This window comes from Coenobita brevimanus, chromosome 102 (assembly GCF_032717465.1).
Source record: "Coenobita brevimanus isolate Jiangsu-jjx chromosome 102, ASM3271746v2, whole genome shotgun sequence".
In the NCBI taxonomy this organism is placed as follows: domain Eukaryota; kingdom Metazoa; phylum Arthropoda; class Malacostraca; order Decapoda; family Coenobitidae; genus Coenobita; species Coenobita brevimanus.
In genome coordinates this window covers 5457952-5530040 of record NC_137055.1, presented here as the reverse complement: position 1 = coordinate 5530040, position 72089 = coordinate 5457952, and positions in this window count along the sequence as shown.

The window sequence follows — 72089 nt, the reverse complement described above, 5'->3', positions numbered from 1 at the left end:
GTTGGGGCTAAGATACGAATAAATGTGTGTGTGTGGATGAGTAAATTGGGAGTGAGTCGTCCTGCATCGGCTACCTCCCTTTCTTGGCAGCCTGGGTATATAGATAGATGTGTGTGTGTGTGTGTGTGTGTGTGTGTGTGTGTGTGTGTGTGTGTGTGTGTGTGTGTGTGAGAGAGAGAGAGAGAGAGAGAGAGAGAGAGAGAGAGAGATGTATGGCAAAACCATATCAAATAATTTCTCTTAAATCTTCCAGTCTAATGAAAATCCTCTATAGATAATAAGAATTAATAATAAAATGCTTCCTAGAGCTTCACTTGGCCTCCAGCCTCATCGATCCAAGTGTCCCTGCCTTGTTTGTACCCGTCAGTCCCTAGGCATTCCTTCAGCTGCTGTTTCGTATTCTGTATGCATCCCGATCTCTTGTTTTTCTGTAGGTAGGAAGAGTAAGAAATTAACACTAATTGTAATAATGATGATAGTATAATAATAATAATAATAATAATAATAATCCATCCATCCATCATCCAATCCTACATTGCCTCATGAGGAGCGTAGGAGCCCGGGACTAGGCATTGGTCTCGACATTTAAGATGAGAGTGTAATAATAATAATAATAATAATAATAATAATAGTAATAATAATAATCTATCTATCTATATACCAAGGCTACTTCTCCCAAGGAAAGGGAGGTAGCCGAGACAGGACGACACACTGCCAATTTACTCATAATAATAATAATAATAATAAAAATAATAATAATAATAATAATAATAATAATAATAATTACAACACCGTAAAATCGTCCAAGGACTATTTTGATAAAGGAAGTCTTCCCACAGTCATTGCCTGCTAGACGCCGAGCTATAAAGGGACCTCGAGGCCAGTGTCACTGAACTTGTTCATGTCACCTTAGGCCATCACAGTCCACCAATGCTGGTGGCTGTAGCTTTAATCCTTCATGGAAGATCAGGTGACATCCAGAATATCTGTAAAAATAAAAAATTTTGATCCCGAGAGAGGTCAAGGTCACTGATCATGCGCATGTCATCTTAGGTCATCCCAGTCTATAAGTCCACCTAGTTTGCTGGTTATAGCTTTAATCCTTCATAGAAAAATAAGTGACATCCGAAATATCAGGAAATGTCCCAATTTTTGACCCCTGGCGAGGTCATGGTCACTGATCCTGTGGATGTAGCTTAGGTCATCAAAGTGTATAAGTCCACCAAGTTTGGTGGCTCTAGCTTTAATCCTTCATGAAAACTTAGGTGATATTGGACTATCCCGAAAAGTCCCAATTCTTTACCCCAGGCGATCTCAGAGAATAATAAAAGAACCATCCTCCCTTCCGGCCTGCGTCCGCCTTAACCCTGTTTTGTGATAAAATTTCCGTTTCCTGGCTTAAGCGGTTCTTGAGATAGCGTGGCTGACTCACTTGTCTGTGTTCTGGATAATATCTGCAGATCCGGTTGACGGATTGCCTCTGTACTGGGACAATAGAAGTGGACAGCAGTCCTACTAAGCTGACCAAGTTTCAACGCTCCAGGCCAAATTGCTCTTGAAATATAGCAATATGAAAATAAATAATGATGATCATGATGATGATGATGATAATAATAATAATAATAATAATAATAATAATAATAATAATAATAATAATGACATAATAATCCCCCCCCCTGTGGCGGGGGGGGGACAATCTGGCAGCACTATGGGGTGGTACTACTACTCTGCGGCCAGGTTGTGTTAGGAAGAATACTGCCACCGTATTCCCTCCGTGTCGTAAAAGGCGACTAAAAGGGGCGGGGTGAGGGGACTAGGGACCCCCTCCTCTGTTTTTAGTTCCTAAAAAGAGACAGGCCAGAGAAAGGGATCGGGGATGGAGTTATCCCCGTACCCTGAAGATTGGGTCTATGAATGTGCGTGGATGTAGTACGATTGAGGCTAAAAGGGAAGAGATTGGGAGAATGTTTGTGAGAAGAAAGTTGGATGTGTTAGCTTTCAGTGAAACGAAGATGAAAGGGAAGGGGGAGTCTATGTTTGGAAGTGTGAGTGGAAGATTGTCAGGTGTTGATAGAAGAAGGGCAAGAGAAGGTGTGGCCTTGTTAGTGAGTCCGTAAGTACAGCAGTGTGTGATTGAATGGAAGGAGGTGTCATCGAGACTGATGTGGATGAAAGCGAAATTTGAGCGTGAGTTGTGGGTGTTTGTGAGTGCAAATGGGCCTGGTAGCGAAAGGGATGAAGAAGAGAGGGAGTCTTTCTGGAATGATGTTGATGAGTGTCTGCAGAGTTTTGGAGCGAATGTGAATGGGGTAATGATGGGAGATCTGAATGCTAGAGTGGGAAATGTAGCAGTTGAAGGTGTAGTTGGTATGCATGGTGTGCCTGGAAGAAATGAAAATGGGGAACGAATGATAGCGATGTGTGTTGAGCGAGAGATGGTGATTGGAAATACGCTGTTTGAGAAGAAAGATATTTATACATGGGTGAGACAGGAGGGTGGAAGGGTTGTTGATAGAGCTTTGATGGACTATGTGGTTGTGTCTAGGAATGTAATAGGAAGATTGTTGGATGTGAGAGTTCTGAGAGGGGAGGGTGGAGGTATGTCTGACCACTACCTGGTGGAGGGAAAGTTAAGAGTAGGTAAGAGATGGGTGAGAGCTAGGAGGGTTAGGTCTGGCAGGGAGGTTTGGAAAATGAGTGAGTTGGATAAAAGAGAGAAAAAGATAGAGTATCAGGTGAAATTGAAAGATGAGTGGAACGCAGTGAAAGATCAGGAAAATGGCAGTGTGGTGGAGGAATGGCAGTTGTTTAAGAGTGCTGTGGTGGGGCATGCAGAAGAGGTGTGTGGTGTGAGACGTGTGGGTGGTGGTGTAAGAAAAGGAAGTGAATGGTGGTGCGAGGAAGTAAGTATGGCTGTGGCTGAGAAGAGACGTGCATATGAAGTGTGGCAGCAGAGGAAGGATGAGATGTCATATGAAAGGTATAAGGAAAAGAGGAATAGGGCGAGAAGGGCTGTGCTTGATGCTAAAGTGGCAGCAGATGAGAGGTGAGGTAGGCGGCTGACAGAAAATTTTTGACAGAATAAGAAAATGTTTTGGAAGGAGGTGAAAAGGGTGCGAAAGGGAGAGTCTGGGAAGGAAGAACGAATAAAAGCAGAGGATGGGAGGATGTTAATTGAGATGGATGCAGTAAGGAAGAGATGGGCAGAGTATTTTGAATGATTGTTAAAAGTAGAGGAGGAAAAGGTGACTGAGATTGTGGCGGATGGAAGGGTGCAAGGAATAAATGTGTTGGGAGAGTTGAATGATTCTTTGATCACGAAGGAGGAAGTGGAGAAGGTGGTAAAGGAGATGAAAACAGGGAAAACAGCAGGTATGGATGGGTGTGCTGTGGAATGCCTGAAGGGTGGTGGAGTGACTATTGTTGACTGGTTAGTAAGATTGTTGAATGTGTGCTTTGAGAAAGGTATGGTGCCAATTGACTGGGCAAGTGCTGTTGTGGTCCCGTTGTATAAAGGCAAGGGTGATAAGTATGAATGTACTAGCTTTAGGGGTATAAGTCTGTTGAGTGTTGTAGGTAAGGTTTATGGCAGAGTGTTAATTATGAGAGTTAGAGAGGGTACAGAGGGAGTGATTGGTGATGAGCAGTGTGGCTTTAGAAGGGGGATGGGATGCGTGGAGCAGGTGTTTGCTGTGAGACAAGTGTGTGAAAAGTATTTAGCAAAAGGCAAGGATGTGTTTTTGGCATTCATGGATTTAGAGAGAGCGTATGATAGAATTGATAGCTTTGTGGACTGTTTTAAGATTGTATGGACTTGATGGTAGGTTACTAAAAGGGGTGAAAAGTTTTTAAGTAAATAGTAGAGCGTGTGTAAGAGTGGGAAATGCTGTGAGTGACTGGTTTCCTGTGAGAGTGGGGCTGCGACAGGGATGTGTGATGTCGCCTTGGTTGTTTAATATTTACACGGATGGTGTTGTAAGGGAGGTGAATGCAAGAGTTTTAGGTGGAGGTCTGAGTCTGGTGAATGTTGATGGTGGAGAGTGGAATCTGAAGCAGCTGCTGTTTGCAGATGATACTGCACTAGTGGCTGATTCAGAGGAGAGATTGAGACAGTTGGTAGAGGAGTTTGGAAGGGTGTGTGAAAGGAGGAAATTGAAAGTAAATGAGAATAAGAGTAAAGTGATGAAGTGTACGAGGTTGGTAGATGGTAGGGGGATGAATATAGTTTTGAATGGTGAGTTGCTTGAGGAGGTAGAGTGTTTTAAATATCTAGGGTCACATGTTGATGTGGATGGAAGAATAGATGCAGAAGTGAAGTTTAGAATAAATGAAGTAGGAAAGGTGCTGGGAGGAATGAAAAAAGTGTTTAGATGTCGTTTGCTTAGAATGGATGTAAGAGAAGGCTGTATGGGGGTGTTGTGGTACCGACTGCGTTATATGGGGCTGAAACATGGAATATGGGTGTAGCTGAGAGGAAAAGTTTGAATGTAATGGAGATGAGGTGTCTGTGGAGTATGTGTGGAGAGACGCATATGCATCGAGTGCGAAATGATGAAGTGCGAAGGAGAACTGGAGTTGTTCGGGAGATGGCTGGTAGAGTTGAGCAGAGGGTGTTGCGATGGTTTGGGCATATGGAGAGAATTGATAATGAGCGATTGGTGAAAAAGATAACTAGATCGGATGTGAGAGGTGTAAGGCTGAGAGGAAGACCACGAATAGGATGGATGGACAGTGTGAAGAGAGCGCTGGATGCGAGAAGGATGTCTGTTGAGCAAGGAAGAGTGGCTGTTTCTGACAGAAATAAATGGAGAGAAATTGTGAATGAATAAGTGATGACGCAGCCCTGAGGGGATATTCTCCCGCATTTGGTCTGATCAGCTAGTCAGATCAGGTGCGGGTAAGGGGATGGGTCTGTTACGATGTGGCAGGGGTAAACCAGCTCTGCTGTCAGGCCCTGGTGCAGATGTCACTGATTGCATTGCGCAGTTGACACTTGTGCGGTGTGGTGCGGTGAGGATCTGTCCGTTCTCCCCTTTGGGGCTAAGATGGGAATGAATGTGTTTGAATGGATGAGGAAATAGGGAGTGTGTCGTCCTGTCTCGGCTACCTCCCATTCCTTGGGGGAAGCAGCCTAGGAATTTAGATAGATAGATATGTGGGGGCGCTCACCATCCACTTGCTGGATGTAGGACTGCTTTGGGTGTCTGCCGTTTCTTTTCTTCCTTCCTTCCTCTTCTGTCTTTATTTCCTCCATTCTTTCCTCTTCCTTCTGCCTACGGGTGACTTTACACTCCCTCCTCTGTCTTTCTTTCCTTCATTCTTTCCTCTTCCTTCTGCTTGTGGGTGACTCTATACTGAGTGACAAGCCAAATGGGTTCCTGTACACCAGGAAACCATTTACTATGCTGGGTGGTAACCATATAACCAAATTATGGCACCTGGTGTTCTAGTGAGCAATCAAGGCGCTCCAATCGGATTGAGCCGGTGAAGATTTATATCCAAGGGGTGGTTGAGATTTATTGCTCGAGTAATGCCACTCAGGGATGAGTGAGGCTGGTCACTCTCATCTTAAATGTCAGAACTAACTTGCCTAACCCGGGCTCCTATGCTCCTATGGATGGATGGATGATAATAATATTGACAAAAACAAGAAAACTTCCCACAGGGATGTAGGAAGTTTCAATAACAACAGTAGTAGTAGTAGTACTACAAAAGTAGTAGTAGTAATAGTAGTAGTACTACAAAAGTAGTAGTAGTAATAGTAGTAGTACTACAAAAGTAGCCATAATTATTATTATTAATACTGTACCACAGTATAAAAACTTTAACACCATGGCCACCCCACAGTATTGTTGTCAGTGCTCCAGTAGGCAGCAGAAGTGTATCAGGTGCTCATGTGCAACAAATAGGTCACCGTGTACATACTGTAGGATGGGACCTTTCTGTATGAATGTGTTAGGGAATCACAGCCCACCAGAAGCGGCACTTGACTGCTTCCAACATGGCAGGCGACAGATTGGTGACATGGAAATTGATGGGGCGGTCACTGACAATATGCATGATCACACGGACATGCGTGGTGGTGAAAGACCCCGTGGTGAAGCGAGGGATAGGGATGGACGCCAAGATGAGAGAGATATGGAAGCGCTGGGTGGGTTAAATCACCATGGGGAAGTGAATAGTAGTGAAGCTGGGGGTGAGGAACATCAGGAGGTTTATAATAGAAATGAAACTCAGGATGAAGACCACCATAGAGGAGTGCATGAAAGAGGGAATCATCCAGGTATTATACGTCCTCAGAACGGTAGTGACACAAACAACGAGGAAGCAGAACAGCCTCAAAGGTCTGTGCGAGAAGGTCGTCCCACATACTGGATGGGCAAATCCCGAGAAAATGCAGTAACCTGGGTGAACACCACATATAATGAAATAGTTGGATGGTCCTCAAGTAACCTTTTTGAACCTCCCAAATGCAATGCTACAACTGACATGATCAAGGAAATCGCTCGCCTGATAGCCAACTAGAACAATAACTCACCCATTGCCTCATTCTCTCTTAAGGTCCTTGCACTAATACCACATCTCTTCCTCAACAAGACCCGCTCGAGAGCTAGCATTGCAGAAAATATTAAGGCTATCCAAAGGCGGGTTGAAACATGGAAAAGAGGTGAAATCGACAACCTACTTATGGAAGCAAGGGCCTTGCAGATGAGAATAAACAACCGAGGCAGAAGAAATCAGAACACCAACGATGTGGCAATGATTTTTGGCAGCAAGATGAGGCAGGGGAAGGTCTCGATGGCAACAAGATCCCTGTCAGCTGAATCACCAAACGGAGTACTTGACCTGACGGATGAAACAATGCAACAATTAAAAGAAAAACATCCGACTGCACGACAAGCAAATGCCCAGTCAAAGCTTGACGGCAGCTACACTCCTCCCAATCCCATCATATATGACAGGATAACTGGAGATATGGTGTGGCGGAAGGCAATGCACACACAGGGAGGGGCAGGACCGTCAGGCCTGGATGCAAAATCTTGGCGAGTAATCCTCAGTAACATCAAGTTTGGGGAGGCAGCAACAGACCTATGTAACACCATTGCCTCACTGGCAAGGAAGCTGGCTTCAAGTCAGTGCAGTAACGTCGAAGCACTGACGGCTTGCAGACTAATCCCCCTTGATAAGAATCCTGGATGCAGGCCCATCGGGGTAGGTTAAGTCTTAAGACGGATTATAGGAAAATGCATCATGGAGGTGGTGAAAGATGATGTGAAGCAGGCAGTTGGCAACCTCCAGGTGTGTGCAGGCCAGCCGGGAGGAGGTGAGGCAGCATTTCACTCCATGAGGAAAATATTTGAGGAAGAGGACTGTGAGGCAGTATTATTAGTTGATGCCTCAAATTATTTAATTCCATCAACCGGGAGGCAATGCTGCACAATATCAAGGTTAAATGCCCAGCATTTGCCCAATATGTGGAAAACACCTACAAAGAACCAGCAGATCTCTACTTTGTGGGTAAGACAGTGGCTCACGACGTTGGTGTAATCCAGTCCACAGAAGGAACTACCCAGGGGGACCCCGTTGCCATGGCTATGTACGCCCTGGCGATGACAGTGCTGCAACAACAGATCAAATACGAGGCCACCAATGTAAAACAGGTAGCCTATGCAGATGATCTCATGGGTGCTGGCAAGGTTGAGGACGTGAGGAAATGGTGGGACCTTGTAACATCTCATGGCCCTGAAATAGGTTACTACCCTAATGCCAGTAAGTCCATCCTGATCGTGAAACCAGATTACTATCAAGATGCACAAAAAGTATTTAGAGGCACAAACTTGATAGTGATTAAGGAAGGTCAGAGGCATCTAGGGGCTGTGATTGGAACCAAGGAATTCAAAGACAAATATGTGAGTGACAAGGTAAAGACATGGGTAGAAGAAATTCATACACTATCCAGCCACGTAAAAACAGAACCCCATGCAGCATACAGTGCATTTACCTATGGTGTAAAGCACAAGTGGACTTTCGTGATGAGGACCATACCAGACATCGCGTTGCTGCTACAACCACTGGAGAATGCAATCAGGGATTCATTCCTCCCATCTCTAACCAATGGCCACATCCCCACACCAGAAGAGAGGGACCTTCTAGCACTACCACCCAGGATGGGAGGCCTTGGCATTATAAATCCAGTAGCCGTGGCAAGCTACGAACACAGAAATTCACTCAGGCTCACAAAATCCTTGTCACAGATGATCTGCGTCCAGGTTGAGACTAGTGAAATCGACCACCAAAGGCAGAAAGACATAAAGACACAGATAAGCAAGGAGCGTGAAGCAAGACAAAAAGACCAACTGCAGCACATAATCGAACATCTAACACCGGACCAGTGCAGAAGAGTTGAAATTGCACAGGAGGTTGGGGCATCGAACTGGCTCACAACCCTGCCTCTCAAGGCAAAGGGCTTCCACTTCAACAAACAAGAATTTATTGATGCCATAGCCTTGAGATATGGGTGGCCAATAGAGAACCTACCTCAACACTGTGCTTGTGGCACTGCTTTTGATGCAAACCATGCAATGGTATGCAAGAAGGGAGGCTTTGTTTGCATCCGACACGATGAAGTACGCGACCTCACTGCCAAAATGCTGCAGGAAATATGCCATGATGTCACGATTGAGCCAGCTCTGCTACCCCTGGACGGCGAGCACTTCACCCACAGAACAGCAAACACATCAAATGATGCAAGAGTGTATGTCAGTGCTCGAGGTTTCTGGACACGTGGGCAGAGGGCGTTCTTCGACATCAGGATATTCGATCCCATGGCAGCATGTCATCGTGAACTGTCTCTCGAAGCTGCACACAAGAGGAATGAGCAAGAAAAAAATAGAAATTATCAAGAAAGGATCCAACATGTGGACCACGGTCGATTCACTCCCCTTGTGTTCACGACATCAGGTGGGATGGGTCCAGAGGCAGTGAGATTCTATTCGAGACTGGCAGAGGTTCTTTCTGAGAAGAAACGTCAACCGCAGAGTTCTGTTATGGCCTGGATGAGATGTCGACTGTCATTCTCCCTCGTGAGGTCTGCTCTGCTATGTCTCAGGGGCACAAGATCATCAGCCCTCAGGCCTGTCTCTCTGGTGGGTATGGATTACGAAGCTACAGTGGTCGAGAGTCGCATAGACCAGCGACTCCAATAGTTTAATGTCTTTATTTACACTGTAATATCAATATAAAATAAAATAATAATAGTAATAGTAGATGGTTGGTAACCACAGCCGTTGGCGTGCTTGGGGCCAACGGATTGTAATAAGAGGGTTAGTGTTAACCTTCACATTACAACTTCAAATGGTGAACTGCATTAGGAAGGTTGGATTTGATATTCACAATATAATTCACCAATGGATGGAGGTGATTTAAAAAAGTAGTAGTAGTAGTAGTAGTAGTAGTAGTAGTAGTAGTAGTAGTAGTAGTAGTAGTAGCAGCAGCAGCAGCAGCAGCAGTGGCAGAAGTAGTAATGTAACAGACTAGTGTAACAGTAGTAGTAGCAGTAATGATGACACTGGTCGACAACCATATTGGGTGCAATAAGTATACTACTTTTTCATGCTGAATCCAAATATTAAATCAGATTTTCCTATCAGGCTTAGTTTCCCTGTGTTGCCATGTTCATACATACGTCAATAAGCATTAATCATGATCATGGGATATAAAATAATATTATTTTTTTTAATATTGGGCAGAAAGTTTTCTGCCAAATTAATACAATTTATCATTTTGGAGGGAAGGATCTGATAATGCTGGCAGGATAAATCTGGTCAGAGCAACAGACCGTAAAGGTTGAAACAGGTGTAGACGTGTTCAGACATGATTCTAGTTTCTATGTGTAGAGCAGCTCCGAGTCAGTCTGCTGGTATGTGGCACAGTGTTAATAGCTAGTGTGTGTTGCTTCTTTCCTAGGTATTATTTCTTACACCAGTGTCGTGTCCATCTAGATGCTTTGCCATGCCGCGGAACTGTCTTAACCATCCCAGTTCCTTCTGCTATGTTTGTGGTGAGGTAACTTTTAAATCCCAGAAAAGGGAATTTTACACCATTCAGGAAAAAATCCTATGAACTTTACTTCGGATATAAAGTGGGTGATCAAGACAAGAGTTGGGGCCCTCACATATTTTGTTGTGTGACATGTGCAGGACTACTCACAGGATGACTAAATGGTTCAAGTCAGATGCCTTTGTTGTTCCAGTGATTTGGAGGGAACCCAAAGATCACACAACAGGCTGCTATATCTGCCTTGTAAGTACAAAAGGGATCACTTAAAAAACAATGAGGTCAGTGATATAGCCTAATCTACAATCTGTAATGAGACAAAATCCCCACAGAAACATATCACGAGGAAAAAGATGAAGAAATTTCTGATCCAACATTCCAGGCGACCTGATCATCTAATGAATCAAATTTACAGTCATAAGGACATCTGAATTACCTTGTTCGTGACTTAGATTAATCTGTGAAGCAGGCTGAACTTTAAGGTTCGGGATTAAAAAAGGGTTGGAATCTACTGCAACGTGGTACTATTTTTCTTTCCAGCAGCAGCCATGGTGATTTAAAAAAATGCTTCTCTAAAGAAGATGAACTTGTGTTTTGGAAAGATGTTAATTCAGTCATGAACACAATGTGGAGGAGTGGTGCTTTTTCATTGAATCCTCACAAGTCAGCTTGAAAGCGGTCCTTCATAACGCAGATATATTTCCTTCTGTACCTATTGCACGTGCTGCAAACATGAAAAAGTCATATGACAACATGCAACTTGCATTTAGAAAAAGCTCATAATCAGAATTATAAGTAGATTATCTGTGGAGATCTGAAGGTCATTGCACTTTTGCTAGGGTTGCTGCTAGGTTACATAAAGTGCTTTTTTTCTATGTGAGTAAAACAGTAAGGTCAAACAAAAATATTGCATTCAGAAGGATTGGCCAAAACACACCTAACTTGTTCCAGGCAAGATAAATGTTGTGAACAGTCCACTTGTTGACCCCGAGAAAGGGTACTTTTCCCCTTTGCACATCAAACTTGGACTTATGAAAAACTTTGTTGAAGCGATGGATATAATGCAAACTGGATTCACTTACTTGAGAAGTAAGATTTCCCAGATCAGTGATGCCAAGACTAAAGAAGGTATTTTTGTAGGCTCTTAGATCAGAGAAATGTTAGGAGATGAGAGATTTGGAGGAGAGTTGAATGAAGTTGAGAAAGCAACGTGGCAGTTCCAAAAGTGTCTGCATAATCTTTTTCGGAGATCACAAGGCAGAAAACTATCTATATTATACCGATCCGATTTTGTATGTTTGTTGGTTTGTTTGCTACCGTAACACAGCAAAAACGGCGCAGCGTAACGCAATTTTTGTTACTGCAAGGTACCATTAACCTGCTCTAACTTGAAGAATAAAACAATTTCGATTCCAATCGGGCCACCGGTTCCCGAGTTATAACTCATTTTTGGCCTTTTGACATCAAGCGGAGGCTGCCGAAGGCGGTCTTTAAGTGGATCCTGAAATAGAGAGTGGCCTTCTTAAGTCTTACCACGCAGTGTGGTGCAATATGTCATCAAAGATTTTTTTTTTTCTCTCATTTGGACTTTTTTTTTTCTTTTTTCTTTTTTTTTCTGAAAACCTGGGTGCGGTGAGCGATGAGCACAGAGTTTTCACCACGACATTTTGAAAATTGAAAAGGCGCTTTACCAAGGCAACTGGAGCCCCAGTATGGTGGCGACTATTGCTGGACCCTTAAGAGAGACATTTTTAAGGCAATGTACCACAGGAAATTATACAAAGTTACTTTTAAAGCTACACGTTTGTAGTTTTTAATAAGTATGTAAATGTGTGTGTGTGTGTGTGTGTGTGTGTGTGTGTGTGTGTGTGTGTGTGTGTGTGTGTGTGTGTGTGTGTGTGTGTGTGTGTGTGTGTGTGTGTGTATGTGTGTGTTTAAACTGAATGTCACTCAAAACCTTTACCTGACAGAGACATTTTACAAACATATTTGTATTCAACAACGACAACAAAACATTAGAATCAGGTATCTTCATCCTTGGGACATGTTTTTTTGTTGTTGTTGTTGTTTCCTGGTGTAATTTGAAATAATAGTCTATCTATCTATCTATCTATCTATAGCCAGGCGCCATAACCTCGTAAGGGGTGGCCGTTTGGCTTTGACTTAGTTGTTTTAAGGGAAGGGGCACTAACCCTCCGCCAACCCACTTGTTGACAAGTAGGAAACACGTATGGGTTGGTTTTATGGTTACCACTCAGCGTTATAAACGGTTTCCTGGCTTACAGGAAACCAGTAGGCTTGTCACTCAACGAATAGCCACCTGAAAAGGAAGGAAACGTAATAAAATGTGACAGGAAAGATGGGAGAAATAGGAAGAGAGGAGGATAGACACAGAAAAGGAATAATAAAGGTGAGGGATGAAGTAGGCAGCACTTCATTAAGTGAGTGGATGACGGTCCCCACCACCTACCACTAAGTAATTGTAATAATACAAGAACAACAGCAACTGCTACTACTTCTACCACTACTAGAATACATCTTCTGCTTCAACCTGTTCAATACGATACTATGTAATTAATTTTACCCGGGGTACCAAGACATTATTCAAGGTTGGAAGAATATTTTGCCATTAAAGGAGTTATTGGAGGCCGTATATAAACCTTCCAATTAAAAAACTTTCTTCTCAACTAGATAGGATTGTCTGGAGAAAACAGTAATGAAATACAAAGATGTTAAATGGATTTTTCTCAAGTTGCTGTTGTCGTCTTGAGGTAGCAGTGAAAAAAGAAAATAAATCTAGGAACTTATGTTAACTTCGCCTCCAGCTCCATCGTTCAGTATCTCTAGACCCATTGTTGTGTTTATATTCCCTTGTTCTGAGGCCATTATTCTCGTCGGGTAAGGAGGCTCCCTAGTACCAATTTCTTGACGATTTCTCTTCCAAATAAGCAATAAATATCCTCAGTTTTGCTTCTTATATCTTTCTATTGTTGACACAGAAAAAGTGAATAACACGCAAGAACATAGTAACGGAGCAGAATCAGAAATAAATAGGCAAAAGAAGAAGTGTTGTTCAGCCACGAGAATGCCATCCTAAGTCTTTTAATCTTCAAGCCTGTCTTTTATCGGCATGCCTGGTCCCTTGTTATCAGTCTTATATAAAACTGCATGTAGACGGTAGGAGTAAAATAAAATATGTTCTCTGCATTTATTCCTTTACTACAATGACCTTTTTTTTTACATAAAGTTCAGTGAGTTTCGAGGTTTTTCTTCCACAGTTCCAGAGTCGTTCCTTCAACCTCAATCTCACCCTCTGTCAACATGGCCAGTCCCTTGTTTCCACCGCACTCTATCATCTCCTCCTCGTCCTCCCTCCCTCCTGCATGCATAACCAACACCGCACTCGATCCTTGGAAGGCCTTTCATGCCGTCCGAATCTGTGTCTTATGAATAGTATCTGAGATGCATTATCTTCCTTTTTTTTTCTCCTTTATCATCTCAGGTGTATTAACTTAGTTTTTATCCAAAACGATGTGAGCTGCAACTTCTCGAGGAGTTCTGTATTTGTTCTTAGTAGTTAGTTTTATGAAAATTATCTAGTGTGTAGTTTCTATAGTTTTCCCGTATTTTTTTCCTCAATATAAAGTCATACGAGTATTATTTGAGCTGTAATTTGTTCACTTTTCCTTATTTTTTCGTTCACCCCATCAACAACGTTTTTAAAAATGTATTCTTGCTGCATCCAGACGAGTTTACTTACATTAGGTGAGATGTTTATAACTAGAGTGATTATAGTTATTGAAAAAATAGCAACATCATTGGTTTAAAAGAGTCAAGAATATTGCTTAACTAACCTCTTCCTTTTCAAGAGTTTTCTTCAGTAAAAGAAAATTCTTGGGAGAGATTAAGATTACGACAACGTTGCTAGTTAACACGAATAATATATATATATATATATATATATATATATATATATATATATATATATATATATATATATATATAAAAGAAAATTCTTGGGAGAGATTAAGATTACGACAACGTTGCTAGTTAACACGAATAATATATATATATATATATATATATATATATATATATATATATATATAAAGAAAATTCTTGGGAGAGATTAAGATTACGACAACGTTGCTAGTTAACACGAATATATATATATATATATATATATATATATATATATATATATATATATATATATATATATATATATATATATATATATATTATTCGTGTTAACTAGCAACGTTGTCGTAATCTTAATCTCTCCCAAGAATTTTCTTTTACTGAAGAAAACTCATGAAAAGGAAGAGGTTAGTTAAGCAATATTTTTGACTCTTTTAAACCAATGATGTTGCTATTTTTTCAATAACTATAATCACTCTAGTTATAAACATCTCACCTAATGTAAGTAAATTCGTCTGGATGCAGCAAGAATACATTTTTAAAAACGTTGTTGATGGGGTGAACGAAAAAATAAGGAAAAGTGAACAAATTACAGCTCAAATAATACTCGTAGGACTTTATATTGAGGAAAAAAATACGGGAAAACTATAGAAACTTCACACTAGATAATTTTCATAAAACTAACTACTAAGAACAAATATATATATATATATATATATATATATATATATATATTGAATCGGTAGAGAGGCGGCCTGCAGTCCTGATGGACCCAGGTTCGAATCCCGGCTGGGGCAGGGAACAGTTTAAGGATTTGAATTTCATAGAAGCAGACCTGATCTACCAGATGACCCGCCGACATGTCATAAAAGTACCCCCGCTAATACCAATACACCAGTCCTGTATGAGACAGCCCTAGCATGTATTCAATATGGACGGTGGGTGTTAGTGCCGAAGTGGTGACATGTGGAGGTGTAGGAGGACTACTGGGCTTTGGGATAGGCTACTGCCCCCGAGATATAGGCCCTGAAGCCTTTGCCCAGAGTCGGACACATAAATATATATATATAGCCTATATATATATATATATATATATATATATATATATATATATATATATATATATATATATATAGCCTATATATATATATATATATATATATATATATATATATATATATATATATATATATATATATATATATATATATATATATATATATATATATATATATATATATATATATATATATATATATATATATATATATATCTCCATCATCCAATCCTACGTTGCCCCATGAGGAGCGTAGGAGCCCGGGGCTAAGAAAGTTGGTCCTGGCATTTAAGATGAGAGTGACCAGCCTCACTCATCCCTGAGTGGCATTACGTGAGCAATAAACCCCAACCATCCCTTGGATATAAACCTTCACCAGCTCAATCAGATTGGAGCACCTTTATTACCCACTAAACCACCAGGAGCCAAAATTTGGTTATATGGTTACCACCCAGCGTAGTAAATGGTTTCCTGGTGTACAGGAAACCATTTGGCTTGTCACTCAATGTAGAGTCACCCACAGGTTGAAGGAAGAGGAAAGAATGAAGGAAAGAAAGACACAAGAGGGAGTGTAAAGTAGCCCGCAGGCAGAAGAAAGAGGAAAGAATGAAGGAAAGACATAAGTGGATGGATGGAAAGAAGGATGGAGGAGAGGAAAGGGCAGACACCCGAGAGCAGCATTACATCAAGTGAGTGGATGGTGAGCGCCCCCACCTACCATATATATATATATATATATATATATATATATATATATATATATATATATATATATATATATATATATATAGCCATCTATCTCTATACATCTATCATCCCATATTCCTGTCAGTTGGGAAAGCTCCCTAACACCTTTTCCTAAGCGGTTAATTTTGTTTATTACATCTTTCATTCCTATCCTGTGATATATACGTCCTTCTTAAATCGCCATACACTGATAATGAAGAAGAGGATATTGACCAACTACATCCAAAAGTAACTAGCTAAGGAACATGTGTAGGGAGCCTCCTTACCCGACGAGAATACGGACCCCAGGATAAAACCTGTGGGACAGGTGTGGGTGTGTGGCAGGAGTTTAGTGTGAGCAGACAAACACAGTAACTCAGCTTGAGAAACTCCTCCATGATGAATTCACTGTTAATGGGAGATTGTAGGTACACCACAACTGAATACGTCCCACTCCCTGTGCGCCTTCTCGCCTTCTGCCTGTCTTTATAATCCTTTCAGAGGGAGAGGAGGCAGCACAAAGTTCACGTGATCTTTAGGTTTTTGGTGCAAATTCTTGCAACTGTATCTAACAATAACCATACATCGGTGGGGGTGCCCATCATCCACCCATTCAGTGTAGTGGTACTCTATTTCGGGGTAGCCAACGATATGCTGTGAACCAGGATATTTAATACGCTGGGTGGTAACCGTATAACCAACCAGCAGATGTACCCTATGTCTCAACAAGTGGGTTGGCGAAGGGGTTGTTCCCCTCTCCGGAAAACAACTAATAAAAATACAAACAAGAAATCTCGGACCAGGAGGGACAAACAGGTGACGACCAAGGACCGGACATAAGACATGGTTCGGACTGCAACATGGAAGGAAGGGGTGCGAATGATGAGGTGAGAGAGAGAGGGAGATTGTCCAGGTGCTTGAGGGTACAAAAGTGGACATCTGTGGATTAACTGAGACTAAATGGTCAGGTAAGAGTGTGAGGGAGTGGGAGTATGGGTGGGGTATATGCACGAAAGTAAGTGAGCAGGAGAGGGCAAAAGAGGGTGTATGTATTGTTGTGTGCAAGAGATGGAAGGAGAAGAGAGTATGGATCAGTTGGTTCAAAGATTGTCTCTGTAAGATTGAAAGGGGGAATACTAACATGGATTACTGCGTGTGTGTGTGTGTGTGTATGTGCTAACGCAATATCGTGCAAGAAGAGTGAAAGAAGAGTTCTGAACTAATGTGAAAGTGGACATGGAGAAGTTTGAGAGGAATGAGCGAGTGTTTTTGACTGGAGATATGAACGGGAAAGTAGGGGGATGTCAAGGCAGATGGGGTAGTTGGTTAGTGGGGTGAGCCTGCAGATGTGCATGAGAATGGCAGTGCTATAGTGGACGTTTGTGCAGGGAAGGGGTTAGTAGCCAGTACCCTCTTTAGGCACAAAACTATCCATGGATGTACGTGGCAAGTGATATAAAGGGTGGGTGGTGAACTGAAAGAACAGAAGGCAATGATTCATTATGTGTGTGTGGATGTGAGAATAAGAAGGTAAGTAATGCATACAGGAGCATACAGGGGCTGGGGGAGTGGACTTTCGGACCACAACTTCGTAGTGGTGAAAGTCAAGGTTTAAGTGCAATGGAGGAATAGAAAGAGAGAATGACAGGAGGAAGTAGCTCATACAGCGAGGATAGAAAGGTTACAAGAGGATGAAAAAAAAAGCCAAAAGATAAGAGAGCAGTGAAGGAGCAATAGGGTAAATGTGATTTGAGGCAGATGGGGGAGGTGGAAGGTGTGTACAAAATATCACAGAAGAAATCTGTGCAACATGTGAGATGATGTGTGGGGTGAAGAAGACGTAAGGGGGTGCAAGGAACAGCACGGTGAAATGAAGAGGTGAGACAAGCTGTGGCGCAAAAGAAGAAAGCATATAGTGAGTGGATGGGAATCAGAGGCTTGGAGGAAGTTGAGAAACGAAAGAAAGAGTTATATGTAGAGAAGAAGAGAAAGGTGAAAAGAGTAGTAAGAGTAAGAACAGAGTGGATGAGGAATTTGGAAGGAATTTGAATGTAAAGTGGAGGGAATGTAAGAAAATGTTTTGGAAAGAGGTAAAGAGAGTTAGAGGGGGTAATTAAGAAGTTACTAGGGGAGTGAGAGATAAAATGATAGATTGATAGTGGAGAAGGGAGAAAAAGTGAGCAGATGAAGAGAACACTTTAAGGAACTGTTAAACATAGAGAATGAAAGTAAAGCGAGTACAAGTGGTTGGGCAATGGCTGGGAGAAGGAGGAAGGTGAGATGGGAGAAAGAGATCAGTAGGACGGAAGTAGTGGAAGCAATGAAGAAAGTCAAAATGGGGAAAGCTCCAGGATGAAGTGTGTAGCGAAATGCTAAAGCATGTGGGAGAGATAGTAGTAGAATGGAAATGGAAGATTTGCAGATTGGCCTGGGAGGAAGGTAGGCCAGAGTCCCGGACGATTGGAAGTAAGTTATACTTTTTCCCCAGCAGAAAGGGAAAAGGGAAAAAGAAGTGTGTGGTAATCATTGGGACATTTGTCTTCTTTGTTTAACAGGAAAAGTATATGGTACAATACTTACTGACAGACTTAGGGAAATAACAGAGGAATTGGTTGGAGAAGAACAGGGAGGTTTTAGGAAAGGAAAAGGTTGTCTAGATCAGGTGTTCATCCATTGGTCTTTAGTGGAAAAGGTTCTAGAGAGAGGAATGAGTTGTATATGGCCATCATGGATTTGGAGAAAGCATTTGACAGACTAGATAGACAAGGAATGTGGATAATATTAAGAATATATGGAGTGAATAGGAAGTTGTTAAATGCCGTGAGGAATATGTATGAGGGTGCTAAGGCTGCAGTGCGTGTGGGTGGTGAACTGAGTGAATTTTTTTGTCTGGATGTTGGACTGCAACAGGGATGTGTCATGTCTCTATGGTTATTCAATCTGTATATGGAAAAGGTTATAAAAGAGGTACAAGGTAGGGCAGTGGATGCTGGAGCAGCCCTAATGAGAGAGTGTAGCGTTTGGAAACTTCCTGTACGGCACTGTTTTTTGCAGATGGTACTGTATTGTTAAATGAAGACCAAGAGGAACTGCAAGGCTTAGTGAATGAGTCTGGGAGTGTGTAAGAATCGGAATCTATAGGTGAACGTAGGGGAGAGTAAAGTTTGATCTTGGAGGGGAATGAAATATGAATGTACAGTGAGGTTGGATAATGAGGACATGGAAAATGTGAGGACGTTTAAGTACTTGGGTAGTGTGATGAGCAAGGATGAAGTTTGGAGGATGAAGTGCTTGAAAGGGTGCAACAAGGAAGAAACTTTGCAGGTTTTCTGAAAGCAGTGGTAAGAAATAGGGAAGTGAGCATGGAAGAAAAAAAGTCGCTGCATGGTGGTATTCTGATACCAACTATAACATGGAAGTGAAGTTTGGACCTTGATGAAAGCACACAAGTCAAGAGTGAGAGCCGTGGAAATGGGTTATTTGAGAGGAGGATGTGGAGTTTCATGGAGAGACAGACTGACACATGAGGAAGTGAAGGAGCATTGTAATGTGAACGTGAATGTGACAGAAAGCACCGGGAGAAATACACTGAGGTGGTTTGGGTATATGGATAGGATGGAGAGTGAAAGACTAAAAAGGAGAGTGTATGTGAGTGAGGTGGAAGGGGCGAAAGGGAGGGGGAGGCCGAGGATGAGATGGAGGGAAGGAGTGTAGAGGTGTATGAGAGAGGGGTGTGTGAGCTGGGTGGAGGGCAGTGAAATGGCTGGGGACAGGGCGATATGGAGGCGATTTGCTTGTGACCACCCATTACGGGATGGAGGCGCCTGGTAACATAGATAGATAGACAACTAGTTATACATGAAAAGATGTACAAGTAACAATTCTCCCCTGGGTACATAAAACGTCTCCTGACATGTAGGCCTAATAGAAGCAGATTCTATTAAACGATAATCAAAATAAAATAATAATACTGATGTAAGTCGATATTAAGAAAAAGATATAACTATATGAGGAGCAGGTGGCCACTGTACTAATAATAAGACTTGATTACTTTACAAGGAGATATCTAAGTTAAAGTCAAATGATTAATTAATGAAAAAATGAAAGGAGTTCATGTGGAATTCAGTATTAAGGAATAAGAGTAATTAACGTGGATGGTGATCAGATCAGTTAATAAAATGTTGGATTATGTATATAACTATATGAGGAGCAGGTGGCCACTGTACTAATAATAAGACTTGATTACTTTACAAGGAGATATCTAAGTTAAAGTCAAATGATATATATATATATGAAAAAATGAAAGGAGTTCATGTGGAATTCAGTATTAAGGAATAAGAGTAATTAACGTGGATGGTGATCAGATCAGTTAATAAAATGTTGGATTATGTATATAACTATAAACTGGGTGACAACAAAAATTAGTGAATATACCAGGGTGATTGTAAGATATATATATATATATATATATATATATATATATATATATATATATATATCAACTGTTACCTGCCCCAGCCGGGATTCGAACCTGGGTCCATTAGGACTGCAATCCACCTCTCTACCGATTCCGGTCTTTCTGGAGTAGAAACAAATATTGAAGTAGAACAAATAGGATTAGATTGCACCTTTTTGGCCCGGCAACGCCGGGTACCCTTGGAAGTATATATATATATATATATATATATATATATATATATATATATATATATATATATATATATATATATATATATATATATATATATACACTGTAAACGGGAATGATTTGGCAGGCCACATGCGGTAACCCTTGTGTCCACCAGTGGACCGTGACCTGTAGGGTGGGAATGGCTGGACTGAACGATAATATAAGGAGGCAGGCGGGTGTGAGGGAGTGGTGAGCGAAAGTCTGGTTTGGGGTTACTGTGGGGAAGTTTGAAAAATCAAAGAGAGGAATTTGGTAGTGTGTATAAAATTTGGTAGTGTGTATAAAACACGAGAGCAAATTTTTTATTTATAGGAGAACCACAAAGACGCCTGTAGATTTCGAATTTGTATGTGGTTTTGTTCAATGGACTACGCAGTGTTCTGAACAAACATGACGATATGAAGGATGATTGGAAGTTAGGAATATAACAGGGAAAGTAGGTGGCAGGGTCTTTAGTAGCAGGGACGTTTAATAGGAGCCTCCATCTGATAGTAAAGAAAGAAATGCATGACTGTATATCAGTTCCGCCATTAACATGCGGTAGCTCATAAATCAACCATAGGCGCCCGTTGAAATGCTTGTGGAGTAACTTAAAAGGATGGCTGGACAAAAGAAAAAGAATTCGTACTGAGTGTTGTGTAGATAATGAAAACATGTAAAGGAAAGAGATATTATGAGCAGTTTCAGGCAAGTGTAGGCAATGGAAAAAGAGAATTAAGAGATAGTAATGTGGAACCAAATGAAGCAGGGGAAGATAGTAAAAAGTAAGATAGATGAAGGGAGAGATTATGAAAGAGAAGTTTAGTCGGAAAAGGGATCGTTACTGAGCAGAGATATAAATGCCGTGATGTAAGAGGCGTCCCGGATGTGGCAGTGTACCTGCGTTCTGCACCTGCTTCCCTATTGCTTGGCTGTCCGCGATATATGGCGCATTTATTCAACTGGTTTTACTTAAAACGTGAATGTGGCATTACAACAGCATTTCACACATTCTTCATGTCGTTACCTCCGTCAGTGAAGTTGGGAGGAGTTTGTGTATTCATTCCTGTTTGTTGTTTGTTTGTTTGTCCACAGAATACCTCAGAAGTTACTGATGCATTTCAATGAATTTTTGATGATATGTGGGTCACGGGCAAGAGAAGAGTGATTGAATTTGGGTGATCTAAGTTGTCTGGTGCAGGCGTTGCAGGAGGTATGCGCTCTTTGAGTGCTGTCTACATGTCACATCTGTACTGAGAGAGATTCACTTAAACCAATGACCGTCATTTTTGACACTGGAAGCGGCTGGATCAGTGTAGGATGAGCAACTTTTTGCATACCTGGAGGATTTTTGGTCATTAAAACTTCCACTGTTTTTTTTTTTTAAGGGTTCATTAGAGAAGGCCGGGGAGGGGGGTGTTGGAAGGTGTAGGGGGGTTAAACGAAGGGGAAAAAATGATGTCGAGCCACAAAACTTATTCTTTCCAGTTAAATTGTAGGAAAATGACACCCAAATATCTTCATTTCGATATGCCTTGACACAGTGAATTTTAATGACTGGATATTATGGGCCCAAGGAAAGACATACTGAAAAAGAAAGTTCCAGAGCTGACTAGTTTCATTTATAGGAAACACAGTATCGGTTGACTTCCATTTGAGAGTTGGGTAGAAAAGGGATGAGTGTGTGGAAGATGTGTGTTCAGTGTCAGCTGTAATATGAAGGAATCCAAGCAGTGAGTTCAGCAAAGCAGTGAACAGAATAGGAACGACAAACGACAGGCGCGGATTCACCAGTTACCGTAGTAAGAGGGGGTCCAATATTTTTACACGCTAAAAAGCCTTATCATTGGAGTGAAATTCATACAAGAAGAGACTAGAATACATTCATTTTTTTTTTTCATTTCGGTAATATTTATCTGATTACGGTGGTTTAATGCGTCAGTTATACGTACCGGCAAAAGCCAAAGTTTCTTCAGGCGGTTTTAAAAGGTAATTGTACAGCTCGAAAACACGGGATCTGGTCACCTTAGGCACCTGGTGATTTGCCTGATGATTTTGGTGGCGACCATCATCCACTCACTTGATGTAGTGCTGCCTGCCGGTAATTCTTTCACCTTCATCATTCTTTGTCTGCCTGCTCTCCTTTCTTCCTATTTCTCCCATTTTTCTTGTCAATTTTTGTTACTCTTCTTTCCTTTTCAGGCGGCCTTACATTGAGTGACAAGTCTAATGATTTCCTGTAAGCCAGGAAACCACGCTGGATGGTAACCACACAACTAACCAAAACATGTTCTCTATGTGTCAGCAAGTGGGTTGGTGGAATGTCACGAGTTGGCGTGATTCTCTATCTAAATAAACTCGTGACATTGAACTTTGGTTGGAAACCGCGAATTCTAGTGGAATCCCAGTATCACTCAGTCAACCGCCACGTATTCACCCGATCGGGAGTGTTTTCAGAACAATTTTTCACTGTTTCATAAGTGATTGTCCTTGCACGCGACATTAGTGCTTTCACTGAGTGATTTATGATGGGCATGTTTCGCTTGCATTAATTCCGTTAGCAAGAGCGCGGCCGACACTCGCCCCTCTCTCATAATTTGATTTCAGTTAGGATTGAAGCGCCGAGAGACCAGGTCGTTCTCCAGCGGGTTCCTGAAGTCTCCACTCAGTGTGATCCGGTGTAGAGGTTTAGCGGGTGTGGCAGTGTCCTTCCTCAGCAACGACGCCCAGTTCATCCAGCCTAGCCCCTTTTCTGACCAGTATTTTCCTTTCGTTTTTCTTAGGCTTAAGAGTTTAGCTTTTGAGTGAGCGAGTGGGTGTGTTCTCCTTATTTTGAATTCATTTTGAAACATGTAACGTAAATTTAACTCATTGTAATCAATAAATTAACAGTTCTTTTTCTTGAGCTTAATGTAACGTAAACTCGTGTTTTATTTTTCCACATTAAGCTTATTTCACTTATCGCTCCTAATTTGCATAAAAGCTTTGCATTATTCATAACTTGTACTTAGGCCAGTCCTTTTTATTAACTTAAATCCGTAGTGCAACTTGGAGTTAATGCACCAGCAAGAACCTGCTTATCATTCATTGCATTAGTTATTGATTGTCAGGGGTGGTGTTACTTTCTCTAGAGGCTAGCAGTACTAACAAGCAGCATTTGTGAGTAATTAGTCTCTGCTGTGTACTGTTGAGAAAGTTTATAAATTCTCGTCCTTAGAGAATCGGCGAAGTAAGCCGGCATAAAGTATCAATCATTGCTTGATTCTCACAAGTCAATTCATTGACCATATTTACAATTAACATTATAAAGTATTCATTCCTTAATATTGCAAATTCTCAAAACCCCGTGACATGGAGGATTAGTGCCCCTCCCCGTAAAATCACAAACTCAAGGACAAACGGCTACCCCTTTCGGGATTATGGCGTCAGACTATAGATAAATAGAGCGCCAAGTCGGAGTTATGACCTTGCGTAGGTGCCATCACCGAGAGGTGACTGGAGACTTTTCAGTCATAATTATAATGCCATCAAGGGAAGTAGACTGATTATCTACTCTTAAATGCAGTTGGTTATGATAGCATATCCCCCGATCCTTAAATCTCGAGGGGCGTAAAATAGGATAGGCTGTTACCATTTTACTGGATCTTCTGGACCCCTTACCCCTCGGGATCCGCTGTTGGAAAGATGACAGACACGCTATAGGCCTATATTCGAGTACTGTACATACAGGATGCGTCCATGCGGGAATGATTCCACCTTTGTATATTCATTCCACACCGCCATGAATTATTCAGGTTGAAAAATCATACCATTATATGTAAACCCGCTCCATAAACAACATTTTCCTTTCCGGGTATAAGATTCCCACCCAGTACCTCTCCATCCGACTTGCTGGCAGACACCAGAACATCGCTTCAAGACTCGGCGATTTTTAAATACAGGAGCATCTCGAGGGGCAATTCTGTCCGTCTGCCTTTCACTAGCGAGTATCGGAAAAGACGTCCTTCACTCCTGTAGACTTTAGTGATGTTGAATCCACACCACATCATACCAGACAACCCAACACAGCACACCACCTAACATCATACAACATCAGTGGCATTAACCACAGGACCTTGAAATTCTCTCTCTCTCTCTCTCTCTCTCTCTCTGACCTTGGCCTCGCAGCTAATTACACAATATTTATTACCATGACGGCACAGGGAACGTAAATCACAAAGGCAATAAAGAGACGGGGATTACTATATTTTGATGTGTTGCTTCTGGAGGCTAATTTCCACTTTATATATTAACCATGCAAGCCAATTTCCCATATCTGATTATTCTAGCTATCTCCACATGACTTCTTAAGCTTAGGAGAGATAGATTTCATTATCTTTCAACATTTGGGGTCATTACGAAGTTGAATTGGTTTGTCCGACAATTGTATTACTAAGAAATAATTAACATCTACCCATTGATGGTGTTACTTCTTTGACAACGACAGAATTCTACACCATTTCATTCTTCCTCAGACCAGCTTAATTAGAAGGAGTGCCCTGTCATCGTCTAAGGATGAAAAACGCTCTGTGTGCCAGTTATCTGACGGCAGTAGAGATCTTAACGCTTTCAGTCTAATCACGTATTGGTATTTTGTTCTTGCTGCCTTCAGACATTTTATTATGCCAAGGACAGACTGTCGAGGTGAAGGAGTTAGTTGTAACTTTATTAGCCCCTTTAACACCATAGGTCTTTACTAGGTTAGAAGAAAATAATCATTAACTGGTACGATGAACATTATATAAAAATTTGTCATCGGACAAAAAGGTACGGTAAGTAATTTCATGCCAGCAACCACCAGACGATAATATCCAGCTTTGTGGTAGCCTGTCGTCATCTAACCACTGATAAATTAACTTGAAACTTAACTTGAACTCACACCCTCCCGTTCCTTGACACCCAAAATGTAGAGGAAGGCTTAGCTTGAAGCTTATCATTTATACCATTTCCAGCTTAAACTCTCAACTCCCCATTCCTTAACACCAAACGTTAATGAAGAGAAAGATTTAGATTTATGTCTATCGATTAAACAAGAGACATTAAACCAGACAAACAATACTTATTAAGGCACTTTCCGCCAGACTTTGGCACACACAGTCTAATTTACACTCTCCTGCTCCCGGTTGCAGTTTACAGTAGATATGAGGAGGCTCCACTATCCAATATTTGCCTGTCTTATTACGATTTTATTTCACTGCATATTAAAGTTCTGTTTCTATCACGTTCTGTAGATGAATGGCAGGGTGATGTTGATGAAGATGATGATGATGATAATGATGATAATGATGAACGTGGTAGTGATGATGATGATATATTTTTCACAACGATTCCAACTCGACTGACCCTATCTGCTCTTGCTTGATGATTTTATTCAGCTCAGCGGGAGGTTATCGCACTGTGTGTGTGTGTGTGTGTGTGTGTGTGTGTGTGTGTGTGTGTGTGTGTGTGTGTGCCTAAGCCAAACTATGTTATTTAGACATGGGATCAGGTGTGTGTGTGTGTGTGTGTGTGTGTGTGTGTGTGTGTGTGTGTGTGTGTGTGTGTGTGTGTGTGTGTGTGTGTGTGTGTGTGTGTGTGTGTGCCTAAGCCAAACTATGTTATTTAGACATGGGACCATCTCTAATGGAAGGGATTAGTGACAATCTCCACTCACCCCTTAAGCAAGATCTCTCTCTCTCTCTCTCTCTCTCTCTCTCTCTCTCTCTCTCTCTCTCTCTCTCTCTCTCTCTCATCTTTGCTACCTCCAGATGATTGTACATTCTTTAGAATAGTCTTCAAACTGAAGGAGTTAACTATATCTTCATCGACCCTTTCACTTTAAGATCTCGTCCTTAGCCTGCATAAAATCGTCTGGCGGCAGCAAGAATATATTCCAAAAATATGTATAAAGAAATAAACCACTGGACTGAAAGGGTTAAGGCTGCCTTCTTAAAACAAAAGACGATTCTACTCAACCTCGTCAATAATTCGTCTTTTTATATTTATTCTGGCTGTGAACGGGCAATTTTATGTACAGTCGGCCTCAGAGGTCCTGTTTTCTCTCCTGCTTCTCTCCCCATTGACCTCGATGCAGTGTTGTGAATCCCCAGCAACTGACACTGATGAATTTATCCGGCCAGAGATCAGCGTCATCAGTGTTGTTTGCCGAGGAGCGAGAGAAGCAGAAAAGGTAGCAGAACTTTTGAACTTTCGTCGACTGTATTCAGGTAACCATTTTGGAACTGAAGGCAAGGGAGTCCGAAAATAGCACTCCAACAGGAACTCACCCGGGGGTATCTTGTGTGTTGCAGGGACGGCTCAGTCTGCTGGTGTGGGTGTGAATGAGACAGTGGGAGTAGAAAATGAATAAATGAATCACTGACTGAGTCGTGCCCGCAAAACACGAGAATACACAGGGGAAAGTGGAACTCCGGTGTTGTATATGGGCCTTCCTGTATATCCCCTCCAATAGGCCTTACCTACATTTTTCTGAATCAAATACGTCATAGTACTGAAGGTTTTAATAGAGGCCTTGGTCCCCCTTCACTATGAGGGGTTTCCATAAAATTATATAAAATCGCTTGAAGCAAATCAGATGAATTAATTGTTCCATGATACATCCAGGTACCTTAAAAGGCAAGGGAGTAGGTCAGATTCTTTCACTACGAGAAGTCTTGCCCTACAGGCGGCTTAACTGAGTCGCTTGACAGTAGGTAGAATACAGTTTCATAAAGACGATACGATTCTTTATTTAAAATAAATAAATATTTAAACAAAACACAAATGCAGCACAAACCCCGTCATCCATCAAACATTTTTTCTGAGCTCTTTCAGAACGACAGTCTATTCTGATGTGACAAATACTGCTTCAAGATAGTAATCACACACACACACACACACACACACACACACACACACACACACACACACACACACACACACACACACACACACACACACACACACACACACACACATACTTTAAGCATCGCCCAATCCCTATATCAGAATTTTGCTGAGATTCTTCGCTACACAACGTTTCTCCTGAGCCGAAGAAAATCGATTTTCTGTAGTAAGAAATAAAGGAAATATTAAACAATAAATAAATAAATACTTTTATAAGCAGCTGCCTGGGCCCTTCTTCAGACTCTCACCTAGATAGTTCTTTCAATTTGGTCGTCCACTGAAGCACTGAAAGGAAGGCTCATGCAATATTCACGCGTAAGCTGGCCGGGACCGTGTTGCCTCAAATTAGTCGGTATTGTTGACTTCCCACCACACACGGGCTTGCCATGAACTTACCCTGACGTACCTAAGGGGAAGAAAAGTATGTGAAATATACAAACAATTATTTTATCTATTCTTCTTACTAATTTCTTCATTTTTATAGAACTTTAATGCACAAGTTTACGAGGACTCTCCCCCTGTCGTAAACAAAATATCTTTTTGTAGGAAGGACAAAGAAAGGAGAGTGAAGGCCGAAAATATACGTATATACCATCAATACCATGCTGTTACTGAGAACTGTTTTGCAGGAAGGACATGGATGGGATAGTGCAGGACGATAACTCATAGGCTTACTATCATTACCTCGACATAACTACTTATTATTATATCGGAGACAAGGTTAGGAGATTGAAGGACAATAATTCACACAGAAATCTTACCACAAATTCCGTGTCGTAACTAAGAACTGTTTTAGCAGGAAAGACTTGGATAAGAGAATAAAGGACGATCAGTGTGCTGTCGTAACTACTGTAGGACTCGATTTTCTTTTCTTTTTTTATGCTAGGAAGAAGGAACCAAAGGCCATGAGCCCGCAGTAACAGTTCCCTCAAAGAGACTAGGTTAGAAAGGTGAGCTTAGGATAATAATTAGCAAAGAGGCATACGACCAACACGCTGTCGTGCATATGATGTGTGTGTGTGTGTGTGTGTGTGTTTCCTCATAAAAAAAGGCCTTTTAGGATCTCACACAATAGGACGCTGAACCACACCTTACGAACAATTCCCCTTCGTATGCAAGGAAGAGAGAGAGAGAGAGAGAGACAGAGAGAGAGAGAGAGAGAGAGAGAGAGACAGACAGACAGACAGACAGACAGAGACAGAGACAGACAGACAGACAGACAGACAGACGACAGACAGACGACAGACAGACACAGATATAGAGAGAGACAGAGAGTCAACCTTGAACGACCTCTCACAAACTGACCTGTGATCTACTCCCTGTAATAAGCAAGCTTTTTTTTTTTTTTCTTCTTGAATGATGATTACTGATAGGACTGATAAACAAGAGAGTGGGACGTTGCTTTACTGTCTCTTGATTGTCTCCCTGCTCTGATGAGGTGTATTGTTATTACTATTACACCTGCGTATGCGAACCGAGAGCAGGTGTTATATTTTACTCAACGTGTCAATCTGTTTATCTGTCTGTCGTGTCCCCCCTGTGTGTGTGTGTGTGTGTGTGTGTGTGTGTGTGTGTGTGTGTGTGTGTGTGTGTGTGAGAGAGAGAGAGAGAGAGAGAGAGAGAGAGAGAGAGAGAGAGTAAAATAAATCACCCTAGTTTTAATAAATTTTCACCAAACTTGACGGAGTGATCTGACGGTCAGCCACGGATCTAACATATTCTTTTTGAAAACAGTAATGTGAAATGTAGGCCCGTAGATTTACTATTAGGATGTCAGGTTATACTTAATGACTCCGTATTGCTACTGTATGCTTTAATGGGAACGATGTGTGTTGCACCCACGGAGTCTAGTTGATCTCTGTCATACAGTTTTTCAGGGTAAAGATAGAGTTTTCTCAGTGTGTGTTGTCCAGTGTCATGACTACACTGTGTACGCATAGAACAGTCTCCTCAGTTGATATGGTAAGAAGGTAGTCGGCCATTGCTGATTCATGGCATTCTACCATTGTCTGACTCATGACGAATAAGCTGCAGATATCTGCTTGCTTACATTGTCTCCCCCCGGGTAAATAAGATGTATCCCGACATGTTATAGATGTAGAGATTAATAGATAACAACTTAAAAGGTAAAATAATACTGATATTATAAATAAATTAAAAAAGAATTATATGACAATATACTATACAAATAATAAGAGCATACTGGTTAGCAAGGAGAATATTTAACGACTTGTAAATTAATATACACCGACTAAAAAAAAATCGGCACCCCAGGCTTCGATACCCTTCGCAACAATGACTGGTGCAGAAGTGTTGATCCAACTGATCCTCCATCCCTCAATCTCTCTGCCTCTTCCTTCCCCCCATTTCTCTCTCTCTCTCTCTGTAATATATATATATATATATATATATATATATATATATATATATATATATATATATATATATATATATATATATATATATATATATATATATATATATATATATATATATATATTGTTACATAGCCTATGATTTCATCATCCTTTGTGTAATTCTAACGTACAGTATGCTGCATGTTTGATCACAAGTTTGTTCTACCTCACTCCCCCCCTCCTCCCTTATAGTAGAGTAAGTCGTTCTTTCTGTTGTTCAGAGCAGGATTGTCAACTCTTTGTTCCCATGGCTTCATTTGCGCGTCCTTCTTACAAGTTGTATCAAGCTCTGCCGGCCCCTATATAATGAGCTCAGTCTCTACATTAATTGCCACTTAGATCTACTCCTCATTTTGTTCACATCTCTGTCCTCCCCTGTACAGTTGTTATTATTGTGAGTGCTCAGGAAGTCTCCAACCATCTAGCAGCTGTGTAATTTGAGTATAAGTGTTATTACATTTTGTTGTACTGTATAGCATAAGATGTTGATTCGTAGGCCTAGTAAAGTTTTTGTAATTCATATTGTCAGCCAGTGGTAATAATATTTTGTATCTATAATAATATATCTTGCGTTAACTGAGCATTATCCAGTGTTTTCTCATTTTATCAGGGCTGACTTAGATAAATTTACTCATGCTAATTTCGTGTTAATAGAGGCTAATGCAGTTAACCATATATTTAACCTGTTTTTTGCTATTACATTATCCTTAAGAGTCCTGAATGTTTTGTTGTTAGTTTGAGCATTAAACTTTAACTTGTAATTTTACCTAACTCTTTTGTTTTGAACCTGGAACTTTACGGAACAGTAGTGATTTTTAGTATTCTCACTTAAAGTGTACATTATCTTTCTCTGTTCCGTAACATAAATTTGGCGACCTCTTATCAGGATATTCAGGATATTATCATAAGGATATTGCTTGATATTTTGTGACTGTAATTTATTCATGATGTCTACTATTACTACACTTGATGAAGCCAAAGATTTTTTGTCAAATGTGCAAACAGTGTGTGATGTAGAAAACAGAACAAAGAATGAACTTAAGCTTGTTGCTCAATAATTGAGAATTGCAGTTCACTCTCATCATTCTTAAGATCAAATTCTTGGCATGATTAATAAAAGCTTGTTTAATGTAACTCCCCCAAATAAGCAAACGCAGATTGAAATAGCTAAGTTACAGCTAGCTCTGCAGGAGGCTCGTGTTAAGGAAGCTGAGTTTCAGGCTCGTGCTAAGAAGGCTGAGTCTCAGGCTAAGGAGGTGGAGTCTCAGGCTCGTATTCAGGAGCCTGAATTTCAGGCAAATGCTCGTATTCAGGAGGCACAGGCACAGGCTCAGGCACAAATTGAACTAGCTAGGATTCAGGCAGACCATGAGTATCGCATGAAACAAGGTGGAACTGGATCATCTAGCTCTGATGATTTTGATGTGGCTAAAAATGTTAAACTTGTCCCTCCTTTTAATGAATCTGATTTAACAAAGTATTTTCAGTTGTTTGAGAGGGTAGCTACAGGTTTTAATTGGCCCAAAAAGTATTGGCCAGTACTCCTTCAAACTGTTCTCACCGGTAAAGCTCAAGTAACTTATGCATCTTTGCCTCAGGATCAATCTGATAATTATGATGTAGTTAAGAGCTTGATTCTTAAGGCCTATGAGCTTGTTCCTGAAGCCTATAGAGTAAAATTTAGGACAACTTATAAGCAAGATAAGCAATCCCATGTTGAGTATGCAAAAATCAAAGAAGATCTGTTAGAGCAGTGGTTAAATTCTAAGAATGTGGATTCTGATTTTGACAAATTAAAGCAGATGATTTTGCTGGAGGACTTCAAAAGGTGTATTAATAAAGATGTAAGCCTATATCTTGATGAGAAAAGAGTAGGTAATTTGTCTGATGCTGCAGTTTTAGCTGATGAATATGTTCTCACTCACAAGAGATATTCTAAAGAAAAAGGGAAAGCTGAGAGTAAGTACGTTGCCTCTACTCAGAGTACAGGTAACAGAAAAGAGAATAAAGATGATGTTTCTCAGGAAGTAAATACCAGCTTCACCTCTAGATTTCAGAAAAGTAAATGTACTTATTGTAGTAAGCTAGGTCATACTACGGAGAAATGTTTCAGGAGACAGCATGATGTGAACAAAAAGGAGTCTTTAAGTATTCAGTCAATTGGTCTAGTGTCCACCCTTGAGAGTTCCCAGAATTCTTTAACTGAGTTAACTGAACCTGCTTTGAGGGGTAAATTAAATTCTCATGATGGAGCTCCTCTTTTGAGCAGTAACGTAGGTGACACTCTCAAGAGTTCATGTGCTAATTTCCGGTCTGAAGGTTATCTCAGTCCTCTGGACAGTAATGAGAGGAAATCAGTTAAAATATATCGTGATACAGGTGCTTGCCGATCCCTTATGCTGACCAGTGTTCTAGGCTCTAATGTTAATTCCTCTGATGAATTTGTAATCTTACAAGGTGTAGGGAATAATTACTTCTCTGTCTCTCTGTGCAGAGTGAATTTAGAGTCTGGTTTTGTTAATGGTTCCGTTATGGTTGGGTTGGTTGAGACACTCCCAATGTCAGGTGTAACTTTCTTACTTGGAAATGATATTGGTGGAAGTCAAGTGTGAACAGCTCCTCAGTTGTCTAGTGAGCCAGTGCCTGCGGCCCAGGATTGTGATGTCCCTGATGTGTTCCCTGCATGTGCTGTCACTAGGGGTAAGTCTAAAGTTACTGGTGACTTAGAGGATAATGATGATGATGATGTTATCCTAGCTGACACTTTTCTTGCTAATTTGGACCACTCACCAGATGAGGCAGTACCCCGTAGTGTTGATAATTTGTCTGGTCAAGACTTGGTTGAGTTGCAGGTTACTGACCCTGGGTTGAAAGGTCTAGCTAACTCTGCTTGCAGTGAGGAGGAGTCAGCTGGTGCTTCTACTTGTTATTATATAAAGTCAGGAGTACTTATGAGGAAGTGGAGACCCCCAACAGCATCAGCCGACTGTGAGTGGGAGGTTGTACATCAAGTTGTCATCCCTCGTGTTTGTAGGCAGGATATCATTAGAGTGGCTCATGATTCCAGTTTGGCAGGACACCTTGGAGTGAGGAAGACTGTGGTAGGCATTTTGAAACACTTCTACTGGCCAGGTATCTTCAGGGATGTTTCCTGGTATTGTAAGTCTTGTCACACCTGTCAAGTTGTGGGGAAGTGTAATCAGACCGAAAAGGTTGCACCTCTAGTTCCCATTCCTCCTTTCGAGGCGCCTTTCACCCGTGTGTTGATGGATATTGTGGGCCCTCTTCCTAAGACTTCTTCAGGATTTTCTTATGTGTTGACCCTGATTGATATGGCTACTCGTTATCCTGAAGCCATTCCACTTAGAAATATCTCAGCAAAGAACGTGGTTAAGGAAATGCTAGGGTTCTTCACAAAGTTTGGTCTGCCCAAGGATGTACAGTCAGACCGGGGAAGTAATTTCATGTCAAATGTTTTCAAGCAGTCTCTGAAAGAGTTGGGCATCACCCAGATCACGTCTTCAGCTTACCATCCCCAGACCCAAGGAGCGTTGGAGAGATATTATCAAACACTCAAATCGATGCTCAAGAAATACTGTTTGGAACATCAGAAAGGCTGGGATAAAGGTCTTCCATTTGTTGTATTTGCTGCAAGAGAATCTCCAAATGAATCACTGGGCTTCTCACCTTTTGAACTACTGTTTGGCCATGAAGTAAGAGGACCCCTTAAGTTACTCAAGGAATGCTGGCTGTCGGAGGAATATGACGTCAACCTGCTGGAGTATGTGATGAAGTTCAAAGAACGGCTGTCCACTGCTTTACAGCTGGCGAGAGAGAATTTGGGAGCTGCTCAGGAGAAGATGAAAACTTGGTATGATAAGAAGTCCAGGTTACGCCACTTTCAGCCAGATCAGGTTTTGATTCTGCTACCTGTGCATGGGCAACCTCTTCAAGCCAAGATTAGTGGTCCTTATTTCGTGGAGAAGAAACTCAGTGATGTCAACTATGTCATCGCCACACCAGATCGTAGAAAGAACAAGCAACTTTGTCACATCAACATGCTAAAGTTATTTCACAGGCGGGACGAAAATAACCCAGTCTGCACTGTAGCTGTTCCATCCGAGTCTGCAAGTGAAGTTTTCCCATGCAGCATGAGCCTGAGTGATAGTTTGGGGAAGAATCCTGATATCATGAATGATCTCCAGACTAAGCTTTCTCATCTACCTCCCGAGGAAAGGCAGGAGTTTTCAGCATTACTGCAGGAGTACCCGCAAGTGTTCCGTGCTACTCCAGGAGGAACGACTGTGTTGATGCATGATGTCGATGTTGGAGACGCAAAGCCAATTAAATTGCCTCCTTACCGTGTGAACCCAGTGAAAGTTCCTCTCATCCAGAAGGAGCTTGGCTACCTGTTGGACCACAAGGTGATTAAGCCCCGTCAGAGCGAGTGGAATTCTCCTGTCACTCTAGTCCCTAAGCCAGGTGGGTCACAGCGGCTTTGCATCGACTACAGACGTATTAATCAGATAACCAAAACAGACACTTACCCTCTCCCTTGCGTGGAAGATTGCATAGACAAGATCGGAAAGGCTAAGTACATAAGTAAGTTTGATTTGTTAAAGGGATACTGGCAAGTACGTATGACTGAACGTGCTAGGGAGATCTCATGTTTTGTAACACTAGGAAAGACTTCTGCATGTTCTGTAATGCCATATGGTATGAAGAATGCACAAGCCACATTTCAGAAGCTCATGAATGTTGTAACAGAGGGTTTGGCAGGGTGTGTTGTTTATATTGATGATGTATTAATCTTCAGTGACAACTGGAAAGATCACCTATGCCATGTCAGTAAATTTCTTGAGCGTTTGATTCAGGCTAATCTTGTAGCTAATTTATCAAAGTGTGAGTTTGGTCAAGCTAAAGTTCAGTACCTTGGGTACGTAATTGGTGATGGACATGTTGCACCACCAGCAGCTAAGGTTCAGGTTATAAGTGATCTTCCCAGACCTAAAAGTAGGAAAGAGCTACACAGATTTTTGGGAATGGTAGGTTATTACAGGAGATTTGTTCTTAACTTTTCAATTCTTGTATCACCACTTACAGACCTACTGAAAAAAGGGAGTTAAATTTGTCTGGACTGATAACTGTGAATCCTCTTTCAGCAAACTTAAAGCTATCCTATTAAGTCAGCCAGTGCTCGCTACTCCAAATTTTGCTAAGCCTTTTAAGATGGCTGTTGATGCAAGTGATACAGGAGCTGGGGCTGTTCTGCTGCAAGAGGATGATCAGGGTATTGAACACCCTGTTTCTTATTACAGTAAGAAGTTCACTCCACCTCAAAAGAACTACTCAACTATTGAAAAAGAGCTTTTGGCCTTGATTTTGGGTTTACAGCATTTTTCATTTTATTTTTGTTCTGGTTTTGACCCCATAGTCATTTATACCGATCATAACCCACTGAAATTCCTTAGTAAGTTTAAAGATAAAAATCAGAGATCGACAAGATGGATTCTACTTCTTCAGGAGTATTCATTAGACATACAACATGTCAAGGGGAAAGAAAATGTTATTGCAGATTGCTTATCTAGACTTTAGACAGATTATTTTAGAGTAATAAGAAATTTCCTTTGTAAATTTCTTTTTCTTTGTGGGGAGGTGTTGCATAGCCTATGATTTCATCATCCTTTGTGTAATTCTAACGTACAGTATGCTGCATGTTTGATCACGAGCGTGTTCTACCTCACTCCCCCCCTCCTCCCTTATAGTAGAGTAAGTCGTTCTTTCTGTTGTTCAGAGCAGGATTGTCAACTCTTTGTCCCCATGGCTTCATTTGCGCGTCCTTCTTACAAGTTGTATCAAGCTCTGCCGGCCCCTATATAATGAGCTCAGTCTCTACATTAATTGCCACTTAGATCTACTCCTCATTTTGTTCACATCTCTGTCCTCCCCTGTACAGTTGTTATTATTGTGAGTGCTCAGGAAGTCTCCAACCATCTAGCAGCTGTGTACTTTATAGCATAAGGTGTTGATTCGTAGGCCTAGTAAAGTTTTCGTAATTCATATTGTCAGCCAGTGGTAATAATATTTTGTATCTGTAATAATATATCTTGCGTTAACTGAGCATAATTCAGTGTTTTCTCATTTTTTCAGGGCTGACTTAGATAAATTTACTCATGCTAATTTCGTGTTAATAGAGGCTATTGCAGTTAACCATATATTTAACCTGTTTTTTGCCATTACATTATCCTTATGAGTCCTGAATGTTTTGTTGTTAGTTTGAGCATTAAACTTTAAATTGTAATTTTACCTAACTCTTTTGTTTTGAACCTGGAACTTTACGGGACAGTAGTGATTTTTAGTATTCTCACTTAAAGTGTACATTATCTTTCTCTGTTCCGTAACAATAATATATATATATATATATATATATATATATATATATATATATATATATATATATATATATATATATATATACAGATATAGTATATATACAGTATATATATATATATATATATATATATATATATATATATATATATATATATATATATATATATATATATATATATATATATATATATATATATATATATATATATATGGTCAAGACTTAGGAATCACTACCAGTATTAGCAAATTTCCTGTTAATACAAAAATAGGGAGTAGCATTAACTCTACTGACGAATGCCTTAAGTTACAGATGGACCTCGATATATTGTCCAGATGGTCTAAAAACTGGCAAATGTAATTGAAGGTTGGACAAGAAGCGGTGCCAAGGCACAACAAACCCGTCCCCTGCAGTCATTTTATGGCTGACATATAAACACAACAGGATATCTAGTCAAAGGTGTCACATATCAAATCTGGAGTAAATAGGGTGAAAATTGACGATTTTATGCCCATTTGAAATTTTAGGTCCGACCCACCGGACGTTGACCCCCCTACCGCTAACTGAGGGGTGACGCCCCTGATGTAAGGAGGCATGTTATAGGATGCAGATTTGAAAGAAGCATCTTTAGCTTTGGTTTCATGTCGGTATGACGAATTTGAAAGGAGTTATGGCGAAAAAAAAAAAAAAAACTTTTTTGACATTATTGGTGTCTACTGTACAGCCTGGACCTTGGACCAGTTTGGCCCGAAATTTAATCAGGTGATCAGGGGGTCATAGCCCGTCATCCCTGTTATTTTAGTCAAAACCGCACCAGTAGTTTTTGCGTATAGTTGTTAACAAACAGACAAACAAACAAACAGACAAACCGAGTGAAAACAATCCCCGTCCTCAAGCCCTCCCCTGTCGGGGACGGGTAAATATGTAAAGTACTTAACGTGGGAAAGACCATTGGAGATACTAAATACAACTTAGATATCGTAGATATTAGTAAATTGGAATGAGAGAGAGATCTAGGAGTCACGGTTAGTAAAGACCTCAAAGCACGACAACGGTGTATGACTGAGAGAAATAAAACAAATATGGTCATAGTATCTATTTCGCGAAGCGTGAGCAATAGGACATCTAAATTAATATTGAAACTTTATCTAGCATTAGTAAGGCCACAGTTACACTACACAATGCAATTTTGGTGTCCATATTACAGAATGGATATACTGGTAAATTCCTTGGAAAATGTACAGTGGAGATTGACAAAAATAATGTTTAGACCTTTCAAATGACGAGACTAAAAAGACTAAATCTGCACTCACTAGAAAGGCGTAGAGTAAGGGGAGACTTAATTGAAGTGTTTAAGTGGATGAAGGGAATCAGTAATGAATATATTATCAAGGTACTTAAAGTGGGCATACAGGATAGGACTATAAGTAATGGTTTCAACCTATAGAAATTCCGTGTTAGCAAGGAGATAGGTAGAATCTAGTTCGACAGCAGAGTAGTAGACGAATAGAGGAAGCTTCCTGGTAATATAGTTGCTTCCCCTTCCGTTGTGAGTTCTAGCATAGGGTAGATAGGCATATGACAAATAAGGGGTGGGTATTAATGAAAATCTTCTTATAACCAATACCAATTTGTTCCTTTTCCTTTTCAGGTTACACTATGATAGTCTCTTTTTCTCCAGTCTCACTTTCCTATAAAATGTCCACGTCAGCTTTTCTATATTGCATGGTGTTCCTTCTGGCCTTTTCTGCCTGGTATCAGCCGGTGGGTTTTGACGGGCGGGGGAGAGCCTTCTTCTTTGCTACCCTTATCTCATTCTAGTAGTTCAGTTACCCATTTGGGAGCTGCCTAGCATGGGCCAACCGGCCTACTGTAGTTATCCTCTTTTCTTACGTTCTCCCTTCACCTGCCTGGCTTGTAGCGGCGTCGTGGTGGTGGTGCATTGTGGTGTATCACCTTTAACAGGAGGGTGGACGGCAACCAGGTATTGTTCCGGAGTAGCAGCTCCACAATGGTGCCCCTACACTCGCCTGCCCAATCACACTATTATCCTTTTCTTTCTCCCCTCGGTGCTTCGCGGAATTAATTTGAGCTCTGTGTTGCCCCAGGTAATTCCCTGCCACAAACACGGGCACTGAAAATGTGACCTTTTTTTTATTTTTTTTATTTTAAGTGTGACCCATTTTTTTGTTCATGTGAGTTTGTGGTATACTATGTCCACTGTATCTTGACCTAAAACTGCCATCCCATAGCTCCCGAATGCTGAGGTTTAACGAGAGCATAATACTAAAATATGGTGCTAGTCATGAAGAAGTGCTATGGAATGAAGCAGAGCCGTGGTTTTATCTTATGCCTTCATTGAGATACAGCATGAAATTACCACTAAAATATAGTGCTACTCACAAAGAGGTGGTGTGGATTAATAATGAGGAGTAGCATAGTATTATTCCTTCACTGACATATAGCAAGAGATCAAACTACATTAATCACGAAGAAGTGCTGTGGAAAGGAAGCAAATCCACAGTATTTTTTTTTATTCTACCACTGAACTACGGGCATTAAGCTGCCAAATGACGATAATCTTTGCCAAGTTACAGAAGACGAATCATGGAAAACAGATAGTATCGAAAGGGTGTTTGGATGGCTATGTTGGAGGTTCCATCTGCGGGTAGGACTGATGCTGTAAAGTGTCGTAATATTTAACCTTCATACTATAGGACACCACTCTTCAGCTGAATAGAATCGGCTGGCTGTAGCCACATTATTATAGCCTAGCACTGATTTATGTTGTTGTTAGGGCGAGAGTGCATACTTTAACTCAGATAAGAGATGTCCCTTCCATTCTCAGTTAAATCACTTGGCTGTATCAACAGTAATGTAACAGACATGTCAATCGTCGTCACTGTGATAGAGGTTGCTGTTTTTTAATGCTATGAAACAAGATGCCATTCTTAGGTTGAATAAAATCGTCTGAGGCCAGTATTAAAAAGAAAAAAACAAGAAAAACGAAAAGGAAGAAAAAATGAATGAATGAATGAACGAACAAACGAACGAACAAAAGGAAGAAGGAACGAAAGAAAGAAAATAGCACAATTCATACTTCAGCAACTGTCAGAGGGTTAGAAGTATCAGGTTTATATTTCTCACGGACTTTACACATTTTTGTGAATTTGGGAAGGACTTTATTATGGCATTAGGAGACAAGGCACGTATGTATTAAGGCTCTTGACCATTTTTTTCGTAAGTGAGCCTCATTGGTATTTAAATAAAATGATACAAACTTTTGTATTTTTCAGGAAAGTAGTCACTAACGTTTGGCTGTACAGCGTTCCGTAACTGTGCGAATGAAGATGCCAGTAGAAGCTAACAGTCTTGTTCGTAAATTAAGCTGAAAAAAAAAAAAAAAAAAAAAAAAGTATGGCCCTTGGGAAAAAAAAAATGAGTCAAGGTCCCGTGTTCTCGTCAGCTTGCGAGGTTGTCTACCTTATCCTTGTATATGGTGGCCCGCAAATAGCACTGACGTGGCACAATCTTTTAGGTAATGGGGATGGCTCAGTCGGCTGGTGTGGGCGTGGTTGTGGCATTTAGAGTAGAAAATGAAAAAATTTTGCAGGGTAGATACTGGTAACATCGACTAAGCTGTCCCCGCAACACACGAGAACTAACCCGTCGGAGTGGAAGCGGAGTGTTATATATGGACCATCCTGTATTTTCCTTACTACATATTAATAAGACCGTTTCCGTTGTCACTGTAATATGGAAATTGTCTGGATGAATAATATAAAGGAGAGTACTGATGTGCCACGTGCTGACATAAACTACAACGAAGGAAGTGCTAAAAAAACACCCAACTCGTCGAAAATATGACCCAAGGATGTAGCCGCTGGCGAATTTTTTTTTCCTGCCCAGTTCCGTCACTTTGCACATATAGCAACGTTGCCCTGTGTTTAGTTTGGCACCACCGCGCAGGGACCGAAGGGGCGCCAAAACCACTGCATAGGATAAACTTGCAGGGGCGATTGTTTGCCTATGGTAGATGGGTCAGTTGCACAGACTGTCTGAGATTATTCACGAACAACAAAGTAGACCCTTAATATGACAACAATAATTGCTTATTTTCCAATCATTATTTTACATTCAGTCCCTCACTGAAGATCAGCAAATGTGTTCCCAGCCCAATGCTATTACCAAATAGAATATATTAAGTGAGTTTATTGTTTTAATTCCTTGTTTCTCTTGATTTACTTATTTTGCACACAATGGTCTATAATGTCTCATGTCTGACCCAATGCCTGTCATCAGCACATGGGAAATAGCATATGGTGCCTGGTGCTGTGTAATATTTAATAAAGATTATACCGTAACAAATAAAGCTTTGCATTTCATCAAATACAAAAACCCTTCAAGCATACTTAACATGAAATAAAGGACATGAGAACATGAAAATAATCTGAAATGTAACCTGACATATGATTTTACTAATATACCTAAGAAAACCAAGAAATTAATCTGAAATCTAACCTGACAAATGATTTTACTAATATACCTAAGAAAAACAAGAAAATAATCTGAAATCTAACCTGACATATATACCTAAGAAAATGTCTAATGAAACATTGATATTCAGGCATCATTGATACCAATATTTCCCAGCTTGCAGCAGAAATTACCAAGGTTAACCCTTAAGAATGATCATGAAAAGCGTTTTAGGTGATAAAATATTATGGGTCATTAACCTCTCTCTCTCTCTCTCTCTCTCTCTCTCTCTCTCTCTCTCTCTCTCCTGTAAACACAGCTGATTGAATCGTACGTCTGGGAGCAATGACAAGAAGTGACAGGTAAAGTAGTATAGGCCTACAACATATGTTACTGATAAGTGTTCTCAACGAACAGTCATGTACCACCCCTAAGACGTACCGCATTTTCATTAAATCAACATATAACTAATTTTAGCAAAGTGTAGAGAGTATCTTCCTTGCAAACTCACTTTTTATTGATGACCCTGCATGTTATTATTTTATACTGTTTCAATCTCTCTCTCTCTCTCTCTCTCTCAGCAGACGAGTGACGAAGTAAAGACAGTGGTATAGCCCCTTTTTATATTTATTTAAGCTAAGGCAGCGAAAACTATATGACCTCTATGTCTCTATTATTCTTTCAATCCATGTAAAATATAGATAGTCAGGTATTATATTTATAGTCAAGCATAAAAAAGGTAAATAATTGTGATGAATACTAAACCTGGCATCCGATATGGCTCATGCTGCGCGCCGTTGCCAAACTAAACACAGGGCAACGTTGCCATATGTGCAAAGTGACGGAACTGGGCAGGAAAAAAAATTTCGCTAGCCGCTGATGTGCCTAGCTACAGAACGGTTGTGTAATATTCTAATACTTTGGTTTATGAAAGTACGAAGGAAGACCGTATTTGAAGAGTGACATCTTCACTGGAAGGTGGGGGCGTTTGTTATTAATTCACTCTATGTAGCTCATCCCCCGCACCACTACTCTCTCTCTCTCTCTCTCTCTCTCTCTCTCTGGTGGCTACGCTGACAAGTGAATAGTTACCAGTAACCCAGGAAACCAGTTCTTATGCCGAATGGCAATTATATAACCGAATGACGCCAGGTGGTTTAGTGGGTTAAGGCGCACCAACCGGATAGAGCCTGTTTGGGTTCCATCTGAAGGGTGGCTGGTGTTGCTTGGCTGCGTAATGCTACTCGGACAAGTGAGGCTGGTCACCGTTGCCGTAAATGTTGGGACTGAGTAGGCTAGCCCCGGGCCCCTACGCTTGTTTGTATGGGATAAACTGTGAATGAATGTTTTTGTTGTCACACCTGCATGTTTGTCGTTGCGAAATTAGGGAAAAGGGGCATTTCTAGTTACTGACACCTTTATGTGCGTAGCTGTGCATTTGTAGACAAAAAGTGTATCACGAGTGGCGTTGATAACCGACCGGAAAAGAGTACATTTGAATAGTGACACCTTCATATTGGTAGTCCTTGTGAAATGATAGTGTAGGTTATTAAAGTCACAGTCTTGTTCGTCGTTATATTTCCGATAGAAATAGTAAAATCTTACCTATGTAATATGCATGATAATGTATGTGCCTATATGTATAGCTGTTGTGTGGTGCAATTGCTAAAATGGTTCCTGCTGCCAGTGTGTTTTATAATCCTGATAATGCTACTGTCACGAATGGCTTGAGACTGTATGATGCCCTGGAGAGACCATCACTGTGACTAGTACCTGGGCCTGTATTCTCGTCGGTTAAGGAAGCTCCCAAATACCTCTTCCTTATCCATTTATTTTTGGATGTGGCTGGTTATTGTCCTTTTGTACGTTATTTATGCAAAGTATGGCTATATTGGAAGAATTTATATAACACAGAAAAGAACATTAGGGTATAATACACAAAATAAAAAACTTTGTGATAGGTATTAGGGAGCTTCCGTAAAAGAGAATATGGGCCCTGGAGTGCACGGTGGAGGCAACAACCACTTTACTATTATATGTAAGCCTGATCAGCAATGTATTTAAGTGTGGCTGCCTCCCATCTTCTTCATTAGCCGTGGTAGTGACCACTGCCATGAAAATTACTAATCGTTTCAGTCACAATCTCCTGAACTGAATACAGTCGCTTGGTGACAAGAAATGTAACACAGAAGATGTCATGAGGCTAAAAGGAATAGTTGTACAAAATACATAATTATAATGGATAAAGAAAATATTTAACCGAATCGGTCAGAGTGTATCTTCTGAACCAAGTACAGTCGTCTGGTGTTACTTAGAAAGTAATGAATGAAACCTCACGTGACTGAAGGCAAAATGTATGCACATTATACATAGTCAGCAAAGAAGATGCGTCACCTCCAACGAAACAGTGATACAGCGAGAAGACCTGTAGCTCAGGCATTCCACAGGTGGCTGCCAACATCACCCTCTGAGGCTGACACCAGATACAAGTGTTCGGCCCAAGTTCAGACTCACACATTCAAACTATTGCATGCCTATCTCCCTACACACACACACACACACACACACACACACACACACATATTGAATATGAATATATATATATATATATATATATATATATATATATATATATATATATATATATATATATATATATATATATATATATATACACATATATATATATATATGCTGAATCGGTAGAGAGGCGGCCTGCAGTCCTGTTGGACCCAGGTTCGAATCCCGGCTGGGGCAGGGAACAGTTTAAGGATTTGAATTTCATAAATAGCAGACTTTCCTGATCTACCAGATGACCCGCCGACATGTCATAAAAGTACCCCCGCCAATACCAATACACCAGTTCTGTATGAGACAGCCCTAGCATGTATTCAATATGGACGGTGGGTGTTAGCGCCGAAGTGGTGACATGTAGAGAGGTGTATGGTATGTAGGAGGACTACTGGGCCTTGAAAGCAGGCTGTGAAGCCTATGCCCAGAAGTCGGACACACATATATATATATATTGTTACGGAACAGAGAAAGATAATGTACACTTTAAGTGAGAATGCTAAAAATCACTACTGTCCCGTAAAGTTCCAGGTTCAAAACAAAAGAGTTAGGTAAAATTACAAATTAAAGTTTAATGCTCAAACTAACAACAAAACATTCAGGACTCATAAGGATAATGTAATGGCAAATAAACAGGTTAAATATATGGTTAACTGCAGTAGCCTCTATTAACACGAAATTAGCAAGAGTAAATTCATCTAAGTCAGCCCTGATAAAATGAAAATACACCTGGTAATGCTCAGTTAATGCAAGATAAATTATTACAGATACAAACTATTATCAAAAATGACTGACATAAAACCCAACATTAATCAAAAACCTCACTAGGCCTAAGAATTAACCTTATGCTACACAGTACAAGAAAAAATACAACAGTTATACTCAAATTACACACAGCTGCTAGATGTTTGGAGATTTCTTGAGCACTCACAATAATAATAACTGTACAGGGGAGGACAGAGATGTAAACAAAATGAGGAGCAGATCTAAGTGGCAATGATGCAGAGACTGAGCTCATTATATAGGGGCCAGGAGAGCTTGATACAACTTGTAAGAAGGACGCGCAAATGAAGCCATGGGGACAAAGAGCTGAAAATCCCGCTCTGAACTCCAGAAATGACGACTTACTCTACTATAACGGTAGAAGGGGGGAACTGAGGCAGAACACGCTCGTGATCAAACATGCAGCAACTGTGCGTTAAAAATACACAAAGGATGATGAAATCATAGGCTATGTAACACCTCCCCACAAAGAAAAAAGAAATTTACAAAGGAAACTTCTTATTACTCTAAAACAATCTGTATAGGGCATTACAGAACATGCAAAAATCTTTCCTAGTGTTACAAAACATGAGATCTCCCTAGCACGTTCAGTCATAGGTACTTGCCAGTATCCCTTTAACAAATCAAACTTACTTATGTACCTAGCCTTTCCGATCTTGTCTATGCAATCTTCCACACGAGGGAGAGGGTAAGTGTCTGTTTTGGTTATCTGATTAACACGTCTGTAGTCAATGCAAAGCCACTGTGACCCACCTGGCTTAGGGACCAGAGTGACAGGAGAACTCCACTCGCTCTGACAGGGCTCAATCATCTTGTGGTCCAACAGGTAGCCAAGCTCCTTCTGGATGAGAGGAACCTTCACTGGGTTCACACGGTAAGGAGGCAATTTAATTGGCTTTGCGTCTCCAACATCGACATCATGCATCAACACAGTGGTTCTCCCTGGAGTGGCACGGAACACTTGCGGGCACTCCCGCAGCAATGCCGAAAACTCCTGCCTTTCCTTGGGAGGTAGATGAGAAAGCTTAGTCTGGAGATCATTCATGATATCAGGATTCTTCCCCAAACTATCACTCAGGCTCATACTGCATGGGAGAACTTCACTTGCAGACTAGGGTGGAACAGCTACAGTGCAGACTGGATTATTTTTGTCCCGCCTGTGATACAACTTTAGCATGTTGATGTGACATAGTTGCTTGCTCTTTCTACGATCTGGTGTGGCGATGACATAGTTGACATCACTGAGTTTCTTCTCCACGAAATAAGGACCACTAAACTTGGCTTGCAGAGGTTGCCCATGAACTGGTAGCAGAATCAAAACCTGATCTGGCTGAAAGTGGCGTAACCTGGACTTCTTATCATACCAAGTCTTCATCTTCTCCTGAGCAGCTCCTAAATTCTCTCTCGCCAGCTGTAAAGCAGTGGACAGCCGTTCTTTGAACTTCATCACATACTCCAGCAGGTTGACGTCATCTTCCTCCGACAGCCAGCATTCCTTGAGTAACTTAAGGGGTCCTCTTACTTCATGGCCAAACAGTAGTTCAAAAGGTGAGAAGCCCAGTGATTCATTTGGAGATTCTCTTGTGGCAAACACAACGAATGGAAGACCTTTATCCCAGTCTTTCTGATGTTCCAAACAGTATTTCTTGAGCATCGATTTGAGTGTTTGATGATATCTCTCCAACGCTCCTTGGGTCTGGGGATGGTAAGCTGAAGACGTGATCTGGGTGATGCCCAACTCTTTCAGAGACTGCTTGAAAACGTTTGACATGAAATTACTTCCTCGGTCTGACTGTACCTCCTTAGGCAGACCAAACTTTGTGAAGAACCCTAGCATTTCCTTAACCACGTTCTTTGCTGAGATATTTCTAAGTGGAATGGCTTCAGGATAACGAGTAGCCATATCAATCAGGGTCAACACATAAGAAAATCCTGAAGAAGTCTTAGGAAGAGGGCCCACAATATCCACCAACACACGGGTGAAAGGCGCCTCAAAAGGAGGAATGGGAACTAGAGGTGCAACCTTTTCGGTCTGATTACACTTCCCCACAACTTGACAGGTGTGGCAAGACTTACAATACCAGGAAACATCCCTGAAGATACCTGGCCAGTAGAAGTGTTTCAAAATGCGTGCCACAGTCTTCCTCACTCCAAGGTGTCCTGCCAAACTGGAATCATGAGCCACTCGAATGATATCCTGCCTACAAACACGAGGGATGACAACTTGATGTACAACCTCCCATTCACAGTCGGCTGATGCTGTTGGGGGTCTCCACTTCCTCATAAGTACTCCTGACTTTACATAATAACAAGTAGAAGCACCGGCTGACTCTTCTTCACTGTAAGCAGAGTTAGCTAGACCTTTCAACTCAGGGTCAGCAACCTGCAACTCAACCAACTCTTGACGAGACAAATTATCAACACTACGGGGTACTGCCTCATCTGGTGAGTGGTCCAAATTAGCAAGAAAAGTGTCAGCAAGGATAACATCATCATCATCATTATCCTCTAAATCACCAGTAACTTTAGACTTAGCCCTAGTGACAGCACGTGCAGGGAACACATCAGGGACATCACAATCCTGGGACGCAGCCACTGGCTCACTAGACAACTGAGGAGCTGGACACACTTGACTTCCACCAATATCATTTCCAAGTAAGAAAGTTACACCTGACATTGGGAGTGTCTCAACCAACCCAACCATAACGGAACCATTAACAAAACCAGACTCTAAATTCACTCTGCACAGAGGGACAGAGAAGTAATTATTCCCTACACCTTGTAAGATTACAGTTTCATCAGAGGAATTAACATTAGAGCCTAGAACACTGGTCAGCATAAGGGATTGGCAAGCACCTGTATCACGATATATTTTAAGTGATTTCCTGTCATTACTGTCCAGAGGACTGACAAAACCATCAGACAGGAAATTAGCACATGAACTCTTGAGAGTGTCACCCACGTTACTGCTCAAAAGAGGAGCTCCATCATGAGAATTTAAGTTACCCCTCAAAGCAGGTTCAGTTAACTCAGTTAAAGAATTCTGGGAACTCTCAAGAGTGGACACTAGACCAATTGACTGAATATTTAAAGACTCCTTTTGTTCACATCACGCTGTCTCCTGAAACATCTCTCCGTAGTATGACCAAGCTTACTACAATAAGTACATTTACTTTTCTGAAATCTAGAGGTGAAGCTGGTATTTACTTCCTGAGAAACATCATCTTTATTCTCTTTCCTGTTACCTGTGCTCTGAGTAGAGGCAACGTACTTACTCTCAGCTTTCCCTTTTTCTTTAGAATATCTCTTGTGAGTGAGAACATATTCATCAGCTAAAACTGCAGCATCAGACAAATTATCTATTCTTCTCTCATCAAGATATAGGCTTACATCTTTACTAATACACCTTTTGAAGTCCTCCAGCAAAATCATCTGCTTAAATTTGTCAAAATCAGAATCCACATTCTTAGAATTTAACCACTGCTCTAACAGATCATCTTTGATTTTTGCATACTCAACTTGGGATTGCTTATCTTGCTTGTAAGTTGTCCTAAACTTTACTCTTTAGGCTTCAGGAACAAGCTCATAGGCCTTAAGAATCAACCTCTTAACTACATCATAATTATCAGATTGATCCTGAGGCAAAGATGCATAAGTTACTTGAGCTTTACCGGTGAGAACAGTTTGAAGGAGTACTGGCCAATACTTTTTGGGCCAATTAAAACCTGTAGCTACCCTCTCAAACAACTGAAAATACTTTGTTAAATCAGATTCATTAAAAGGAGGGACAAGTTTAACATTTTTAGCCACATCAAAATCATCAGAGCTAGATGATCCAGTTCCACATTGTTTCATGCGATACTCATGGTCTGCCTGAATCCTAGCAATTTCAACTTGTGCGTGAAACTCAGCCTCCTTAGCACGGGCCTCCTGCAGGGCTAGCTGTAACTTAGCTAATTCAATCTGCGTTTGCTCATTTGGAGGAGTTACATTAAACAAGCTTTCATTAATCATGTCAACAATTTGATCTTTAGAATGATGAGAGCGAACAGCAATTCCCAATTGTTGAGCAACAAGCTTAAGTTCATTCTTTGTTCTGTTTTCTACATCACACACTGTTTGCACATTTGACAAAAAATCTTTGGCTTCATCAAGCGTAGTAATAGTAGACATCATGAATAAGTAACAGTCACAAAATATCAAGCAATATCCTTATGATAATATCCTGAATATCCTGATGAGAGGTCGCCAAATTTATGTTACGGAACAGAGAAAGATAATGTACACTTTAAGTGAGAATGCTAAAAATCACTACTGTCCCGTAAAGTTCCAGGTTCAAAACTAAAGAGTTAGGTAAAATTACAAGTTAAAGTTTAATGCTCAAACTAACAACAAAACATTCAGGACTCATAAGGATAATGTAATGGCAAATAAACAGGTTAAATATATGGTTAACTGCAGTAGCCTCTATTAACACGAAATTAGCAAGAGTAAATTCATCTAAGTCAGCCCTGATAAAATGAAAATACACCTGGTAATGCTCAGTTGATGCAAGATAAATTATTACAGATACAAACTATTATCAAAAATGACTGACATAAAGCCCAACATTAATCAAAAACCTTACTAGGCCTAAGAATTAACCTTATGCTACACAGTACAAGAAAAAATACAACAGTTATACTCAAATTACACACAGCTGCTAGATGTTTGGAGATTTCTTGAGCACTCACAATAATAATAACTGTACAGGGGAGGACAGAGATGTAAACAAAATGAGGAGCAGATCTAAGTGGCAATGATGCAGAGACTGAGCTCATTATATAGGGGCCAGGAGAGCTTGATACAACTTGTAAGAAGGACGCGCAAATGAAGCCATGGGGACAAAGAGCTGAAAATCCCGCTCTGAACTCCAGAAATGACGACTTACTCTACTATAACGGTAGAAGGGGGGAACTGAGGCAGAACACGCTCGTGATCAAACATGCAGCAACTGTGCGTTAAAAATACACAAAGGATGATGAAATCATAGGCTATGTAACACCTCCCCACAAAGAAAAAAGAAATTTACAAAGGAAACTTCTTATTACTCTAAAACAATCTGTATAGGGCATTACAGAACATGCAAAAATCTTTCCTAGTGTTACAAAACATGAGATCTCCCTAGCACGTTCAGTCATAGGTACTTGCCAGTATCCCTTTAACAAATCAAACTTACTTATGTACCTAGCCTTTCCGATCTTGTCTATGCAATCTTCCACACGAGGGAGAGGATAAGTGTCTGTTTTGGTTATCTGATTAACACGTCTGTAGTCAATGCTAAGCCGCTGTGACCCACCTGGCTTAGGGACCAGAGTGACAGGAGAACTCCACTCGCTCTGACAGGGCTCAATCATCTTGTGGTCCAACAGGTAGCCAAGCTCCTTCTGGATGAGAGGAACCTTCACTGGGTTCACACGGTAAGGAGGCAATTTAATTGGCTTTGCGTCTCCAACATCGACATCATGCATCAACACAGTGGTTCTCCCTGGAGTGGCACGGAACACTTGCGGGCACTCCCGCTGCAATGCCGAAAACTCCTGCCTTTCCTTGGGAGGTAGATGAGAAAGCTTAGTCTGGAGATCATTCATGATATCAGGATTCTTCCCCAAACTATCACTCAGGCTCATACTGCATGGGAGAACTTCACTTGCAGACTCGGGTGGAACAGCTACAGTGCAGACTGGATTATTTTCGTCCCGCCTGTGATACAACTTTAGCATGTTGATGTGACATAGTTGCTTGCTCTTTGTACGATCTGGTGTGGCGATGACATAGTTGACATCACTGAGTTTCTTCTCCACGAAATAAGGACCACTAAACTTGGCTTGAAGAGGTTGCCCATGAACTGGTAGCAGAATCAAAACCTGATCTGGCTGAAAGTGGCGTAACCTGGACTTCTTATCATACCAAGTCTTCATCTTCTCCTGAGCAGCTCCTAAATTCTCTCTCGCCAGCTGTAAAGCAGTGGACAGCCGTTCTTTGAACTTCATCACATACTCCAGCAGGTTGACGTCATCTTCCTCCGACAGCCAGCATTCCTTGAGTAACTTAAGGGTCCTCTTACTTCATGGCCAAACAGTAGTTCAAAAGGTGAGAAGCCCAGTGATTCATTTGGAGATTCTCTTGTGGCAAACACAACGAATGGAAGACCTTTATCCCAGTCTTTCTGATGTTCCAAACAGTATTTCTTGAGCATCGATTTGAGTGTTTGATGATATCTCTCCAACGCTCCTTGGGTCTGGGGATGGTAAGCTGAAGACGTGATCTGGGTGATGCCCAACTCTTTCAGAGACTGCTTGAAAACGTTTGACATGAAATTACTTCCTCGGTCTGACTGTACCTCCTTAGGCAGACCAAACTTTGTGAAGAACCCTAGCATTTCCTTAACCACGTTCTTTGCTGAGATATTTCTAAGTGGAATGGCTTCAGGATAACGAGTAGCCATATCAATCAGGGTCAACACATAAGAAAATCCTGAAGAAGTCTTAGGAAGAGGGCCCACAATATCCACCAACACACGGGTGAAAGGCGCCTCAAAAGGAGGAATGGGAACTAGAGGTGCAACCTTTTCGGTCTGATTACACTTCCCCACAACTTGACAGGTGTGGCAAGACTTACAATACCAGGAAACATCCCTGAAGATACCTGGCCAGTAGAAGTGTTTCAAAATGCGTGCCACAGTCTTCCTCACTCCAAGGTGTCCTGCCAAACTGGAATCATGAGCCACTCGAATGATATCCTGCCTACAAACACGAGGGATGACAACTTGATGTACAACCTCCCATTCACAGTCGGCTGATGCTGTTGGGGGTCTCCACTTCCTCATAAGTACTCCTGACTTTACATAATAACAAGTAGAAGCACCGGCTGACTCTTCTTCACTGTAAGCAGAGTTAGCTAGACCTTTCAACTCAGGGTCAGCAACCTGCAACTCAACCAACTCTTGACGAGACAAATTATCAACACTACGGGGTACTGCCTCATCTGGTGAGTGGTCCAAATTAGCAAGAAAAGTGTCAGCTAGGATAACATCATCATCATCATTATCCTCTAAATCACCAGTAACTTTAGACTTAGCCCTAGTGACAGCACGTGCAGGGAACACATCAGGGACATCACAATCCTGGGATGCAGCCACTGGCTCACTAGACAACTGAGGAGCTGGACACACTTGACTTCCACCAATATCATTTCCAAGTAAGAAAGTTACACCTGACATTGGGAGTGTCTCAACCAACCCAACCATAACGGAACCATTAACAAAACCAGACTCTAAATTCACTCTGCACAGAGGGACAGAGAAGTAATTATTCCCTACACCTTGTAAGATTACAGTTTCATCAGAGGAATTAACATTAGAGCCTAGAACACTGGTCAGCATAAGGGATTGGCAAGCACCTGTATCACGATATATTTTAAGTGATTTCCTGTCATTACTGTCCAGAGGACTGACAAAACCATCAGACAGGAAATTAGCACATGAACTCTTGAGAGTGTCACCCACGTTACTGCTCAAAAGAGGAGCTCCATCATGAGAATTTAAGTTACCCCTCAAAGCAGGTTCAGTTAACTCAGTTAAAGAATTCTGGGAACTCTCAAGAGTGGACACTAGACCAATTGACTGAATATTTAAAGACTCCTTTTTGTTCACATCACGCTGTCTCCTGAAACATCTCTCCGTAGTATGACCAAGCTTACTACAATAAGTACATTTACTTTTCTGAAATCTAGAGGTGAAGCTGGTATTTACTTCCTGAGAAACATCATCTTTATTCTCTTTCCTGTTACCTGTGCTCTGAGTAGAGGCAACGTACTTACTCTCAGCTTTCCCTTTTTCTTTAGAATATCTCTTGTGAGTGAGAACATATTCATCAGCTAAAACTGCAGCATCAGACAAATTATCTATTCTTCTCTCATCAAGATATAGGCTTACATCTTTACTAATACACCTTTTGAAGTCCTCCAGCAAAATCATCTGCTTAAATTTGTCAAAATCAGAATCCACATTCTTAGAATTTAACCACTGCTCTAACAGATCATCTTTGATTTTTGCATACTCAACTTGGGATTGCTTATCTTGCTTGTAAGTTGTCCTAAACTTTACTCTTTAGGCTTCAGGAACAAGCTCATAGGCCTTAAGAATCAACCTCTTAACTACATCATAATTATCAGATTGATCCTGAGGCAAAGATGCATAAGTTACTTGAGCTTTACCGGTGAGAACAGTTTGAAGGAGTACTGGCCAATACTTTTGGGCCAATTAAAACCTGTAGCTACCCTCTCAAACAACTGAAAATACTTTGTTAAATCAGATTCATTAAAAGGAGGGACAAGTTTAACATTTTTAGCCACATCAAAATCATCAGAGCTAGATGATCCAGTTCCACATTGTTTCATGCGATACTCATGGTCTGCCTGAATCCTAGCAATTTCAACTTGTGCGTGAAACTCAGCCTCCTTAGCACGGGCCTCCTGCAGGGCTAGCTGTAACTTAGCTAATTCAATCTGCGTTTGCTCATTTGGAGGAGTTACATTAAACAAGCTTTCATTAATCATGTCAACAATTTGATCTTTAGAATGATGAGAGCGAACAGCAATTCCCAATTGTTGAGCAACAAGCTTAAGTTCATTCTTTGTTCTGTTTTCTACATCACACACTGTTTGCACATTTGACAAAAATCTTTGGCTTCATCAAGCGTAGTAATAGTAGACATCATGAATAAGTAACAGTCACAAAATATCAAGCAATATCCTTATGATAATATCCTGAATATCCTGATGAGAGGTCGCCAAATTTATGTTACGGAACAGAGAAAGATAATGTACACTTTAAGTGAGAATGCTAAAAATCACTACTGTCCCGTAAAGTTCCAGGTTCAAAACTAAAGAGTTAGGTAAAATTACAAGTTAAAGTTTAATGCTCAAACTAACAACAAAACATTCAGGACTCATAAGGATAATGTAATGGCAAATAAACAGGTTAAATATATGGTTAACTGCAGTAGCCTCTATTAACACGAAATTAGCAAGAGTAAATTCATCTAAGTCAGCCCTGATAAAATGAAAATACACCTGGTAATGCTCAGTTAATGCAAGATAAATTATTACAGATACAAACTATTATCAAAAATGACTGACATAAAACCCAACATTAATCAAAAACCTCACTAGGCCTAAGAATTAACCTTATGCTACACAGTACAAGAAAAAATACAACAGTTATACTCAAATTACACACAGCTGCTAGATGTTTGGAGATTTCTTGTTCAATCACAATAATAATAACTGTACAGGGGAGGACAGAGATGTAAACAAAATGAGGAGCAGATCTAAGTGGCAATGATGCAGAGACTGAGCTCATTATATAGGGGCCAGGAGAGCTTGATACAACTTGTAAGAAGGACGCGCAAATGAAGCCATGGGGACAAAGAGCTGAAAATCCCGCTCTGAACTCCAGAAATGACGACTTACTCTACTATAACGGTAGAAGGGGGGAACTGAGGCAGAACACGCTCGTGATCAAACATGCAGCAACTGTGCGTTAAAAATACACAAAGGATGATGAAATCATAGGCTATGTAACACCTCCCCACAAAGAAAAAAGAAATTTACAAAGGAAACTTCTTATTACTCTAAAACAATCTGTATAGGGCATTACAGAACATGCAAAAATCTTTCCTAGTGTTACAAAACATGAGATCTCCCTAGCACGTTCAGTCATAGGTACTTGCCAGTATCCCTTTAACAAATCAAACTTTCTTATGTACCTAGCCTTTCCGATCTTGTCTATGCAATCTTCCACACGAGGGAGAGGATAAGTGTCTGTTTTGGTTATCTGATTAACACGTCTGTAGTCAATGCAAAGCCGCTGTGACCCACCTGGCTTAGGGACCAGAGTGACAGGAGAACTCCACTCGCTCTGACAGGGCTCAATCATCTTGTGGTCCAACAGGTAGCCAAGCTCCTTCTGGATGAGAGGAACCTTCACTGGGTTCACACGGTAAGGAGGCAATTTAATTGGCTTTGCGTCTCCAACATCGACATCATGCATCAACACAGTGGTTCTCCCTGGAGTGGCACGGAACACTTGCGGGCACTCCCGCAGCAATGCCGAAAACTCCTGCCTTTCCTTGGGAGGTAGATGAGAAAGCTTAGTCTGGAGATCATTCATGATATCAGGATTCTTCCCCAAACTATCACTCAGGCTCATACTGCATGGGAGAACTTCACTTGCAGACTCGGGTGGAACAGCTACAGTGCAGACTGGATTATTTTCGTCCCGCCTGTGATACAACTTTAGCATGTTGATGTGACATAGTTGCTTGCTCTTTCTACGATCTGGTGTGGCGATGACATAGTTGACATCACTGAGTTTCTTCTCCACGAAATAAGGACCACTAAACTTGGCTTGAAGAGGTTGCCCATGAACTGGTAGCAGAATCAAAACCTGATCTGGCTGAAAGTGGCGTAACCTGGACTTCTTATCATACCAAGTCTTCATCTTCTCCTGAGCAGCTCCTAAATTCTCTCTCGCCAGCTGTAAAGCAGTGGACAGCCGTTCTTTGAACTTCATCACATACTCCAGCAGGTTGACGTCATCTTCCTCCGACAGCCAGCATTCCTTGAGTAACTTAAGGGGTCCTCTTACTTCATGGCCAAACAGTAGTTCAAAAGGTGAGAAGCCCAGTGATTCATTTGGAGATTCTCTTGTGGCAAACACAACGAATGGAAGACCTTTATCCCAGTCTTTCTGATGTTCCAAACAGTATTTCTTGAGCATCGATTTGAGTGTTTGATGATATCTCTCCAACGCTCCTTGGGTCTGGGGATGGTAAGCTGAAGACGTGATCTGGGTGATGCCCAACTCTTTCAGAGACTGCTTGAAAACGTTTGACATGAAATTACTTCCTCGGTCTGACTGTACCTCCTTAGGCAGACCAAACTTTGTGAAGAACCCTAGCATTTCCTTAACCACGTTCTTTGCTGAGATATTTCTAAGTGGAATGGCTTCAGGATAACGAGTAGCCATATCAATCAGGGTCAACACATAAGAAAATCCTGAAGAAGTCTTAGGAAGAGGGCCCACAATATCCACCAACACACGGGTGAAAGGCGCCTCAAAAGGAGGAATGGGAACTAGAGGTGCAACCTTTTCGGTCTGATTACACTTCCCCACAACTTGACAGGTGTGGCAAGACTTACAATACCAGGAAACATCCCTGAAGATACCTGGCCAGTAGAAGTGTTTCAAAATGCGTGCCACAGTCTTCCTCACTCCAAGGTGTCCTGCCAAACTGGAATCATGAGCCACTCGAATGATATCCTGCCTACAAACACGAGGGATGACAACTTGATGTACAACCTCCCATTCACAGTCGGCTGATGCTGTTGGGGGTCTCCACTTCCTCATAAGTACTCCTGACTTTACATAATAACAAGTAGAAGCACCGGCTGACTCTTCTTCACTGTAAGCAGAGTTAGCTAGACCTTTCAACTCAGGGTCAGCAACCTGCAACTCAACCAACTCTTGACGAGACAAATTATCAACACTACGGGGTACTGCCTCATCTGGTGAGTGGTCCAAATTAGCAAGAAAAGTGTCAGCTAGGATAACATCATCATCATCATTATCCTCTAAATCACCAGTAACTTTAGACTTAGCCCTAGTGACAGCACGTGCAGGGAACACATCAGGGACATCACAATCCTGGGACGCAGCCACTGGCTCACTAGACAACTGAGGAGCTGGACACACTTGACTTCCACCAATACCATTTCCAAGTAAGAAAGTTACACCTGACATTGGGAGTGTCTCAACCAACCCAACCATAACGGAACCATTAACAAAACCAGACTCTAAATTCACTCTGCACAGAGGGACAGAGAAGTAATTATTCCCTACACCTTGTAAGATTACAGTTTCATCAGAGGAATTAACATTAGAGCCTAGAACACTGGTCAGCATAAGGGATTGGCAAGCACCTGTATCACGATATATTTTAAGTGATTTCCTGTCATTACTGTCCAGAGGACTGACAAAACCATCAGACAGGAAATTAGCACATGAACTCTTGAGAGTGTCACCCACGTTACTGCTCAAAAGAGGAGCTCCATCATGAGAATTTAAGTTACCCCTCAAAGCAGGTTCAGTTAACTCAGTTAAAGAATTCTGGGAACTCTCAAGAGTGGACACTAGACCAATTGATTGAATATTTAAAGACTCCTTTTTGTTCACATCACGCTGTCTCCTGAAACATCTCTCCGTAGTATGACCAAGCTTACTACAATAAGTACATTTACTTTTCTGAAATCTAGAGGTGAAGCTGGTATTTACTTCCTGAGAAACATCATCTTTATTCTCTTTCCTGTTACCTGTGCTCTGAGTAGAGGCAACGTACTTACTCTCAGCTTTCCCTTTTTTTTTTAGAATATCTCTTGTGAGTGAGAACATATTCATCAGCTAAAACTGCAGCATCAGACAAATTATCTATTCTTCTCTCATCAAGATATAGGCTTACATCTTTACTAATACACCTTTTGAAGTCCTCCAGCAAAATCATCTGCTTAAATTTGTCGAAATCAGAATCCACATTCTTAGAATTTAACCACTGCTCTAACAGATCATCTTTGATTTTTGCATACTCAACTTGGGATTGCTTATCTTGCTTGTAAGTTGTCCTAAACTTTACTCTTTAGGCTTCAGGAACAAGCTCATAGGCCTTAAGAATCAACCTCTTAACTACATCATAATTATCAGATTGATCCTGAGGCAAAGATGCATAAGTTACTTGAGCTTTACCGGTGAGAACAGTTTGAAGGAGTACTGGCCAATACTTTTTGGGCCAATTAAAACCTGTAGCTACCCTCTCAAACAACTGAAAATACTTTGTTAAATCAGATTCATTAAAAGGAGGGACAAGTTTAACATTTTTAGCCACATCAAAATCATCAGAGCTAGATGATCCAGTTCCACATTGTTTCATGCGATACTCATGGTCTGCCTGAATCCTAGCAATTTCAACTTGTGCGTGAAACTCAGCCTCCTTAGCACGGGCCTCCTGCAGGGCTAGCTGTAACTTAGCTAATTCAATCTGCGTTTGCTCATTTGGAGGAGTTACATTAAACAAGCTTTCATTAATCATGTCAACAATTTGATCTTTAGAATGATGAGAGCGAACAGCAATTCCCAATTGTTGAGCAACAAGCTTAAGTTCATTCTTTGTTCTGTTTTCTACATCACACACTGTTTGCACATTTGACAAAAAATCTTTGGCTTCATCAAGCGTAGTAATAGTAGACATCATGAATAAGTAACAGTCACAAAATATCAAGCAATATCCTTATGATAATATCCTGAATATCCTGATGAGAGGTCGCCAAATTTATGTTACGGAACAGAGAAAGATAATGTACACTTTAAGTGAGAATGCTAAAAATCACTACTGTCCCGTAAAGTTCCAGGTTCAAAACTAAAGAGTTAGGTAAAATTACAAGTTAAAGTTTAATGCTCAAACTAACAACAAAACATTCAGGACTCATAAGGATAATGTAATGGCAAATAAACAGGTTAAATATATGGTTAACTGCAGTAGCCTCTATTAACACGAAATTAGCAAGAGTAAATTCATCTAAGTCAGCCCTGATAAAATGAAAATACACCTGGTAATGCTCAGTTAATGCAAGATAAATTATTACAGATACAAACTATTATCAAAAATGACTGACATAAAACCCAACATTAATCAAAAACCTCACTAGGCCTAAGAATTAACCTTATGCTACACAGTACAAGAAAAAATACAACAGTTATACTCAAATTACACACAGCTGCTAGATGTTTGGAGATTTCTTGAGCACTCACAATAATAATAACTGTACAGGGGAGGACAGAGATGTAAACAAAATGAGGAGCAGATCTAAGTGGCAATGATGCAGAGACTGAGCTCATTATATAGGGGCCAGGAGAGCTTGATACAACTTGTAAGAAGGACGCGCAAATGAAGCCATGGGGACAAAGAGCTGAAAATCCCGCTCTGAACTCCAGAAATGACGACTTACTCTACTATAACGGTAGAAGGGGGGAACTGAGGCAGAACACGCTCGTGATCAAACATGCAGCAACTGTGCGTTAAAATTACACAAAGGATGATGAAATCATAGGCTATGTAACAATATATATATATATATATATATATATATATATATATATATATATATATATATATATATAATGGAGAGAGAAAGGGAGAGAATCATAGTTACATACAGTAGATACTCAGACCTTACAGTCCTTACGAAGCAGTCAGGCCTTAACATTAAGGCAGTACTCAAGTTACAGCAGTAGGAAAAAAGGATAGTGCAACAGAGGGCTCTCTCCCCGATCCTCTAGTTCCTCTGACTTTCACCGTACAGGAAGAAAAAAGCGAGGAGTAGCAGCTTGTAGGGTTTGAAAAGTCGGAAGGACATTATTTTTATAGGATCGGAAGAAAAAAAAATATATATATATTACGGAAACAGAAAGGCTGAGCATAGAGCCACCAATTAATTCTAATCTTAACCTACTCTATGCATTTTCTATTATTAAGAAAGGGAAATTTTAAATGTATATTTAACTGTTATGTATGTATGAAATAATCTGCAGACCCACGCATGTGCGCATAAACGCAGAAGCTCAAACAGGCCTATGTCAATACATGGACACATATATTAACATATATTAATACTCCTATATATTTATCCTTGCTTTATGCCCCGAGAGAGCAGACAAGGATTAGAATATCAGGGAGAAGGCGATGGCCACACCTGGGACAGCATATTTGCTCAGGTAAGGTCAGGTAGAGTCATATCGTGGATAGCCACTCTACCCTCTCCTCCCCAGACACACGATATACACTTACTTGTATTCATGCACGTACATACAGTATGTACATGTGCACACTCATATTGGTATTAATACACTCTTACTTTCGTATTTTTATAATGCCGATTGCATCAAGATGTAATAAGTAATCTCATTTTAAAGTTATTTATGGTTTCGCTTCCGACCACTTTCCTAGGGAGCTTTAGTCATTTACAATGGAGAAGAAGTCTCATGTCACCATACTCTTCATAAATAATGCACAAAACGATATAAGCCAGCAGTATCCGAAAATAAATAGGTAAGGAAGTGGTGTTAGGGAGCTTTCTTAACCGCAACGAATACTAGCCAAGGCGTTCTAGCCCTTCATTATCAGTATTGTTAGAATCTCTGCTGGTTTTAAGAAGACATATAAAACGAATAAGTGAATACTGAAGTTGGTAAGCACAATAAATCGCTGAGGAAGGTATGCTTGCAATTATCCTACGCTGACGAGTATAGCATGATCTTAAATCCAGGTTGAGGTGGTCATGAACAAATACAGATTCTGGCAAAATAGAGCCATCAGGATTCTATGGGAGTATGAGACTCCTGGGTCAATCATTAATTCCACCGACATTTTCAAAATAGAGTTATAATGCTCTCCTCTCTCGCTTTCGTCACCAAGAGGAAACTGAAGATTTTCTTTTTAAACATAATGAGCGGATTGTACAATATGTGAATCTGAAAGTTACCCATGAATGTCACCGAGATACTTGAGTGGTGCTCCCCTCAGAGGTGTTCTGACCTTCGCCTCTGTCGCTGTTCCCACTACGAGGAATTTAGAGAGGATTTTGGAAGCATAATGAGCAGATTAAAGAATATATGGATCTTCAACCCACGCATAAATACCACCGAGATTTTTACAGAGGTGTTCTAATGTGCTCTCCTGTCTTACCGTCGCCACCTGGAGGAAATTGAAGATTTTGGAAGCATAACGAGCAGCAGCGACGCTAAAATATCGCTGCTGGGCGTCGCCATTCTTGCCCCAAAATTTACGTCCATGGCAAGAGAAAAATGTCCTAATTAGTTGCGAGTCAACGGAGAGAGTCATGAGAGGGGTATTATGAAGCAACATCATACTGGCAAATAGTAACTGTATATATGTAAACATTTCACTCATCTCTGTATATACGTTATCCCTTCACTACGACGACTCCTTTTACATTATGATATTCTTTCCACTTTATATACTGTATATCTATATCCAACTGTCTATCTATCTATCTATATCTATCTGTTTATCTATCTACTTTTCTATCTACCTATCTATCTGTCTATCTATCTATCTATCTGTCTATATATTCGGTCTAGAAGCTCAAAGAATTCAACGTGTTAGATCTTTCTTAACCGCTTTCCTTCTATAGTCTGTTTTCATCTGACAGATCCGGGCCACTCCTATACCATTATTAAGTCATGGTTGCTTGAAACTTGATGAACCTTACTTAACTGGTAGGAATGAATCTCCTTAGTTACTAATCAAATTTATCCTTCATTCTGAATACATGACCATCATTTTAAACATACAGATTATAGGAGGCTCTTCTGAACTGAATAATAAAACATCTGGAAAGAGAAAATTGGTAGATCTGGTAATTCAGTTCAACAACCGTTTTATAGCACTTCCTCCTGATTAGACCCACACTCTTGAGCTGATCTCTATTTGGAACTCAGCAATCATGATGGAGAGAATTTTAGGTCAAGTATAAGTGGACAGAGCATAGTTTCAGTCGTGTCCCACAATCTCTGCCACATCTGGCTTGAGTCTGTTCATTGTTCAATAGCCGCTGTGATATTTAGCTTGTAATTACGTTGCCTCTGAGTTGGAGATGTACAGAAAATCTAGTGTCCATTGTGCTGCGGCATCCCCAGATTTTTCTTCTGCACACACACACACACACACACACACACACACACACACACACACACACACACACACACACACACACACACACACACACACACACACACACACACACCTGGCTACAGCAGCACCTCTCCCTTTTCCTTCATGCGTTCATATTACCATTAAGATTTCTAACTCAGCATGTATCTTGCCCAAATTCTCTACATACATGAGTTGTTTTGAGCTGGTATAGTTACGAAATACCCTTGACTGTTACTAGAGAAAAATCTGACCACTCGTCATGTGGGAAGACATGGTGAGGCGGTGGGGAAGCAGTGGAGAGGCAGATGAGAAGACAAGAGATAAGGCAGGTGGTGAGGCAGGTGGAAAGACAGAGGTGAAGCAGATGGTGAGGCAGGTGGAGAGAAAGAGGTGAAGCAGGTGGGCAGGCAGAGATGAATCAAGTGTGGAGGCAGAGGTGAGGCGAGACAGGTGGGGAGGCCGAGATGAGGCGAGGCAAGTGGGGAGGCAGTTGTGAGAAAGGTGGGGAGGAAAACACGTCATGTGTTGAACTCAGGTCCGCACTTTCCTTTTTTTTTTTTTTTTTTCATTTACGATATTGTTAAGCTTAGAAGGGAAGGAGAAGAAAAGGAGGAATTCAGATTAGAATGCAGAAATAGGTTTTTGGTGTTGGAAACGTTGGAAGAGGGGGAGAGAAGTGTAGATGAGATGTGGGAGGATGTGAACAAAGTTTTGCATGAGACTGCTGAATGTACGATTGGAAGGAGACATAGATTCAGAAGAAAGAAATGGATATCAGAGGAAACGTGGGATATGATAAAAAAGAGAGTTGAGGCTAAATTGAGGAGTGAGATGCAATGCGTTGATGAACGAGAGATTGAATTAGCAAGAGCTGCGTACTGGAGTTTGAATTCAGAAGTAAGAAGGTTAGCTAGGAGAGAGAAAAGAAGATGTGTGGATGAAAAGGTTGCAGAGACTGAAATCTTAATAAACAAAAATGATGGACAGAGTCAAAGAATAGTATATGAATCGATTAGAGAACTGAGTGGTAATGCAGGTAAACGCAAGGAAATACCAGTTAGAGACAGGGAAGGAAATTTATTGACCAAAGATGGAGATATTAAAAATAGATGGAAAGAGCATTTTGAGACAGTTCTTAATAGACCAATACCACCAGAAGAGGATATACCGTCTGCTCAGGAAGATTTAAATATAGAAACAGGAGAGTTGAGGCTTGCAGAAGTGGAGAAAGCAGTAAAACAGTTAAAGAATAATAAGGCACCAGGGGAGGATGGTTTATTTCCGGAAATGTTTAAAGTGGAGGGGGATAGATTAATAATGATCTTGACCAAGCTATTCAATAAGATATGGGTGACGGGGTTACTACCATCAGTTTGGAAGAATGGTGTAATTGTTAAAGTTCCGAAGAAGGGAGACCTGAGTGAATGTGGTAATTGGAGAGGAATCTCTTTGTCACCGATAGCTTTGAAAGTTTTCAGTAAAGTGTTGTTAAATAGGTTGGAGCCGGTGGTTGAGGGTATTCTGAGGGATGAACAGGCTGGTTTTAGAAAGGGACGTGGTTGCAATGATCAGATCTTTATAGTTAGGCATTTGATGCAGCAAGTTAATGAAATGAGTACCGTTAAGTCTTTGTTTTGTTGATTTTGAAAAGGCTTTTGATAGTGTTTCGAGAGAGACTATGGGGAAGATCATGAGACATTATGGAATACCAGAGGAGTTTGTGAGGGTCATTATGAACATGCATGAGGACACATTTTGTAAAGTGATGGTTGATGGTTGTCTGAGTGATTCGTTTGAAGTCAAGTCCGGAGTAATTCAAGGTGGTGTTCTATCGCCTTTACTATTTATATTGGTCATTGATTACATTATGAAACGCGTTGGAACAGAAACCGGTGCAGGTATACTTTGGGGAGAGAACAGGAAACTTTTGGATTTAGATTATGCAGATGATATAGTTTTGATTTGTGATGGGCCAGAAGAGATGCAGAGAGTGTTGGACTGTTTGGTGAGTGAAGGTCGCAAGGTGGGTTTGGTTATTAATTGTGGAAAAACTGAAATAATCAATATGAATATGGAAAATGCACGGGAATGTGTAACTGGAGGTATGGTTGTAAAGCAAGTTGATAGGTTTAAATATTTAGGTACTTACTTAGCCAAGGATGGTTCTTTGAACTTTGAATTCGAGGAAAGGTTAAAGAAGGCTAATCAGGCAATGGGAATGCTTAAAAATATTTGGAATAATAACAATTTTTCTGTGCATACAAAAATCAAACTTTATAAGGTAATGGTTAGGAGTATCTTAATTTATGGACACGAGTCTTGGTACAGCACAGTGACTATGGAAAATAAATTCTTGGTGTTTGAAAATAAAGCACTTAGAAGAATATTAGGAGTTAAGTGGTGGGAAAGGATACCAAATAGTAGAATTAGAGAAATAACGGGAGTGCAGCCGATCGATGAATATGTTAGATTCTCACGATGGAAGTGGCTAGGACATGTGTATAGGAGACAGGGAATAGTACGAGGTACACCAGGGTGGGTGGCACTTGGTAGGAGAGGTAGAGGAAGGCCAAAAGAGACGTGGGTGAGGACAATGAGACGGGAAGCTGGAGATGAGTGTTGGGGAGATCTTGAGGAGTTAGCACAAGATAGGATGTGGTGGTGTGAGTTCATCGAGGCCCTATGCATCCCCGAGGGTGCCACAGGAAATGATTGATTGATTGATTGCAACTACCACAAGACTTTCATTGCCTCGATTCTTATCACCCTCTTAACCACTGCAATGACATAATTACACTTTATTCCTGCAAGCTTCGGACGATTTTATTCAGCCATAAAGAGACCTGTTGTAATGACAGGGTTGAGGAAGGCTGCACCTATCCCCGCCAGTTCGAAATATGTACCCTAACTTGAAATAAATCGCCCGGTGGTTACATGAATAAAGCAAAATGCCCCATCGATGGCAGCCTCTTAATTTGAGTCCCACAATATTTCTAATTCCCCCCATAAGTATCTGTGTGTTCCCTAGGCAAGGAGGTGTCCATCCTATCCCGTTGCCCCACTCTCCCTGCCCCGTCTCGCAACTCTCATAATTGAGTTTATCTGGTTACCTCACGGCTCTTCTAGGCATCCTACACTCACTGCCTACCGCTTTTCAGGTAGCCAATTTTTAGTCAGCCCATTCATATCAGTCTGTAGCTTCATGGCAAAATGAATAGCTTGGGTAGCCTCTTGGTCCTTTTACGATATTATGCCTCCTGCTCCACAGCAGTAAGGGGGCCAAAAGGCACATTTACTTACGCAAACCCGAGATCGTGGAGACAATTTTATATGGTCCCTCACCCATCCCCTGCTGGTCGTGATGTAGTTTAGGTCATGTAGTACTGCACACACGGCTTTAAAAAATGTGCATGCAATGGCCTTACATAAGGGAACCTTCTGCACACTGGGATATGAGAAAAAAGTACTTAAAGTAGGCCTGGTGGCTAGACTACGAGAATAACGTAGGACTAGTAGAACTGTTCCATTTTAATCACAAATTGTACGTTATACACACACATATGCCCAATTAATTTCTGTTGTTCACACATGAATATAGCTATACTGTTAATGTGGATATATGAATACCGGCATATACAGTATTGCAGTCGGCCTGCTGAACAGATTTTTTTTTTTTTCTTTTTATGTGTCCGACTCTGGGCATAGGCTTCACAGCCTGCACTCAAGGCCCAGTAGTCCTCCTACATACATACACCTCTCTACATGTCACCACTTCGGCGCTAACACCCACCGTCCATATTGAATACATACTAGGGCTGTCTCATACAGGACTGGTGCATTGGTATTAGAGGGGGTACTTTTATAACATGTCAGCGGGTCATCTGGTAGATCAGGAAAGTCTGCTTTTATGAAATTCAAATCCTTAAACTGTTCCCTGCCTCAGCCGGGATTCGAACCTGGGTCCAACAGGACTGCAGGCCGCCTCTCTACCGATTCAGCTAAGATAAGAGCTAAGCTTAAGTTATATTATTATGCGATACCTACACAAAAAAACAACCAATTTCAATTAGACAACTTTGCCTCAGCTCTGGGAAGGTGATTATTTTTAGTCAAAGAATCAAATGTGTGGCGGTTTGCTGACTATTTCTTCGGCTATAGTTTAGAGGCTTTGGTACTTTGTAGGGTAAGGAATACAACAGATTAACATGAATGATGAAAGAATTTGACCCCAAAATACAGCTTCAGTGGTTATACGGAAAAAATGAGTTTGGGATAGGGGTACTTCCCCATCTTGGGTGATTATCTCCCAACTATTTCCCCATTTTCCGGCAAAGTCAAACACTTTAAAGCCACAATTATCGCTGAAAAAACAAATTTGTCATTAGAGAGAATATGTATTCTGTGTCATTATTTCTATTTATCTCACCTACCTCCAGCCAAAACCAATATGCCAACATAATATTTTCTTGGTAAAACTCATCTCCCTTTCCCAAAGTCCTAACGTACAGTGGTGATAAGCATCGTTTATCACTACTACACGTTGCAGAGTATATTTGTACATCCTATAAATGTGCAGTACATATTGTGTGACCGTTGAAACACTGGACAAAATCATATACAAACATTCGAGCAGTGATTGTGGCAAGTACCGCACCAACTACATGACTCGCCAAGCTAAGAAAATGATATCCTGGCGAGACTTATGTCCTCATTTTTCTGTTGACCACCTATGGATTTGTAATTAATGATCGCACTTGTCATGAACCAGCTGCATAAATGAGACCTGCACATGACGAGAGAGAGAGAGAGAGAGAGAGAGAGAGAGAGAGAGAGAGAGAGAGAGAGAGAGAGAGAGAGAGGAGAGTTTTACCATAGCAAGCAGTTCCCATCTTTTCCAATGCCTTTGGAACATTATGATGAATCAGAACTTCTGTTATTTTATATGCAGTGTTTACAACATTGTTTTACAACATAATTCGTGCCATATTACTTCAATAACCTCTGTTCAGTTAGAAAGCACGCCGCACTAGTCCAGATTGCTTAATACATTGTGGCAAAGTGGTTGGAGAAGTAGTTTGTTTTCCGTGAGAATTTGAGTTTTATCCCAAAGTCTAGTAAGAAATAACTTAGTAATTTAAATTTCGATGAGGTATATAGTAGTGGTCTTCCACAAGCTCCTCCAACATGTTACAGCCGCTCATCTCCCGCTAAAACCATCACACCATGAGAAAGCCCTAGCCAGGGAAGCGTAAAGGTATATAGCATGCAGGATTGTTGGGCTTCAGGAAATTGATTGTTTCGTCTATTCTCAGAACTGGAAAAAGGGAAATTTTGCTAAAAAACTATATACCTAAAGTTCCTTCTCTACGCTCCAAACCATGCTGTAACAAAAAGAGTAACAGTTCCTGCTTTACTTTGCCTGTATGCAACGAATGTTGAGCAACTTGTAACTTAGCATTATCAGCTGAATATTATCGTCCACAATAAGCGAAAACATAATTTAGAGTTGTTCCGACCATGAGGGGATTAATGGTGACGGTATTACCACTCTCGTGCTCTTCTGATCATTGGTAAATACGACTTTATAGCGATAGACGGAGTAACATGAGGAAAGACGGTACCACAAGCGAAGCAACAGGAGTTATGTCTTTGTCATGTAAGAGCTTGGTGTGAGAAGGAAAAAAAAAAAAAGGTTACACAGCTTATTGAAGTGAGGAGAGAGAGAGAGAGAGAGAGAGAGAGAGAGAGAGAGAGAGAGAGAGAGAGAGAGAGAGAGAGAGAGAATGAGACAGAGAGAGAGGGGGGGGGGATTTTCTCATTTATGAACAAATTTAAAATAGGAAAACCCACAGCAATGAATACGAGAGCTACGTATTGTAATCTTGGAAGTAAAGGAGATGAAGTGTGGAATAAAAGGAATGTGTAATCTAACCATTATATGAGGGAGAAGGTGAAGGAGAGAGAGGGAAGAGAAGGAGAGATGACAGAGTGAGGATAAAATAGTTTTGAAGGTTATCTCGACAGGGTGGTTCCAAGGAAGGACCAATGCGTTGGAGATGATGGTGGTGACGATGGTGAAGAACAGAACGGGCTAAGGAAAGGCAGGGGAGGTGCCGATCAAAGTGTTACACTGAGATATATGGCAGAGAAACTTTTAGATATGTATAGATGGTTATAGCTAGTACTGTCGTTTTAGACAAAGCCTCTACTAGAACAGATCGCCTGGCACGTGAAGCCTAAGGTAGAGCACTTTAAGCAAACGCAGGATTGCGGGAGGTGACTGTATCTTTTTATAGTCTATTCCTGCTGCCTCCAGACGATTTTCTATAGCGTAAGAAAGCTATCTTGTAATGCAAAGTTCAGTGAAGGCTAAGTCCACCCCCTCCAGTTCGAGAAGCCTGTCATTAGTTGAAAAGTCATCGACCGGAAGTAGTATGAATGAAACGCCGAGAACTCTGGCCTTAGCTGTCGACGCAAAGCGCCGCTCGGTATGCCACCGCCAAGCCTTGAACACAGACACGCCATACAACCATCATGACAGGGTTCATTGTGGGTTGACATGAAACTAAAGATAAAATGAGTCGACCCCATATGGCCTTAACCTTGACCCCTTGGACTTACTAATCTAATCAGTTCATCGTCTCTTCATATTGTATCACTGACAAAAATTTGGTCGAAATCCGTCAATGGGTTTAGGAGATATCACAGCCACACCCATATGTCCTTGATCTTTGATTCCTTGACCTAGCTGACCTAATCATTCGTCATATCCTCATCCTGCATCACTGACAAAAGTCTGGAGGAAATCCGTCAATGAGTTCAGGAGATACTCGTATCGCTCCCACAATACTGTTATGGACGCACGGACCACGCACGCACTCAAGCATGCACGGACACAATAATTATTGAATGCCTCCTCCACCGTAAGTGGACGGAGGAATGATTAAAAAAAAAAAAAAAAAAAAAAAAAAAAAAAAAAAAAAAAAAAAAAATGAGTGGAGCTAAACTGAATGTTTGAATGAAAAAAAAAGGCAATGTGGCGTTCTTTATTTACCGTCTATGGATGAAACAATGACAGGGTTGAAGGCGAGCACTGTTGGTAGGTGAGTGCTGCAGAGAATATGTACAGTTAATGTATGCGCTGACAGAAATGAACAAGGAACAATTTTTAAGGACACCCTTCACAGGATAATAATAAACTCTGGCTTGTGGACAGGTACTGGAGAATATTTCGTATGCTGAGGTACGGGAAGTATATGGAGAAAGGAAGGAGTCTGACACGAAAATCTTTAAAGTAAATTTGACCAACATTTACTTTCCACATTACCAGAGAAGCCGTTATTCCCTTTAATATGATGACGTCTTAGATATTACAGTATATGGCTGCTATTGTCAAATGATTTTATTCAGCCTGGGAGAGAATTTTCGAACTTATGATTAGATAAAGCTTTCATTAGCCTCATCATTATTAGGGTGCCCTGCTAAGATGGAAAAAAAATCGTCTGGTGGCAGCAAGAAATAATAAAACAATTATATTGTAGAAGTTAACAATGTTACTCCATTAACTCTTTACTCCAATAACTCTTATATTTGAGCTAACACCAAAAGACTATATAAAAGTTTGGAAAGTTAACCTAATTGTAAATCGGTTAATGAAGACTATATCTAACATATCCATTTCAAAGACAGAAAAATAAAGCCCCCTGGAAATAGCAAAAATAAAATATCAAAATACGTCATCGGAGGGTACGGGTTTATAGAGTAAGAAAATCCGATATCCGGCGTCCACAGCAACACCAGCAGAACTGCAGACATCACTGACCTTGTGCACACGAAAAAAAAAAAAAAAAAATGAAGTATATGAAAGTGCCATGCCGGTCCCGTCCTCTCTGACGCTTTATTTAACGATAACTGGCCAATATCCCGTGTATGGGAAGCTGCCCACTCATCACTTCCAGGAAATTGGTGCTCGCCCGACATCACCAAACTGGGTTGTAAATCTTTGACGAACATTTTGGCAGCGCTTCATGAAGTACTGCCTCTAAAATACTGGTGGTAATGGAGACAAAAAGTAATATCTTGCCTTGCTTCGTGAAATATTCTCTATCAAATATTGGTAGTAATAAAAACAAAAGGTAATATTTTTCCTGGCGTCATGAAATACGCCCTGTCATATACTGGTGATAATGAAAGCAGAGGGTAATATTTCTCGCATAATTGCTTATATTTAGTCAAACTCTAAAACCATATGTCAGGCCAATGTAATATCGTTATTTAGGCCTAAACGGTGACAGACCCAGCCACTGACACCACCTAAACTCTTTCGGCAAATTTATTACATTTCATAACACAGAGCAGCTTTCTTTATAACAGCTCTTAACCCCTATCTTCTTGCACACAGAGCTGGAACAGGGACGTGAATTTGTAAATCATTAACCAGATGAGTGTCATAGTCTGGGGGAATGTTTGTTGGGCGCTATCCATGTCAGTTATGTGTTTAATAATGGCAGTCCGAGCTCACAGAGTGAACACAAAACCTGTGTTGAATATGCCATACATAGTGCAGAAATTACTGGTGTGAGGCAATGAAATACCGATACTACGCTACGGCACATCATCTCGCAGTACTAACCCAGCTGTTAAACCTTCCTTACTGAAGTTTAGTTGTCTGAGGCAACTAATAGCAAACCCTTCTCTGTATCCTCCGACTTTCTCTTTATTCATTTCAAAGACAAAGGTGGCTGTTGCATAGGCTATACGTATGCAACGACATATCTTGGACTCGTGTTCCTGAACTTGAATCTTCTGAATTCTCTACACAGTGGCTTTGGCTGCCCTGTTATTCTCTGAATAAATACACATGTGCTGTGTACTTATCCCATAATTCTGCTGGCTGAAAAATTCTAGGATTGTCTTACTTCAAAGATTCATTACATCCTATCAGTTTCTCCTTTCCCCGAAATCTCCGTTCTAGGTGATTTAGTGTTGACCACCAACTTTGGCTCTCCTCTCTTTTCACTGATTCATCTTGTGAACAAGCCTACATCTTTTCTATTCGTACTGACCTAGATCAGCTTGTACAGTCGCCCCAGGATGTGATGGCAGAGTTTCAGATTGCTTCGGTCGCTCTGCAGTGCCAAACGTTCAATGAAACAGTGAATATAAGGTAAATATTCAATGCCTTCATCACTTCATATCAAATAAAATAGATATTATATCACGCCAAGAATGATGTAAAATGAATAACAGGAGGCAGTGATATATTAGAAGTTAACACTTATATAGTTACCTTTCCCGATTTGAGTGAATGTGAAATGTATTACTCTGCCCGCGGTGGGCAGTAGGCCTATAACTCCGTGTTCCTGATTTATGCTTTCAAATACAGATGCTCTAGTTTTGAAGACCTGTTAAGGAAAATTCTTGTGACTGCAATACACTGCCTTATTTTCAAATGCTATGGTGATGATACAGCAACAATAAGGATATCATAACAATGAAATTATTATTCGTAATGATGCCCTACCTGCGGTAGCAGCAAGACCGTACTGCCTTTTATTCCGTCTTTCACTCGCCAATAATAATTATAATTAGCAACTTTATTCCAAACTGATGCAAAATTATTTTTACTTGTAAGGAGGTATGACAGATTCTGCCTTTGTCTCTTACACTAGGCAATAAACAGGACCAAAACATGAGTTCATAAACTCTTGCAATGCAAAAGCACGCACTCTTTACTCCATCTTATCTGTCTTTTTAAATAAATTGTAATGTCCTGCTGAACAGAAAATACAGATTTGGAAGTTTTGAACTCAATGATTTGTTTATGAACCTCTGCATTTTATTACTCTTGCTAATCGATTATGCACTGAGGATATCAGACTATGACAAGTCATCATAATCCAAGGAGCTCCGACTCCAGGGAAATTTCAAGGTTCTTTTTTTATACTTCTTTCACCGATAACCCTCTGGCATATATTAAATAATCCAGAGATTATTTTATATGGAAAACTGGCCAAAGGCAGTGTAATAACTTCATGTCTTTGAGTAAATGTTATCTCCTTTCGTGCGTGTTGATCAAAACATAATTTTAAAATAGCTTACTGGCTTGCGCCGCCTTCCCGCTTTCTGTCGTCGTCCATGAAGACATTGGAAACGGAAATAAATGACTTCAAATTATTCTCTAGTATTGTAACGGAAATTATTTTATAAATAATAATTATTAATTGTAATTGTTTAATGAAGACACCCTTTTGTTCATTCTTACGCTACTATGAAATTATTGCGTGTTACCATACTAGACTTGAACTCCACAAATTATTCCTGACTGTCCCTGAGCGATAGTTGTGAAATTTCAATTAGTTCCGTTTAGGATTTCCTATTATCGTAACTAACGAACTGTTTCCCACAGTTTTGAAATATACAGGTACTTTAGCATTGATTTATTGTTTTTTGTAACAGTTTTACGTATTAGGTTTCACCTTGTAGAGATATAAGCAAGAGCATCTTCACCAAACTACATGCACAGTACACACTACACTTCCTATTCAAAATTTACCAAAATGGCGTCAATTCACCTAGCCTCGGAGTCCCCAGGGGGGGGACCATAAATGCCCCCGCCATCTGCCCCTCTCCCGGTGACGACTCGAGGTGCCTGGAACCACTGTCTGACTCTCTTCTTCTTCATTTCTGCAACATTCGCGGCCTTTCATCTAACTTTCGCTCTGTTGAGCACCACCTCTCCTCCTCTAAACCTCACCTTCTTTTTCTAACGGAGACTCAGCTGTCTGAGGCAACTGACAGCAAACCCTTTTCTGTATCCTCCTACTTTCTCTATACTCATTTCAAAGCCAAAGGTGGCTGTTGTGTATACATACGCAACGACTTATCTTGCTCTCGTGTTCCTGAACTTGATTCTTCTGAATTCTCCACTCTCTGGCTTCGGCTTTCCTGTCATTCTCTGACTAAATATATCTGTGCTGTTTACTTATCCCCTAATTCTACTGACTATCAAAAATTCTTCGACTATCTTACTTCTACGATGGAACACATTCTGTCCATTTCTCCTTTCTCTGAAATCTCCATTCTTGGAGATTTCAATGTTCACCACCACCTTTGGCTCTCCTCTCCTTTCACGGATCCACCTGGTGAACAAGCCTACATCTTTTCTATCCTTAATGACCTAGAGCAGCTTGTACAGCACCCTACCCGTATCCCTGACTGCCTTGGAGAGAGCTCCAACATACTTGACTTCTTCCTCACAACTAATCCTTCT